Raw genomic sequence first — 72,089 nt, forward strand, 5'->3', positions numbered from 1 at the left:
TTCTAACAATGACCATTTGCCCTCTAGTTCCAGGATATCAGGGAAGTTCCCCTTAACTATATCCTGAAATGGAATACAGACTCTTTTTTTGATCAAGGTTATCAAGCAGTCAATCCTATGATTCTTAAAAGATGTTTTACCAATGGGGTATTTTACATTTTCTTCTATTGTTACATATTAAAAAAAATGTTTAACATATTCTTGAAGTCTCATGAAGTCATTTGCGTCCACTTGTCCTAATCTATTTTTCACACATTTTCTCCGTTCAGTTTTTGTTCTCTTTTTCCATTTGGTCAGTTCTATTTTTGAAGGAATTGACATTTTTTTTCCATTCACCTAATAGTATTTTTCAGATATTCAATATTGAGAACACTGGAGGTTTTGCTCCCAGAGTTAGGAATTTCAGTGTGTTACTCAATGAACCAACTAGTAATGAACACCAGAAACTTTCTCTGAATTGTCCATGTAGGAATGTTAGCAACTTACTCCCTAGGTCTGAAATTTCATCTGGACTGTCTCCATGCAACCCTGTTTCTGGGCTGGGCTGTCAGGGTTGAAAGCCTGAGAGATTTTCTCTGTAAACACAGACCTAGGGAAATCCACAGTCCACACCTGGGTCTTCAAAAAAGATATGAACATCTGGGGCTGTTTCTGTGTTTGTACTGGGGAGCACCAGGCATTCCAATGGAAGGCCAGGTCCTCCTCTGAGAAAGCCAGGGGCTAGCATTCTGAGCAGTCCAGATCAATCCCTCTGACTGATTGGGTATACTGGGCAGCCCCACTGGAGCTATCCTTAGTCTGCCCTACATGCACATTACAATAACTTCTGCCACCACTGCTGATGTACTCAGGCTAGTCCCCTGACTTCACCCTGCTGCTCCTGGCATGGGTCTCTACTCTCTAAGCAGGCACATTAATGCTTTCTCATGACCGACTTTGCTGGAAGATATTCCCCTCTCTTCCTTTGTGGGTTCTGTTGGTCCAAAATTTGTTAAGAGATTTGATTCATGTTGGTTCTGAGGGAAAGCCAGGAGAGCTTAAAACAGTGCCTGTTTTTTCTCTGCTATCTCGACCAAAAGTCCAGATTCTAATTAAAATAGAAAACAAAATTAGTTTTTCCATAAATCAAGAGATACACACACACACACACAAACTCACCCCCCAAACCTTTTTGAATGTATGTTTCTGTTCCCAAAAATAGACTATAACAGCAACTATACATAGGTTTTTATCTTCTCTTTTATTATTTGCTGCTATACATTATTCAATAATTTATCATAATATGATTCCTTTTGATGAATATTTTTGGGAAAAGACAATGAGATATTCTATGAGTAATATTCCAATAATGAATGTGTACCGAAAATGTATGATCTCAGTTTTCAAAAACATATATAGGAATTTTTACTCTGTCCTTTTTTAAAAGTTATCAAATATTTGTTGATGTGGTGTTTTTAAAAGTTTGACTCAAAGAAAACCTTGAAACATCATGAACTATTTTTGTTTTATTGTCTTTAGGTCTTGAAATATCCAAAATTGTTGCATAAAAGGAAAAGTCCCTTAAGGAGAATCTACAATACTGTAGGATGCCAATTAGTCCTTCTCCTCAAAGGACCTACCTTTATTTTTCAAAAAAGCAATAGTGCTTTCCTGTAGTGCTGTAATATTCTACTACAACTCGGTATGGGTCCCAAAAGAGGTACCCTTTAAAAATATGCACCTGTGTCTTTCTAATTTGCATTTTCAGCTTTGTTTTCTTATTTGTGATTTCAATGTTCAATCCTACTAAAAATGAGTTTCACAATGCCAAAATGTATTTGTAAAAGGCTAAACTGCCTTAGGAAATTTCTGGATTATCATCTTCCTTTGTTACTGGTGAATTTGCATTAGTTCATGATTCATAAGAGAGTATATACCTTGAGATGAATGGCAACTTGTGTATATCTAAGGAAATTTCTCTGTGGCATCATCCACAAAAAAACAGGTTGCCCACTTTAGAAGGAAAAATATTTTAAGTGAAAAACAAGAAAAGTTTTTAGAATGGATGATATGACATTTCCTATATGAGCTACAAATATATGATATATATTTTCAAATGTCATCATGATTTTCTGTGACAACTCAATTTTTTTTATTTCTAATCTTTTATTAAAAATATTTTGGTTTCAAGTTGCACTGCCCTCACCCTCTTTTTTAGTATTGTGTATAATTTTGAGCTTTGGGAATTTTCCAGAAGCTAGTTATATACTTTTTAATGGGAAGGTTACATTGCATGCAATTTTCAATCTGGCAACTTTTTCTTTTTTTCTTTTCTTTTCTTTTTGGCAAGGCAATGGGGTTAAGTGACTTGGCCAGGGTCACACAGCTAGTGCAGATCAAATGTTTGAGGTTGGATTTGAACTCAGGTCCTCCTGACTCCAAGATTCTATCTACTGCAGCACATAACTGTCCCAATCCATTATCTCTTAAACAATAAAGTATTGAGCTATGTAGCATTAGAAAATCCTTGCAGAGATCTGTTCAGTTAGAAAAATAATTCTTTTTCTCCATGACCCATGATCACTCTTTTATTGTAGCATGGCATTGAACCTAGTCAGCTAAAGTTCTAGCCCCTTCTTTACTATCTTGTGACCTCAGATATTCATTTAACCTATAAACCTTTATTTTCTTTTTGTGAAATGAAAATTTTGATTTTGTTAGCCTCCTAGGCAAAAATATTTGCAATTTTGAACTACAAAAGCAAAGATGAATTAAAAAAACCCTGTTATAACAAAATTTCTTAGCCTATTGTTTCTAAATTATGTAAAATATTGTTGTCATTGTCATTATCAATATCATGAGTAACGTCATTGTCATAACAATTAGTATTTTATAGACCTAGAGAATTCATTATATGTGAAAAAATATGATACACTAAAGATTAATGGTTAATTCACCTTTCCAGAGACATAATAATTGCTATTTAGATTAAGATTTTAGTTCCAATCAAGTCTTAAAACTGAAGAAATCTGATTTGTGGATCAAAAAGATCCTAAAATCTAAGCCACTAATAATCTCACAAAGTGATTTAGGTCCTTTTAGATAGTAAAACTTAGACTAAGATTTACTTACAAGACTTGCCTCCCTAAGTAAATAACAATTTACCCCCAGAATGTCATAGAATCTCTCAGAAGTAATTTCAGAGATTATCTGAAAAATAATTCCTTCTACATTAATTTACAAACTCATCATATAATTGATACTGTTGTTGCTGAGTCATTTTTCAGACATGCTTAAGTCTTTGTGATACCCTATGGGCTTTTCCTGGCAAAAATTCTAAAGTTGATTGTCATTTCCTTTTCAAGTTAATTTTGTAGATGAGAAAACAGTTAAGTGATTTGCATAGTTCGTAAGTGTCTGAGCCTAGATTTGAACTCAGGATGAGAAATTTGCCTTATGTTGGGCCAGACACTCATCCATTTTGCCATCTAACTGCCCTTCTAGCGATATCATATAGAGATTAATTTAATGACAAGGGGTTATAATAACTTGGAAAGGACTGAGTCCTTTGAATTACTTCAGACCCTAGTTAATCCTCTGAACTAATTTTGCTATGACCCCGCATTTAAAAAAATTTTCAGATATAAGCATGGAAGTGAATGTTCACTCGCAATTTATTTGTACCATAATAATAATTTTACTATTTATTATTTTTCATTAAGAATATTAATGTTTTATGCTCATGGCTATAACTAGTATATACAATATTATAAAAGGAAACAAATATAATTTAGGAGTGAATCTTTAATTCAAGTTTTCATTCTTTTCATATGTTCAGAATGAAATACATATAAGTCTTCTTATTTGCCTTTCATGGCCACTGGAAACATTAATATCTTACAAGAAGGAATAAGGGAATTTTTGTTTGAATTTGTCTTATTGTTGTTGCTATTATTAATCCCTCCTACCTCACTGATGGGTTTGAAGCTTATTGCTTACCTTCAACATGGTTTAACCTATCTGTCAAGATGGTTTTCTAGAGTATGGCCAACGCTCATGCTCATAGATTTTTCAAGTAACAAGTGAGAGTTGGCTGACAGGTAAAAACAAAAAGTAGATGATCAGCACTAAAAAGGGCTCAGCAATTCTCTTCAAACTAATTATTTGTTCGCTAAGCATGTATATTACATTTTCTTTAAATGCTGGTTGGGGACATGAAAATATTTTGACAGAAATAGGAAGTTTAATGTTCTGGCTGCCCAATTTAGGTTCTGACATACCCCATTACATTTATGCTGATTGTCTCTGAGCCTAGACAACTGACCGCCCCTGAGACAAATAGGTTATTAGCACTTTCTCAGAAGAAGAAATTTGTGATTGGATTATGATTGAATGTGACACTATATGATTTACATTTAAACTTTAATAAAATCTAGAGCAATACAAAAGATGATTAAAATTGTTACAATCATCCACACTAGCAAAATAAAGAGGATGAAAAATACTTATGTAACAGTTAGTCAGTAAATTACCATTTATCAAGTACAAACTGTGGCAGCTATTGTGCAAAGCATTGAAGACTTACAAAAATCAAATTTGGTTAAATTTTACACTCACAGAGCTCCTACCCTGGTGGAGAAGACTATGCAAACAACTAGACAGTAAAATTAATGCAAACATTTACAGAAGATAGAAATAATCAATTGAAGAAAGCTGTTAAAAGTAAGGGAAAATGGGGAAAACTTCCTGTACAATGTGATAAAAGTACTTTTATAGGCAGTCTTTTACATTAAACAGTTATTATTCATTTAAAAATTATGATGATCTCTTTGAGAATAGGTTGTAGCAGAATTCATTCCACCCAATTCACATACACAGAAATATATACCTATATGCCCTTGCATGTGTCTATATATCCCTACAAATGTGTTGTGATAAAAATCTTCAGTAAAAAGAAACTGAGGCAAAAGTTTCAGAGCATGACCAAATAATAGCAAGGCTAATTATTGCCAATAAAAATGACTCTACAGCAGAGGTCGAGGCTGGGTTTACATTTCACTATCTCATGCTGAATTGCAAGAGGGAGTATCCAGAATTTTTAGAATGGGGAAAATGCAGAGCTGAACAGTATCCTCTGAAAAGTTCTGTTTTAGATAACACTTTACATCAGAAAGACTAGGGCAAGGTAAAACATTTCCTGACCAGATTGACTCATCTTTCATTCATCAACCTTATCTTCCAAATGAAGACAGGACCAGACTGTAATCATTAAAATTAGGGAATCTAGATACTTGCAAACTCTAATACTGAAAGCTATTCAGTTAAATCCATATCTGAAACATAAGTACTGATTCCAATGGTTAATTGCAATTCTTATCAATAGTTGTATTTCATATATCTATATCTAACTAGCTGTCTATCTAGATATTTATGGCTTCAAAAGAGCTTCAATATTATCTCCTTTAATCCTCAAAATCATTTTGGGAGTTAGATATTATCATTATTTTAATTTCTTAGATGAAGAAAATGAATACCATTAGACTATAAGCTCCCACTTGTCTTGACTGTTTTTTCTTGCATTTGGACTTAAATAACTCTGGAAGAGTCTCACTCATTCTCACTTAAATCCAATTTACATGAAAGTCAAGATATCACCTGCAATATCACTGGTTCTTTTAAGAATTAAAAATGGACAAAAACAATCATAGCAGTGCTTATCACAATGCCAAGCACATACTTTTTTTTAAAATTTATTTTCATTAAATATATTATTTGAGTTTTACAATTTTCTCCCAATCTTACTTCCCTCCCCCCACCACGGAAAGCAATCTGTCAGTCTTTACTTTGTTTCCATGTTGTACCTTGATCCAAATTGGGTGTGATGAGAGAGAAATCATATCCTTAAATAAAGGAGACAAGAAGTCTAAGAGGTAACAAGATCAGACAATAAGATAGCTATTGTTTTCTAAATTAAAGGGAATAGTCCTTGAACTTTGTTCAAACTCCAAGGCTCTTTATCTGGATACAGATGGCACTCTCCTTTGCAGACAGCCCAAAATTGTTCCCAATTGTTACGCTGATGGAATGAGCAAGTCCTTCAAGGTTGAACATCACTCCCATGTTGCTGTTAGGGTGTACAGTGTTTTTCTGGTTCTGCTCATCTCACTCTGCATCAGTTCATACAAATCCCTCCAGGCTTCCCTGAAATCCCATCCTTCCTGGTTTCTAATAGAATAGTATTCCATGAAATATATATACCACAGTTTGCTAAGCCATTGCCCAATTGAAGGACATTTACTTGATTTCCAATTCTTTGCCACCACAAACAGGGCTGCTATAAATATTTTTGTGCAAGCAATCTTTTTACCCTTTTTCCTCATCTCTTTAGGGTATAGACCCAGTAGTGGTATTGCTGGGTCAAAGGGTATGCACATTTTTGTTGCCCTTTGGGCATAGTTCCAAATAGCTCTCCAGAAGGGTTGGATGAGTTCACAGCTTCACCAATAGTGTAATAGGGTCCCAGATTTCCCACAACCCTTCCAACGATGATCATTATCCTTCCTGGTCATATTGGTCAATCTGAGACGGGTGAGGTGATACCTCAGAGAAGTTTTAATTTGCATTTCTCTAATAATTAATGGTTTAGAGCATTTTTTCATATAGCTGTGGATTGCTTTGATCTCCTCATCTGTAAATTGCCTTTGCATATCCTTTGACCATTTGTCAATTGGTGGATGGCTTTTTGTTTTAAAAATATGACTCAGTTCTCTATATATTCTAGAAATGAGTCCTTTGTCAGAATCATTTGTTGTAACGATTGTTTCCCAATTTACTACATTCGTTTTGATCTTGGTTACAGTGGTTTTATCTGTGCAAAAGCCTTTTAATTTAATGTAATGGAAATCATCTAACTGATTTTTGGTGATGTTCTCCAACTCTTCCTTAGTCATAAACTGCTCCCCTTTCCATAGATCTGACAGGTAAACTAGTCCTTGATCTTCTAATTTGACCAAGCACATACTTAAGGCTTATTGTGTTTAAGTGACTAAATGAGTTAAAGTGATTTGCTCAGGATCACATTTGAAGACTTGAGAGTCTTACTCTAGGGCCCATTCTCTATACATGGTGTGACTTAGCTGCCTCAGATAGCCTCTATCAATAGAAGGAGACCTTCACGAACAGGGTAGTGTATTTGGTAAGTAATCATAGTAAAATATGAATTGAGATATTAGGGAGAATTTTGTGGTGCTTGAAGAGGGGAGTAGATATTAACCTGCACTGGAGGAGGGAGCAACCAAACTGATGAAAGCACAGACCCATCAAAATGTCAAAGTACTAATTTTACTCATGCTCTAAGACACTTTCATGTAAGGGAGTCATGGAAAGGTCTCATCATTTTGCATTTCATCATTTCTATTAGCATATCCTCCCCTTTCCATCTCTCAATAGTGTCTTTGTCTGAATACTTATTTAATTTCCTTTGTGATTTGCTGATCATTTATTTTTTCCATTTGCTTATACATTCTGATTATATGTTTTCTAATTTTAGCCTCTGCCCTTTATTTTAGCATCCTTTTAAAGTGTGATGAATCTATCTTATAGTTTTCTAGATCATATTCAAAGGCTCCTATTAGGTCAGCAGTCACATAAGATGCATTTAGTACCAGAAGCTTTCAATGCTGTCTATTCAGAAATGCTTACATATTATAGCATTTCAATTGACAGAAAATTCTCGATTGAAATGACAAATTGTGCTCATCAAAAAATATCATTATTAACAAAATGTCAGAGCTACTAAAATTGGAGTCAGATGCATTTATATGTACTTTGTAAATATAACTTCTTAATTTCAATCAGAGAAAGATTTCTAGAAGAAGAAAAACAATAGCCTATTCATTTGAAAACCATTGACTCCCAATGGACATTTACTTGTTTCCTAGAAAAGAGAAGCATTTATGTTATAAGGTATCTGATAAGTACTAGATGAAATTGGTGTTCAGGCAAAGTGAGCCAAGTTCCGTTATAGCATCACTTCTTTACTTCACAGTTTTTTCCCCTTTATATTTGAAGGCAACTTTCTTTGGTATTTCATGTTTATTTCTGTTTGCTCTTTATTGATGTTTTTTTAAGGGAAACAACCTTATTCCCCTGAATCCTATATCCTATTCTATACATACATACATACATAAATATATATATAATATATATATATATATAATATATATATATATTTAGGTTTTTTCAAGGCAAATGGGGTTAAGTGGCTTGCCCAAGGCCACATAGATAGGTAATTATTAAGTGTCTGAGGCCGGATTTGAACCCAGGTACTCCTGACTCCAAGGCCAATGCTTTATCCACTACACCACCTAGCCACCGCTATTCTACATTCTTGAGAAAAATAAACACAGTATTTTTTTTTCTTTGCCTGTCCTTTGTTTTTTGCAAAGCAATGGTGTTAAGTGACATGCCTAAGGTCACACAGCTTGGTAAATATTATGTGTCTGAGATTTAATTTGAACACAGGTCCCCCTGACTCCAGAGCCAGTGCTCTTTCCACTGCACCACATAGATGCCCCTAATTGAAACATCCTCTATTATCGTTTTTTTTTTCTTTTTTGGTTTTTACAAGGCTGTGGGATTAAGTGATTTGCCCAAGGCCGCACAGCTAGGTAATTATTAAATGTCTGAGGTCAAATTTGAATTAATATCCTCCTGATTCCAAGGCCTGTGCTTTATCCACTATGCCACCTATCTATCCTGATGAAAACAGTACTTAAAAACAATATGAATTTAAGTAATCTTTGTAAAAAATTACAAGAACATTCAAAATGTTGGATGTCTTCTTGCATCACCTATTTTCCTTGGTTTTGTCAAGAGTGTCAAATTGGAAATGTTTCTGAAAAAATGTATAAATTTCCTCTCTATTGATGAATGTGAAGTATTTATTTGAATTCAACTTGATCACAACCCATTTGAGTTGAGAGGAAATTCTGAGACTTCTCGAATGCCCAAAATGGAAGTTGGTTCAATAAGTCTTTTCAGATTGTTAGATTTGCAAATTCATCTTTATGATCTTTATATTGATATTACATTGGCTTTCATTACCATCAATAGAGATCTGTAAGAGAATCTCTGTCAGAGAATAATGGAACCTTTCATAACCTATTCAATTATATATAATTGAGTCATATGGCTTGTGGCTTATAATTGATCTAATTAATACTGGCACTTAAAAGATGCTTGTTGTCTTCAAACTAAACATACCATTTAATTCACAAATGTAAAAGTTTATATCATAATTTTATTAATAAGCAAAAAATTGGTTTTTTACATCAAATATATTTTTTTAAAATAAAAATCTGCTACTTTTTTTTATTAATAGATATTTGTCATGGACCTGATTTATTCTGATACTGTCTAAGGGGTCTTAAAAAGCCCCAAATGTGTTATTACACAAAAGGTGCATCTTTAACTGAGGAATCTCTTGATTTTTAAGATAGAAGAAAAAAATATAAAGAGAAAACAGAGGACAAAAATAATGGATAAGTAAGTGAAGGAAAGACAGAAGGTAAAGGAAAACACTGATAGAAATTTTAACAAAAAAAGAGCCATTTATTGTGTCATTCATTTGGGGACTATCCATTAAGGGAGCACTCTGTACAAAATGCTGTGCTAAGAATTGGGAAAAAAACACAGTATGATAACATGAGAATGAGAAATAGAAAAATAAAGGAACAAAGTGAAAATAAAAGAATGACATTGAAAATATTTAGAGATAAATGAAGTGGCAATGTTACAAAGGAGACAACTGCGTATGTAAAATATATATTATAGACATATAACACACACACACATATATATATATACATATATATGTATGTATATATATTACACCCCCCCCCACATACACACACTTACACACAGACAGGAGAATGCTGACTTAGCTAAGGCTTACAGTATATAGTTATTCTTTCACATTATTAAGAATCCTAGTAGCCAAGTAACAGAAAAAAGAGTAAAAACAGGAAATTTAACCTGATTTTCACTTCCTTCATAATAGGTGGGACTGAGAGGAAAAAAGGCATGTTCAAATAAAAGTATAGGCATGATCTTGTATGAAATATGTTCCATTTTGAAAGTAAAAGTGTTGCTTTTATGAAATGAATGGGCAAAGATTGCTTTTGATTCACTAGTAATTCATTCAGAATATGTAGGTGAACAGGGAGTAGTTTATTCACTATAGGATGAGTTTCTCATGTTTTTATAATAGCATAATTTATTTTAATAGGATTACACAAAGAATTAGTATATTTATATAAGCATAATCTATATTAATAAGATTATTCACAGTAGTCTGACTTGTACTACAATTTGCTCAATTATTTCCCTATATACTAATAATACATTCAAATTGGAGAAAATAAAATTTTTAAATGTTTTTGTTGCAAGAGATCACAATTCATTATTTATTTAATCACTTTTCTTAACATTCTTTCTAAGATAATTGTGCAAGAGAGAGCTATTAGAAAATACCAATACACTAAATAAAGGAAATTTAGGCGGAAATAAAAAGTAGCTAGTAAGAAAAGAATATAGACACCTATCAATCCCTGTCTCCCGCCCATGTTCTAGCCAATTCTAGCTGATGATGAACTTCTAAAAAATGAATAAAAATAGAACACATTACTTAACTTAATTGTATAGGAGAGGGTGAATTTTATTTATTTTATTATTTAGTAAATGCTCTTGTTGATATGAATCTGTAAAAATGGAGAATTTATTAAATACCTACTATTTGACAGGAACCATAGTCAAGGCAGAAGGTGAGGGAAAAAGCAGCAGGAATCATATAAATCTTGTCCTTTAGAACTTATATTTAGGGAAACAAAATATACACATATAATTTTATACCAAAGATTGTATAAAGTAAATGAGGATAATGTTGTGAGAGAGGTACTAGTTAGGAAAATCAAATAGAGAATCCTCTATAAATTAGAATGAGTTAAGTTTTGAAGAAAACTAAGCATTCTAGAAAACTGAGGAGAGAGTCGATTTTTGCATTGGAGAAAGAGCCTTACAAAAGGTATAAATATAGGAAGTTTAAAACTGTAAGAGGAAAAGAATGAAAGGCAAAGTTGCCTGAACCTTACTGTTGGTAGTACATAATTAAAGATTGCTGTCAGGGGCTTTAAATATCAAACAGAAGGGTTATTATTTGATCTGAGAGACAATGAGGAGCCACTGAAGTTCCTTGTGTAGGGTAGCGATTTGATGACATCTGTGATTTCAGATATGTCACTTTACCAGTTATTGGAAAACGGATTGAAGAAGAGAAAGACTTGAGGAAGGAAAGTCAAGCAGGAGTTTGTTGCAACAAGGACAAGAATTCAAAAAAGAGCAAGACCAACAAGGACAGCAAGAACAAGAATAACATATTTTTCTTAACTTTACCCTTAATGAGTGTGGTTGTTTGATAATTTTAGAGTTTGGGCTAGCTGTTGCATCAAGATTTGTTTATTGATCTGGCAGAAGGAAAATCAGACTTCGGACTGATAAAAGATAAATCAAATGTTATATGTTAAACAGAAACAATAAAATAATTACATAAGGAAATTATGAAATATAAATTCTAAGCATAGAATACAAATACTATAGAAAATATGAAAGAGATTATTTTTAATTTGTATTTTTGTTTTCAAAAAATGGGTTTTAGGCAAATATGATTTTTTCAAAGGAAAGGAGGTTTTCCTTTAATGATTGAAAGCTGAGAATGCAATGCCACGAATCACTGATCTATTAATACATAAAAATAAGCAGCATAAGAATAGTGTTATATATTCACCCGATTCTAGTACTTTTTTGTGACTAATTCTTTCAAGATGCAAGTTATTTTGTTTTGCAATTAAAGAAATTATTACTTTGCAATTGCAGTAAAGAATCTCAAATTCATAAAATATGTCAATAAAACAAATGATCATTTATATTAAATATTTTTCAGGAACATGAGAACAGAGAAAGCAAGATATTTTTGTATTGTCATTTGATAGTAATGAATTTCTTAGAACATTTAGGAGTTCTTAATCAGTAGAACACTAATTCATGCATTTTTGTCTCATATATGCATATAAAAGGATGTGAATTGTATGTACAAGTATTATATATATATATATATTTAAATTTATAGTGAAATGAAAATGGTTTAAATTTACTGAAAATTTAAATTTTGTTGCATTTAGAATTTATATGCAATTCATCTCCAGTAGATTGACAACACTACTTTGTCAAGCATTTTGGGATTTTGCATGAAATCAACTATTAAAAGGCAAAAAAGTTCTTGTTATATATATATATATATATATATATATATATATATATATATTATATAATATATATATATATAATATATATGTGTGTGTATGTATATATATGAATTCATCACATGTTAACTTAAAATAGGCAGTTCATAATTATTTTTACTTTCAGCATTAACTAAAATTGGGGTTCTGGCTAGAATTTTTGAAGAATAAAGAAGAGTACTTTTCTTACAATGCTCTCTGATAAAGGAGAAAAAATCTAACTCGATATATTTGTTTGAATTTTTAAATTTATGAAAATTATCTATCACAAAATATTTTAGTGCAGACAGAAATTTCTAAAATTGAAAGTCATTAGACAAAGAAATCTATAAAAAGGACAGAGTAACTGAACTGTAAATGGAAATGTCAAACTCAAGATTTATATCTTGCATTATTGACTTGAACCTTAATAAATTTAGATCACATTACACAAGGGTAACTTAAAAGTATAAGACAGCTATGTCTACAACACTTTATTTGTATTGGTGCTTTGATTATTTTATATTGAAGAACCTTTAGAAAAAACTTACTTTGGCATGGTCGGGGGTTGTACAAATTGGTCATATAGATCTTTTTCTATAGAATTAGCTCTGTTGTGATCCTTCACAGAATGCAAAAGAGGAACCTATTTATAGAAACAAGAATTCCCAATTAATACTGCCTTCACATTTATTATTCCATAATTCAGACTTAGTGACCGAAAATAACTTTCATCCTACCCCCTCTAATACCTACTCTAAAATCACATTTTATACCCAAAGAAGAAATTGCTAGGAGAGATTCTGATAGAAAATAAAAACAAAACTAATATAAACAAAGAAGACTTGTATGTTTAAAAACTCATGCATAGTTTTTATTGTTAGCACAACTTGGGAAACAGGGAACTGACAACGTGAAACAGGAAAGCTATAACTGCTGTTACATGGGGAGGTTATGAAACCTCAAAATATTTGATTCCTTGGATGCAGAAAGTAACCTTTAAAGTAACAATTTTGTTATCGTTGCTGAAAAAAATGATTCCAAGATAAAGATCTGGTGATGCTCCAATGTTTGAAAATAGCAAGTAAAAGCACTTAGCTATCCCTCAGGTGCTTTTATTTATATATATAGTATTCTGCCAAGACCCCTTTCCTTTAGATGAGGCTATAAAAATAATGTCTTCTTTGTTCTTCCCAGTTAAATTGTATGTGTCTGAGCCTCTTTTGCCAAAACCTCTAGAGGATCCTATACACAGCTACCAAAGGGAAACTGATTGTGTCACCAGATAGGTGAAAGCTTCATCTGTGACAGTTCCTTATGAGTTGTTCCTTTCTTTAGATGTGTCTATGTTAGAGATCAGGTCCACCTGGACAATTATCAACATTATGAAATGAAAAGACAATGCAGAAATTCCTTGAACAGAATTTCAAGTATCTTATAGAATACCAACAAATCCCTTAGACTATTTTTTATGCCTATCTAGCTTATAATGTCATTTTGATTATCTTACCCTAGAGGAATACATCCAGAGCATTTTATATTCTTTTTTTTTAAGGGAAGTAGATGCAAACAAGACAGCAAGAAAATATAAAGAAATAGTCAAATTATAATTTCTGTAAAAGAGATCATTACCAGCAGGTGGGGGAACTATCTGTTTTAAGAAGAAGCTAAGAAAGGGTAAAGATCGACTCATTATTTACCTGTGAAAATATTGACGTTTTGGGGGGGAGGGATTGTGGGAATTGCCTGTGGTAAGGCTAACTGACAATTCATAATTTTAACAGTTCATTAAGAAATAGATAGTAGACTAAGTGGCCATGGAAATGAAAAACTTAATTGATTTTTTGAGTAAAATTGATTTTTTTATCAGTTTATTCTATGACTAAGGACCTAAAGGAGTGTATTAGCATGGTTTTGTATAGACAGATAATTGTGGTTCTTTTTGTTTAAAGTTACTTTGTGTACATCTGAAAGGTAAACTAAATAATTTCTGTCAAATTTAAAAAATCAGTCTTTAAATTAATTTGTTATGATTCTAATGCAAACTTCTATTTGAATAGAAAAATTCAAAGAAAAATGAGTAAAAAAATGATGTTTTATCCTTTTTTTCAAGATTTACCATAACCACATCCACAATAGTGAAATATAATTATGAAATTCACAGCAATTACTCAGAATCTTTAACTTTTGTCTACATATAATTCTGTATTTGTTAGCTGTTACATTTCTGTACTATTTGTGAACTAAAAATTGGTTATAGACCTCAAGAGCAATAACCAAAGGACAATCTAAAACCTAAATTTAATTCTTATTTAATGACTACTCCTTTTATTGGAGTAGGGAATGTTGGGGTGGTACATTGTGAACAGTCATTTTTCTTTGTTAAATCAAATATCACATACAATAAAGTTAAATGTTAAGCAAATTAAATGAATTTGCTGAGACATTTATCTTAATTTTATCATTACTTCTTTAGACTTTTGAAAGGCACTTATATCATCTAAAGTTTTGGAAAATGATATGATAAAATATGACTAATATATAATGTTCAAAATTACACTACAAGTTAGACCTAATAGAAGATGAGGAAAATAATATGGACAAGTGGAAAATCTTAACGCTCATATTCAAATCATTCTATGATTAGCTGTCCTCAAAAATAATTTTGCAACATTGATCTCTAATAATTTAAACTTAAATTGGAGAAAGCTGTGTCTTCAGATTCTATCTCTACTTCATAAAATTAGCATGCTGAAATACTTTAAGTTTCAGGAGTTTGAAAATTCTCTTTTTCACTTGAAGATATGACAAAGTGAAAAAACTATTTATGGTTGGAAAAAGAAACTAGGATTTGAAATCACATGATGCTGCCTCAAAACAAGGTACCCCTACTTGCTCTGAAAGAACTTGATCAAGTTACTTAACTCTTTTAGGTAAGAAAAGTATGAACAACAATAATAAAGATTTCTCTAAAAAATCATAAAAGATAGATTAACCAAAATAACTCATATCCACTTAGCAAAAGTGAAAGCATAGAGATAGATATAGCCAACATTGCAAGTGCTAAAGAATAAAAACCCAACAAAATGACAAAAAAATACTGGAGCTATGATTCAGTGAAATAATTCTGAAAATGTTTTTGAATTTAGCTAAGAAATCATTAAAATGTCTCTTCCCTTTAACCAGTGGTCGAATTCTGCTCATTTGCATCTGTTTGACAGAACTGCTACCTAATTTTATGTTGAGTTCAGTAAAACGGTTATTAATTTATTTGAATCCCACCACTACCTTTAACCTAGAAATTCTATTGTAGATAATATATATGTATACTATGGATTTGTTTATATATGTGTATAAACATACATACACACAAGCAAACACACACATATATATGCGTGTGTACAAACACACGCATATATACAATTGATATATCAGTGAGATCAAGATAGAAAGAAAAGGCAAGGGGAAGAAATATAAAAAAAGTAAATTTAAACCTACTATCAATATCATTTAATTTTAATATGGGAAAAGAATTTCCTGAGATTTTGTTTATTTTTCCTTATTTAGTGACCTTTAAGCAGATTCTAGATGCCTAATTGCTTGGTACAATGGTTTGGGAACTAAAACAATCTAAAATTATTAAATGTATTATTTATACATAAAATAAACTTATATTTTTATATTTTGAATATTTTAACATGTAATATTATCATCCTTTTGTCTGTCAATATTGTCATCCTTTTGCTTCCACCCTTGAAGTTCACTCCTCCAATTGGTGATTCCAATGAAGATTAGTCTACTTTGAGGAAATGTCCAAGCCAGATATGCTCATTCCTTTATATATCTCTCATTTCCACTTCTGATTCTTCATATTTCTTCACCTGAGATTTTTCCATCTGAGATTTTTCTACCACAGATTTCCCCCTGAGGGAGTATCATTCTCGCTCTTAACCCCTGCTTTTCATTTTTCTTTTATGTGTTGCCTACCTTTATTAGAATATAAGTCCAACAAATAAAATAACATTAAAAAGAATGTAAAGTCTTCGAAAATAATATTGTTTATTTGTATTTCTATTTTCAATTTTTAGTGCAAGACTTTATACATGGTTAAGTAATTAATAAATTCTTGTCCACTCAATATAATTAAAAATATTTAAAAACTAGATAGGCTCATCCATTACAAGTTATCTTTTCTTGGACAGAAACTTTACATAGAAACTTTACATAGGGAAATGGGCAATTTCTAAGATTGCAACTGAATACCAAGAAGGGATTGTAAGTTTCAAAGAAGCTTAGAGGATCTAGAGAACATTTTAAGTTAAATGAAACATCTGGGAGTACCCTGGAATGAGCACAGTTATAAGACATTTCTCACTAAAGAGTTGGCCCAGTTCTACAATGGAACCCTAGAGATAACACTAAGCCCTTCTAATGGATATTTCTTCTCCCTGACAGAAATCAGAATAAGCTTAGACTTGAATTTCAAAGTAAAGTAGTAGAAATCCATAGGGGACATAGATAGTCTGAGATCACACATATTTGGTATATAGTTGATGAATGTATTGCCTCTTAGCTATACCAGATGATAAATTTCAAGTTTGGCACCAAATAAATCTAACAAAAGTTGGGAGCTTCATAGAAATGTTTTTCATTTATTTCAGTACTTGAACTTAAGATTGAATTTGATAAAACTTCACTGGCAATTTCAAACTAGGATAAGATAGCCACAAACCATTTGTAACAGTTTTCTTTTAGATTCAGAGTTTAAAAAAAAGGTTGAGATTAGGAAATCAGGCAATGGTCTCAGAATTTGTAGTTTCCAAGCAAAATACAAATTTTTTAGGACTGTGTAACCAAGTGATCAGAAGTAGACCCCAAGGCACCCTTATAGAACGAGCAATGGGAAACCAGAAAGGTAAATCTGTGTATGCCCCATGTGATAACCACTACAAACCTATGTAGTTTTTCATATACATTTCACCTGAAGAATAGAATGTGAGGATGATGATGTTTGGAGTGTTAGGGGGTAGAGACAAGAGTGATCTCTCAGATTGAGAGATAAATATCTCTCAATGTGAAAGTGAGCCAGTAAAGATGTTATAAAGATGCACATATTTTCATATGTGGATATTCAATTCCACTCAATAAAAACTTATTAAATGACAATTAGACAACTGGACTTTATTAAGTACCAACTTTGTACCTTTACTCTTTCAGGTTCTAGGGAATACTAAGAAAGACAAAAAAATTACCTCCTCTTAAGGAACTCACAGTCAAATGGAAGAGACACCATATAACAACTATTAAACAAATAAAAAAAAGATAGAGACAAATAAATTGATGATAGACTCAAGGGGAGATCAAAAAGATTAAGAACTCATAATAATTGCCTGCAGAAGGTCAAACTTTAGATAAGATTTGAAGGAAGTCAAGAAATATATTTCTACTGAGTGTAGTATTTTTCTCACTACCCAGAATTATAAGTTTGACAAAATTTCAAGTTCTTACACACCTTTGCACCACATATTTAATCAGTTACTAATAACCAATCTTATTGTTGCTGCTTCAACCATCACAACATCCAATACCTCCTTCCCTATGTCATTTTTCATATATATATATATATATATATATATATTAGTTAAGGGCAACCTCAGTTCCCTCATAAACTATTGCAGTCACCTAAAAATTGATCTCCTTGACTGAAATCACTGCCCATTTGAATCCATCTTTTACACAGTTCCCAAATCAATTTTCCTTAAGTGTAGGTTTTGGTCTTATATCTCCTTACTTAGCAAATTCAAATGCCTCACCATCGACTCTAGAATAAAATAAAAATTTTGCCATTTGTCTATAAAACCACTTCTATACCTGACTCATAAATATATTTCCAAGATCCCTTTCCTGATTTCTATGTCCCTCCTAAATGGCCTTTTCTTTTTACTCACATAGATTTTTTAAATTTAAAATTAATTTTTTCCAACTACATGAAAAGATAGCTTTCAAGTCATTTTTATAAGATTTTGAATTCCACATTTTTTCTTTTTCCTTCCTCTCCTCCTTCTTTCTCAAGACAGTGAGTAATTTGATGTACCTCATACATATACAATCATGTTAAATATATTTCCATATTAGTCATGTTGTGAAAGAATCACCAATACCATGAGAAATTTTTTTAAAAAAGTATGCTTTGCTATACATTAAGGTTCCAGATTTCTTTAGCTGGTTGTGGATACAATTTCTATCATGTCTTTGATCACCAAATTCCTAAAAATACTAAGGCTAGCATAGTTGATCATCAAATAATGTTGCTGTTAATGTGGACAGAGATTTTTCTGGTTCTATTGACTTTATTCAGAATCAATTCATGTGGTTTTTTAAACTAATTACTTAGTTTATTTATTCATTTAATTATTATTTTCATCATTGCATATACAAACAGTTTTTAACATTTGTTTTTGAGTTTCAAAATTTTGTCCTTTTAATCAACAAAGCAAGCAATTTGATATAGGTCATAGATGTATATTCAATCAAAACATTTCCATAGTTTTCTTGTTGTGAAAGAAAGCATAGACTCCATACCCCCTCCCAAAAGTAAACCTTAGAAAAAATAAGATTTAAAAGGCATTCTTTAATCTGTATGTATCCCAAAGAAATCATAAAAAAGGGAATAAGTCCCACATTACAAAAATATTTATAGCACCACTTTTAGTAGTGGCAGAGATTAGAATTTGAGGGGATGCCTATTAATTGGCTAAATAAGTGATAGTACACAAATATGTTGGAGATCTCTTGTTCTAAGAAATCATAATGGGTTTAATTTCAGAAAAGCCTGGAAAGACTTTCATGAATTGATGCTAAGTAAATTGAGTAGAACCAGAATAATATTTAATACATTTAAAGCAGCACTGGGTGATGATCAGCTATGATGAGTATGCTCTTTTTTTTTTTTTTTTTTTTTTGCAAGGCAAATGGGGTTGAGTGGCTTGCCCAAGGCCACACAGCTAGGTAATTTTTAAGTGTTTCAGACCGGATTTGAACACAGGTACTCCTGAATCCAGGGCCGGTGCTTTATCCACTGCGCCACTTAGCCGCCCCAGAGTTTGTTCTTCTTAGCAGTGAAATAATCAAAAACAAATCTAAAGGACTTATGATGGAAAATACCATTTACACCCAGAGTTGTAACTATGGAGCCTGAATATAGACCAAACTGACATTTTTCAATTTTTTAAAATTTGTTTTATGATTTATTCTTTTTCCTCTCTTTGTTTTTTTTTCCTTTTTACTTTGATTCTTCTTTCACAACACAATTAATATAGAAATATGATTTACATAGTTATAAATGAATATCCTATACTGGACTTCAGGAGAAGGGGGAAAGGAAGGGAGGGAAAGAGAAGAATGTGAAAATCAAACCTTACCATTATTGATTATTGAAAACTATTTTTGCATGTAGTTAGAAAAATAAGTAAAAAATTTTAAAAATTATTTAAAAGTAAATTATTAAAAAAAAGTCCATGGTCACTTTTACATGACCATAAGGCATCAGATTTTTTTTTTTGTAAGGCAATGAGAATAATTGGCTTGCTCAAGGTCACACAATTTAAGTGTCTGAGACTGAGTTTGAACTCCAGTGCTCTTGACTCCAGGGCCAGTGCTCTTCACTTCATCACCCTACATCAGAGGTTTTTCTCATTTCTTGACCTCATTGTCCCCATAGTATACAGATTAATTAAGAGTAAATACTATGTCAATTTTATCTTCATTTCTCTGGTATCTTGTAAAGTGTCTTACACATTGCACGTGTTAAGTAAATGTTTGTTTTTCCTTTTCCTTTCTTTTAATTATTTGCAGGAAAATATAATTCAGCAAATATAGAATCTGATGGATGGATTTTGCAGTAAAATATCTAAAAAAGTTCTGGGTTTCAAAATCAAATTCAATTTACATATGAACTGTAATGTATAATTTTTGCTAAAAGATACCAGCAACAACTACAGTAGCAAAAAAGAAGCTATTTTATTGTTTAATTGGAAACATAGTATGTTGAAATATGTTGTTAGCTTATGGGATAGCATTGCTAACAATCACTTTTATATATTTTAATGACGTCAGTAAATAGTCAGAAATTCCCCTTTCCTTACGCTATCATTCTCTCTCCATCAATTATTAAATCTGAAATTTCGTGTTCAGTGCCTTCTTACAAAATAACTATACAAAATTTAGGAATATCTGGTACTACTCAAGGAAAAAAAAACTTTCTTCTGAAAATTTGCTATAAAAATTCACAAGAGATAATTATTTTCAAAAGTGAAAATGATCTCTATAATATAATAAAACAAAAATTCATTTTTAATTAAAAATAGACATGTTGGGCTTTCTGGAATTGTGAATTCTTTTCCAGAATACAAGGTGAGACATGCCTTCTCTTCACTTGTCAATTATGCCCTAATGGTGAGTTATTTTTGTTCTCTCTTGTTCCATGTCAGGGTCATTTTGTGTATGACAATAGGCCAAAGATTTAATTGGTTAAATGTACTGTATGTGGATAAGGACATTTTGTGCTTTTCCTTTGCAAATTACCCTTGAATAATTATGACTCATGAAAAGGACCTTAAGGTACATGTTACACAGAAGTTCATCTCCAATTTCCTATTTCTTTCTTGAAACAGAGATTGAAACTGGGAAAACAACACAAATTAGCCTGCCAGATCTGACAGGTGCTCATTTTGGAACTGAGGCTTTGATTTGGCTATATAAAGAGTAAAGTAAGATTTGTCTAAACATGATAATATAAATGGCTCTGAAGGATTAGTGATGTGGTAAAGTGAAACTGACTGCTAGCAGTTATTAAAATGTTTGGAAAATCAACTACACATTGAAAACGTAAAAATGAAAAGATATCAAACTATAGTAACAGAAACAACAGTGCAGCCATTATATTATTTGGTGTTTGTGATACGTTTTACTTTTACCTTGTGATACATTGTTACTGAAATATTCAGTTTAACTTTTTTAACATTTATCATAAGTTTTTGAGCATTCATCATTAAAGCATCCCACCTGCCCAAAGCTAGGTTAATCAATATGCTTAGCTAATCAAAGACCAATGAACTTAGCTTTATATATTCATGATACTACTTTTTTTACTACACCAATAAGAAATATTTTCATTTTTTTTTCTTCCTGTAAATCTGTAAATATTCTCTTAAAAGATAAAGAGCTTTAAACATATTTAACTTGATCTTATATACCTTTTCTGAACTGGCACAGAAAAAGCAAAAACTTTTTTTGTTTGTTTTGTTTTTAGGCATTTGTCATCATTCTACTAAATATCATACATAGATGAAAAAAGTGAATAATGTCATCCAAGACAGCATATATCTTAATTTCTATGAAATAAAAACTGTCTCCAGCTATATTTCAATTTGTCTATTGAACTACTCTTTAAGCCTATCTAGAGTTTGTACTAGTTGTCATTACATTTTGAAGAATTATTTTCCACTTTGTCTTGCCATATTTTCTCTGGTATTTCTTCTGATCAAATAGGAGATGTCTCTCTGTGTTAATCATATACCCAGAAGAACATAAGATATTTCCAATTTCCTGGTATATCAAATAAAGAAAATAAGAAATCTAATGTAATTTATAACAATGAAATAAAATAAAGACAAATTAAGGGCAGCAAATTTAAATTTGATGCACAGCTCTAAAAAGCAAAATTTCACTTTTAATTATTCTACTTTATTTAGTAAATAAAATTTTAAATACAATTTAATAAAAATTTTGATTCTCACTGATAGGAATAGTAATCCAATCATTTAGTAAATAATCTAAATTCTTATATAATATTATATTATCTTTTTATTCAAAATTACCTGTAAATATGACTATCTGTGACATCTTTGTTCCCTAAAAATTGATAATTATTTCAAAATATTTGCTCTCTCCTTTTCTATATCAGAAAGATATGGAAACATTTAACAATGCATATCATATGAGGTTAGAAATAAATGTAGAAATGTTCAATGAAACTTCTGCAAAAATAAATTTCATTTTATCAGCATGGATATTTTTGTATTATGAACTATATTTAAGTAATGCCAAGATACATTAAAATTTTAACATATGTATTCTAAGGCGATCAGTGAAAAGACTATATTCCTTTCATGTCTAGTGTTGAAACAATAAATAATAACATTAGTCAAGAGAATATTGTATTTTTTGAGGCTGAAAGTTGTCCTTCATATTGATCTACGTACAAAATGATGTTTTTTTTTAGAAAGTTACTCATGTGCTTCCTTCTTAAGGGTATATTCTCCCTCCCTTTTTTGTAATCTGCCCTAGAATGCAAATTTCTTTAAGGCAAAATGTGATTTTGTGTCTGTGTGTGTGTGTGTGTGTGTGTGTGTCTTTTTTGATTTTTCTATTGCCATTCTCTTCCATAAGATGTTTAATAAATGTTTTTCACATTGACTTGGATTCAATTTTAGCTTAATTCACCTAAATCTTGAGAAACACTGGTAAAGAACTGAAAAATAAAATATTAAAATATAGATACTCAGTATATCTTATACTTGACTTTAGTTGGACCAAATTAATTATGAATTGACATGGCCACTGTTTTATTTACTTCTTTACTGGGAACAAATGGAGCAAAATAGGGGGGAAAAGAGTACTTATACAAGGCTAATCAAAATACAGAGAGGTTTTTAGATTCCTTTTTTCTGAATTTGATTCCAAAGAAAATTATATGTGTGGTAGAATTTTTTAAAAACTGGGCTTTGTAATTGGAATCAGGGGAACTGGGTTGAAATTATGGCACTAATAATTAGTATCAATGTGATCTTAGGGAAATTGTTAAACCTTTATGAAATTCAGTTTCTTCAACTGTAAAATGGGGTAGTATAGAAATTGTCCGGGATTTGGAATCACAGGACCTAGTTTCAAAGTTCAGTTTTGCCACTTACTACTACTACTACTACTACTACTACTACTACTACTACTACTACTACTACTACTACTACTACTATGATTTTGAGCAAGTTAAGATCCGTGCATCTTAGTTCCTTCCTCAGTGAAATGAATGAGTTGAACTAGATGTCAACACCCCTTTCTCTTATGTTTATGATAAGCTGATTTTTAGATAATTTATTTTTTTATTTTTAGTTTTTGCAAGGCAATGGGGTTAAGTGGCTTGCCCAAGGCCACACAGCTAGGTAATTATTACGTGTCTGAAGTGGTATTTGAACTCAGGTACTCCTGACTCCAGGACCATTGCTCTATCCACTGCACCACCTAGCCACCCCTATAATTTCTAATATCTCCTTGACTCTCTTTTCTTTTTCACATTTACCATACTCTCAAGAAGGAGTTTTGCTTATTATCTCATAGTCCTGTTGTAAGAAAGGATTGTATTCTAAGTATTATTATATAGGTGTGGTTGGAAGACAAAGAAAGCCTTCTTTAAAAAATCATACAACTACTTTTAGAATTTTCCAAGTCACACATGCATGCATAACATTCATATAAAGTTGATGGTGGCAGTTTGGACAGAAATTTTAAGAGATTGGACTGCTCTCTGGTAGAAAGTCATTTAATCATATTGCCAGCTCTCATCATGAGACCATGCTAGCAGAGTTGCTATGTCTTTATAGCAGTTAGATTCAGATTTGCTACTCATTCACTTCCTCTACTGAAATCATAAGGGAGACATATATGATTAATTACTAAAGCTCATATTAGGATTTCTTTTCAGATTTGACTAGTTACATTTTAATTTCATTTTCTATGATTTTCATTTTTTTATTCTGAACTTAACACACATTAAGAAACTGAATGTAGTTCCAAATGTATGCTATTTTTCTGCATCTACTTTTAGATTATCTTACATACTCTGCCTTCCAGAAGTGGAAAAATACCTAACACTATACTTTCAATTATTTTTAAATGGTCTGACAGTTAACTTTGTTCTTGCTTGTTACATTTGGAAACCTGATGCATGAAAAAAATAACCTCAAAGCCTTATTAAACATATTTCTCTCATTATTATTCTTTAGAGAATTTTAAAACAATATGACTTGCTATGGGGGCGGCTAGGTGGTGCAGTGGATAGAGCAATGGTCCTGGAGTCAGGAGTACCTGAGTTCAAATCCACCCTCAGACACGTAATAATTACCTAGCTGTGTGGCCTTGGGCAAGCAACTTAACCCCATTTACCTTCCAAAAACATAAAAAAAATACGACTTACTAGTTTGAATTAATTACTTTGATAATGCTTATGTCATTTGACTATTGTGGAATTTCTCTTGTTCCTATATTTGAATCAGTTTCCTATATATCAAATATTCAGAAAGACTAATTATATTCATGCATATGTAGATATATTTCTAATTTTACCATACTATTTTATAGAAGTTATTATGTAAATTAGATTTTGTGCAATTTCTCTAATTTGGTCACCATTATATTTGCAAAAAACATTATTTGGTTTCTTTTTTGTCTATGATTATTTGGTCAATTGATTTAATTTAAAAACTCTGTTGATGAATTTTGTTATCGAATTTTAAAGATTTATTTTTTTTTTATTCCATGAAATCTCTTTTGTAACAAAATAAAGCATTTAAAGAAAGCAAAGAATATATTGACCCAATCTAAAAGTATAAAGTTTCAATATATATATATATATATATAGCACATCCTAAACATATCTAATAAAAAGAATGATGAGAAATTTATTTTCTTTCTCTTCTATAATTAGGTGTTGAGATGGATAGAGCACTAGATCTGGAATCAGAATTGGATTATTTACTAATTATATTACTTTAAGAAAGATTTATCCCCTCTCCTTTTCTCCTTCCCCTCCATCTCTCCTTTCCTTTCTTGCCTTCATCCCTTTCTTCTTCTTTCTCTTTCCTTCCTTCTATCCTTCCTTTCCTTCCCCTTATCTCCTTTCTTTTTGTTGTTTCCTCTTTCTTGTCTTTCCTCTCTTTTTTACTCTGTCCTTCCCTTGTTTCTTTACAATCCGGGGAATAAAAAAGAAAATACTGTTCTTGTAATAAATCATAGTGAAGTAAATTTCCTTAATCTTTATTTACAAAGTTACATTTCTTTTTGCACTTTTGTTCATCACCTCTCTGGAAAAGGTAGACAATGTGTTTCTTCAATGATATTTGTGGTATATATGTTCACCATATTGACCATAGTTATTATGGATTTCAAAATGATTTGTCTTCACAATATAGTTTTTTATTTTTATTAAATATTTTTCTCTTGTTTTTGCTCATTTCAATCTTCATTAGCTCCCTAAAGTTCCCAAGTAATTGATATTGATGTTATAGTCTAGCAGAAGAGATTATACTTGCGTTTCTACTCACTTTTCTGTATTTGGTCAAGAAAAATTTTCCTGTCTCTTTGAAATAAGTTTTATTCTTGTTCCTTGCTTAAGGATAATATTCCATTCTATTCATATACACATCCTCTTCATCATTTTTGATTTAATGGGCATCCATTTAATTACTATTTTTTATCATACATTTAAAGAATTATTTTAAATGTTTTTTGCATATTAAATCTTTTCTTCTTTAATCTTTTTTCTATACAGTTCTAGCAGTCACATATGTGAATTAAATGATATACATGCTTTAAAGTTTTGTGTATAATTCATCCATAAATTTATCATATGTAAAACATTTTTATCATATTTCTATAATTACCATATATTCAAATAATAATAGTGAAAAATTAATTTATACTTAATTAATTGGAAAGATCTCTAATACTTTTTTCATTATATATAATACTCACTCTGTTTTAAATATATGCTCTTATAAGAATTTAAGAACCATTTGTTTCATTACCACCTGATGTTCTTAAGACATAAATAGATGGATGTTGCATTTTATTAAAAACAAATAAAAAATTTTCTGCTATAAATACATATTTTAAAATTTTGATTATTATTTATGACAAAATTTATATAAGTTCTACAAGTAAAATTTAAAGGAAAATATCATTAAAAAGATACTTTTTACAGAGAAAATGTTCATGGACTAGATAAATGAATTAGGGTTAAATGAGATAAGGATAAATTCCATATATTGGTATGCAGTAAAAAAACCCCAAAAGACTAAGAGTATACACACATATTGTGGCATATATATGAATGTGTATCTATATCTACCTATATTTCACGGAATACACAAGGATGTTTATTATACATTTAGGAGGAAAAATAGATGTAGTGCTGTACTTAGATTTAGGAGGACTCATCTTTCTGAGTTAGACTCTAGTCTCAGACACTTACTATCTAAAGTGACCTTGGGCAAATCCCTTAATCCTGTTATCTTCAGTTTCCACAAATGTAAAATAAGTTGGAGAAATAAATGATAAAGCATTCCAATACCTTTGCCAAGAAAATCTCAAATAAAATCAAGAAGAGTTGCGTACTTGAGTGAAATAACTGTACAATAACAGTATTAAGATTTTCTCTTGTCCCTTTTTTAAATCTAGAAATCAGTAAAATAATATATCAATAATGGATTTGAAGAATTTACTGATTTCAAAAGTGTAAATTCTCGTGCTGATAATTAGACAATGACTCTTTAGTCAAGTCTATTTGAGGTGTTTTCAGCACTTTCTATTTCTATCCACTCTTATAGAAGAATGTGATAGCAACACAATAATTTCTGTAGAAATATTTAGCTGATTGGTTGAATAATTATTAAATTCACAGAAAAAGTAGAAAACTTAAGGAAGTTAAGGAAATTTAAGGGAAAGATAAGTATCATTCACTGTCAGGGGGAAGTGGGAAAAGGCTAATGGTGAAGGGTGGCAAGTGAACAGAATAAAGAGGTAGATTCCAGTTACCAGAAATATAGAATGATCAAATTATCATAATGGATAATGACCCATGCTGATGCTTAGAGACAAGAGCAAGGGAAGATAAGGTCATTGATAATCCTTGAGTTTGACTTGAAAAGTGGAATGCACAAAATAAGCCAGAAAACTTTTTCAAATTTTTTTGTAAGAATGAGAATCAGAGGGGTCAAGTAGGTGACACAGGGGATAAGAGCACTGGCCCTGGAGTTAAGAGGTCCTGAGTTCAAATTCAGACTCAAATACTTAATACTTACTTAATTGTATGATATTGGGCATGTCACTTAATTCCATTGTCTAACAAAAAAAGAGTAAGAACCCGAATTCCAAGACAGATCTTTCCTAATTTCAATTTCTGCTTACATTTTATTATATTGTGATGTTAAATATTGTATGTACTATCTTGAATTCTTGAGGAGAAAGAGGAATTAGTGAAGGTTCAGAAAATAGGAACAGAACTAAGAGAGAATAAAGTTAAAGAGGCCAAAAGGGTATCAAGAATGATGAGATGTTGCATAGTATGCAATACTCTCAAAAAAAACCAATTAGTATCAGGTAGGGGAAAAGATAATTCATTACTGATTTTGAAGAGAATTGTTTCAATTGAATTGTGAGGATTCAAGAATATATATGTTCAAGTAGTGGTTAGAGTCAGGAAGAATTTATTATACTTTAAATAAGTTTCATTTTAATCATATAAATATTTTATTTGTTTTCCAGTTATAAACAATAGTAGTTTCTACCTATCATTTTTGGTAAGGTTTTGAAATTTACATTTCCCCCCCATCCCTTCCCTTGCCCCTAGCCCCCACAGAAGGCAACCTGTTAATCTTTACATTGTTTCCATGCTATACATTGATCAAAATTGAATATGTTGAGAGAGAAAACACATCCTTGAGGAAGAAATGAAATGTTAGAGATAGAAAATTATGTAACACATGACATTTTTTTTAAATTGAAGGTAATAATCTTGGGTCTGTGTTTAAACTCTACAATTCTTTCTCTGGATACAGATGGTATTCTCCATCACAGATACCCTAAAATTGGCCCTGATTATCACACTGATGGAATGAGCACATCCATTAATGTTTATCATTGCTTCCCTTGTTGCTGTTAAGGTGTTTAATGTTTTTCTGATTCTGCTCATCTCAGTCAGAATTCATGCAAATCTTTCTAGGCTCCTGTGAAATCCCATTCCTCCTGTTGTCTAATAGGAAAACAGTGTTCCATAACATACACAAACCACAATTTGTTCAACCATTCCACAATTGATGGACATCCCCTTACAATCTCCATTTCTTTGCCACCACAAACAGATTTACTGTGAATATTTTTGTTCAAGTGATGTTTTTATACTTTTTCATGATTTCTTCAAGCATAATTCCTAATTGCTCACCAGAAAAATTGGATGAGTTCACAGTCCACCAACAATGCATTAGGGTCCCAGATTTCGCACATCCCTTCCAACATTGATCATTGTATTTTCTGGTCGTACTGGACAATATGAGAGGTGGAGTGATGTCTCAGTGATGCTTTAATTTGCATTTCTCTAATCAGAAATGATTTAGAGCAATTTTCATTTGACTATACATAGCTCTGATTTTCTCATCTGCAAATTGGCTTTGTATTTCTTTTGACCATTGTCAGTTGGAGAATGGTTTGCTTTTTTATAAATTTGATTCAGTTCTCTATATATTTTAGAAATGAGTCCTTTGTTAGGAAACAATGGTTGTAAAAAATTGTTTCCCAATTTTGCTACATTTCTTTTGATATTGGTTATAGTAGTTTTGATTGTGCAAAAGCTTTTTAATTTAATGTAATCAAAATTATCCAGTTTGTTTTTAATGATATTCCCCATCTCTTCTTTGGTCCTAAACTTATCCCCTTTCCATAGATCTGACAGGTAAACTTTTCATTGTTTTCCTGATTTGCTTATAATACTGTATTTTATGTCTAAATCCTGCACCCATTTTTGATCTTATCTTGGTATTGGGTGTGAGTTATTGATCTAATGGAAATTTCTTTCAATTTCTCCAGCAGATTTTATCAAAGAGTGAGTTCTTATCCCAGAAACTGGACTCTTTAGTTTGTCAAACAGATTACTTAAAACATTTCCTGCTGTCTCTTTTGCACCTAGTCTATTCCACTGATCCACCACTCTGTTTCATAATAACAGATAGTTTTGATGACTAATGCTTTATAATATACTTTTAGATTGGGAAAGGCTAAGTCACCTTCTATTGCACTTTTTTCATTAAATCCCTTAATATTCTTGACTTTTTGTTTCTTCACATGAATTTGGTTGTAATTTTTTTAGCTCATTAAAGTAATTTTTGAAACTTATTTAAAGTTGCCATTTTTATTATATTAGCTCATCTTATCCATAAAAAATTGATATTTACCCAGTCATATGAATCTGTTTTTATTTGCAAGAAAAGTGTTTTATAGTTGTTTTTCATAGAGTTTCATAGAACAGGTAGACTTTCAAGTATTTTATAATGTTTAATGTTATTTTAAATGGAATTTCTCTTTCTAACTCTTGCTGCCTAGCTTGATAGTAATATATAAAAATGTTAAGGATTTATGTCTTTATTTTACATCCTGCAACTTTGATAAAAATTCTAATTATTTTAGTAGTTTTTAGATGATTTTTAGGGTTCTCTAGATATACCATCATGTCTTCTGCAAATATTGAGCATTTTGTTTTTTCCTTCCCAATTTTAATTCCTTCAACTTCCTTTTCTTCTCTTATTGCTGAAGCTAACATTTCTAATACAGTATTGAATAGCAGTGGTGATAATGGGCATCCTTGTTTCACCCCTGATATTATTGGGAATGCCTTTGGCCTATCCCTATTGCATATAATGCTTGTGGATGGTTTCAGAGAGATGTTGCATATCATTCTAAGCAAAAATCCATTTATTGTTACACTCTCTAGTGTTTTTAGTAGGAATAGGTGCTGTATTTTGTCAAAGGATTTTTCACCAACTATTGAGATAATTTATGTTAAGTTTGTTATATAGTCAATTATACTGACAGTTTTCCTAATATTGAACCAATCCAACTTTCATGTAATAAATCTGGCTTGGTCCTAGAATATTATCCTATTGATAACTTGCTGTAACAGTTTTGCTAAGATTTATGTTTTTGCATCCATTATCATTAATGAAATTAGTTTATAATTTTCTTTCTCTGTTTTTGACTCTTCCTGGTTTAGGTATCAGCACCATATTTAATGTTATAGAAGTAGTTAGGCAGATTTCTATCTTTATCTACTTTTCTAAAGAGTTTATATGGAATTGGAACCAATTGTTCCTTAAAAGTTTGGCAAGATTCACTTATGAATCCACCTCACCCTGGAGATTTTTTCTTAGGGAGTTTATTGATGACTTTTTGAATTTCTTTTTCTGAGATAAGGTTATTTAGATACTTATTTTGCTCTTCATTTAACCTGGGGAACTCATATTTTTGTAAACAGGCATCCATTTCACTAAGATTATCAGACGTTTTGAAATATTACTTTAATTTCCTCCTCATTAGAGGTAAGTTCATATTTTTTAATTTATGATACTAGGAATTAAATTAATCAAAAGTTCATCTTTTTATTGTTTTTTTCACAAAACACCTCTTGGTTTCCTTTATTAGTTCAATGGTTTTTAATTTGTTCTTTCCCTATTTTTTACTTTCATGCTTAATTCATTGATTTCCTCTTTCTCGATTTTATTAATGTAAGCATTTAGAAATATAATATATCCTCTAATAATTGCTCTGACAGTTTCTCAGAAGTTTTGGCATGTTGTTTCGTTATTGTCATTGTCTAGAATGAAATAATTCTATCTCTAATTTGTTATTTGATACAATCATATTTCAAAATGAGGTTATTTATTTTCTAATTAGCTTTAGGTCTATCTCTTCATGGCCCATTATTGCCATGATTTTTCTTGAATAAATGGTTTAAGAAGGAAGGTTTCAGCTTTTTTGATTTTCTGCATTTGATTATTAGGTTTTTATGCCCTAGTCCATGATCAATTTCAGGTGCCATTTATTGCAGAAAAAAAGGTATATTGCTTTATATCTTCATTCAGTTTTCTCCAGAGGTCAATCATGTCTGGGTTTTCTAAAATTCTATTTGCCACCTTAAATTCCTTCTTGTTTATATTATGATTAGATTTATCTAATTCTGAGAGAGGGAGGCTGAGTTCTCCTTCCAGTAGAGTTTTGCTTCCTATGTTTTGCTATAACTCATAAAGCTTCTCCTCCAAGAATTTAGATGCTATACCACTTGGTGCGTACTTTTAAGTACTGAAATTGCTTCATTGTCTATAGTACCTTTTAGGAGGATATAATTTCCTTCCTTATCTCTTTAAATGAGGTCTATTTTTGCATCTGCTTTGTCTGAGTTAAGGATTACTACCCCTGCCTTTTTCACTTTAGCTGAAGCATAATTTCTTCTATTCCACCTTTTACCTTTCCTCTTTATGTATTTCTCTGATTCAAATGAGTTTCTCGTAATCAGCATATCGTAGGATTATGGTTTTTAATCCACTCTGCCATTCACTAAAGTTTTATGGGAGAGTTCATCCCATTTACATTCAACATTATAATTACTAACTTTTCATTTTCCTACATGCTACCCATGTTTGTATTTCCCCCCCTTTTTTTTACCTTTTCCTTATTTCCAAGTATTTTGATTAAGAATACCACCTCCTTCAGTGTGTTTGGCCCATTATATCCAACCCCCCATCCCCTTTCTTTCCTCTTTCCTTTTTCCCCTTCCTTATTCTCTTTCTTCTGTCAGTTGCTCTTTCTCCCCCCCCCTTCTCCTCATAGTACTTGAAAGGTACGATGTTTCTAAACTTAACTGACTGTGTATGTGGGTGTGTGGGTGTGTTACATCTCCTTTGAGGGTAAATTGGGATGAGAATAAGATTCAGGAAGTCCTCACCCGTTCTTTCTTTCCTTCTATTGCACTAGGTCCTTTGTACCTCTTCATGTGATATTATTTGCCCTATTCAATCTCCTACATCCTTCTGTCACTTTACTATTTACTTTTTTTGAAGGAGATATTATTATTTTAAAATTATTCTATCATAGTCATGAACAAGTCATTTGTGTCCATTACTTCTGGCTATTTATATTCTCTAATAGAATTGCAATTCTCAATAGTTATGAGAATCTTTCTCCCAGGTGGGGATATAGCCAGGTCTAATCTTATTGGATAACAGTTATTTCTCTTTTCCCTTTTTCATGCATCTCTTGGGCTTCCTATTTGATGTCCTAATTTTATATTTACCTCTGGTGTTTTTATCAGATAAAGTTGAGAGCTCCTATTTCTTTAAATGTTCTTCCCCCTGGAAAAGAAGCCTGAGTTTTGCTGGGTAATGAATACTTGACTGCATTCCAAACTCCCTTACTTTTTTTGGAATATCAAAATCTAGCCCTTTGATCCCTTAATGTTGATGCAGCTAGGTCCTCTCTCATCCTTACTGTGGCTCCTTGGTATTTATATTGTTTCTTTCTGGCTGCTTGCAGGATATTCTCTTTTATCTGATAATTCTGGAGTTTGCCCACAATATTCCTTGGTATTTTCAGTTTTTGTTCTCTTTTAGGAGGGGAATCAATGTATTCTTTCAATAAATATTTTGCCTTCTGATTCCATGATAACAGCAATTCTCCTCACTATATCCTGAAATATTGATTCCAATCTTCTTTTTTAATCCTCAGTATTTTTAGGAAGCCCAGTCATTCTTAAAATGTCTCTCCTGGATCTCTTCTCAAAGTCAGTTGTTTTGCTGATGAGATATTTTACATTTTCTTCTATTTTTCCTTTTTTAGCTTTGTCTAACAGATTCTTATTGTCTCAATGAATCTTCAATTTCCACAGATTCCTATTTTTAATAGAAATTTCTTCATTTATCTTTTTTGCACATCCTTTTCATTTGGTTAAATCTATTTTTGAAGGAGTTTTCCATTTGTTCAATTGTGGTTTTAAGAGAATTAATTTTTCTTTTTTCTTTGTAAAATTTTTCTTTTATTATTTACACATGGCTAAAATATTTTTATTTAAGAGGAAACATAATACCACCCCGCGCACACATACAGATATAAAACCTCATGAGAAATAAAAAGGAAAAAAATGTGTTTCAGTCTGTGTTCTGATACCATCAGATCTGTCTCAGGTGGATCACTTTCTTTATCATAAGTCCATCATAGAAGTTACTTCCATATTTTTCTACAGTTGCTGTTGCTGATTCTAATTCCCTCCATCCTTTACTCCCCACTACCATCTACTATATTTTCTCTCTCCTTTTACTCTTTCCCTCTTCAAAATTGTGCTGTGGAGCAGCTGAGTGGTATAGTGGACAGAGCACTGGCTCTGGGACTAAGAGGTCAAACTCCCACATCCTTGCAAAGTGCTAATTTTCTCTTGTGTTTCTTTTCCCCTTTTTTTCTGATTGATTTTTAAACTCCTTCTTGATCCCTTCTAAGAAGTCTTCTGGGCTATAGAAGAATAGGACTGAAATTGAAAGCTTGAGAGTAGTGACTTTTTTAGGCAAATTTTCTTGTTTTTGTTTTAAAAATATAAGAGATGGGAGGATTTGTAAGTAACAAGGATGAAGTCAGAATTAATGAAGAGATTATAATTTAGTAGAGGGGAGAATGAAAACACATTAAAAATCATCCTCAGAAACCACAGTTCATCTAAAACTTGGAAAAAACATCTAATATGAAAAGACTGTAACAGGCTTAGGGGGTTACTCATTGCTTTGATGTTTGATTTCTTCCTGCTATTAAGAGCCTTTCTACTTGGTCCCTCTTGGGAATATGCTTTCCTATTTATATTTTTGTTAACTGTTTGATACCAGATGGAGACTATATTTATGCAAGAATAAGTTAAGTAAAGAGAAATGATCTCAAAGAGCACCAATGAGTCATTGAAAAGGTGACTTTCTCTTTTTTTAAAAAAATTGAATTTTCTTAATTCAAAACTCACTTGTCACTCAGAAAGATCCAGGAATTCAATAATCCATAGAACTGATACAGATTTAAGAATTTAGAGGGGATACTTTACTTACAATTCTCAGAGAGTGTGGAGAAACAGGCTATAGATGTTCCAATAAGAAATTTGAAATTGATTGTACTAGAACAGGAAAAATGACTAGGGACACAGGGAATTATGCCCCTTATATTTTTATTTTTTTAGGTTGTTTTTTTGCAAGGCAAACGGGGTTAAGTGGCTTGCCCAACGCCACACAGCTAGGTAATTATTAAGTGTCTGAGACCAGATTTGAACCCAGGTACTCCTGACTACAGGGCTGGTGCTTTATCCACTATGCCACCTAGTCACCCCACCCCTTATATTTTTCATGGAAATTATAGTATATGGTATTCTTCTCTTTCTGTTTGCATCTTCTCTTTATGGAGAGCAATGCTGCTCTTTACCTTTGCTTACTTTATATTAGGTTGCCACTGTGGCTTTATGCCCAAGCAAATCCAAATTAGTCCAGCAGAAGTCATCTAGCTCCATTCCTTTTACAGGAATGCTGAATTGTCTATCTTTGTGGTTGCTGTACTGAATTATGTCCTTAATTTATGGAAGTAATTTTTGATGAGTTTGCATGTTGGAACTAAGCTAGAAAATTCTCTAAAAATTGTATATAGTGCTCACTTTGGCAGCACATATACTAAAATTGGAAAGATACAGACAAGATAAGCATGGCCCCTGTGCAAGGATGATATGCAAATTCGTGAAGTATTCCATTTTTTATTTGTAATCAGTCATGTAGAAATATCTACAATAGGGTTTCAATCTACTCTTAACAGTAATTTTGATAAAATATTTCAGTTAGTGAAATTTGTTGCTGAATAAACCTTTTTGTTTTCTACCAAAAACAATTGTATATGAATGTACAACCTAATTAAATATCTTTTAAGTAATCTCTCTTGAGTAAAATTGCCTGTATTGATTTGCTGAGGTTCGGCTAACCCCATGTCTTATCTTCTATTTGTTTGCAAACATCTGAAATAGCTGAATAATATGCTATGCTCTGTTGTTAATTTCTTTTTTTAATAGTTTCATTATGTCACTTATGAGGATACTTTGTCTAGTAAAGAATATGATAGCACTTTTATACTTTCTTATGTTATCCTCTTATTTCCTTTTTCTTTCCATAAATCTTCAATAGAAAACATATCTATTACACTAACTCCTTTCTGTTTAAATATATTTTAATTATTTAATATTTTGTAAATAAAATTGTGGAAAGTAGTAGTATTAAAATTCATCTGTAATTACTTACTCATTATATAAACCTCATTTTTATCTAGTCATATACATCCTTAATAGCACATAATATACACACACATAATAAATATATTTTATTCTACAATCAAATAAATCACCTTTGTGGTCAGGAGGTGGATACTATTTTTCATCAGTTCTTTTGAATCATGAATAGTCATTGCATTGGATATATTGCTTTGACTTTTAAAGTTATTTTTCTTTACAATGTTTCATTGTTGCTATGCAAAAATAATCTTCAAAATTTTATATTGGTTCTATAACATTATTTTTTGGTTCTGCTTATTTTATTCAGCATCAGTTTCTATAATTTTTTTCCATATCTCCATGAAATTATGTTTTTCCTCATTTCCTATAGAACAATAGTCTTCATTCACATATGTATATCAAAAATCAGTTTTTTTTAATTACTAGAGTTCTGTAGTTTTATAGGTTTTGTTTTTATCACTATACAAAGAACTGATACACATAGGTGTAGATTTTCTCTCCATGTATGTATATAGATAGAATCTATCTATCTATCTATCTATCTATCTATCTATCTATCTATCTATCTATCTATCTATCATCTATCTATCTATCTATCTATCTATCTATCTATCTATCTATCTACCAACCTTTAGATGCTTTCCCTCTTTCTTTGATCTAATTTCTACATAGGGCAAGCAGTGGTATAGGCATGTCAAAACTCAAGTACTGTTTAGAAAATTTTTGCATATAATTCTCAACTGCTTGCCAGAATAATTGGACTATCATTAGTTGGGCAGTAATGTGCAGCCATATTTTGCACTCTTTGCATACTTATAATCTTGTTTAAGGAATAAATGTATCTATAATGAAATCTTTAATAACAATGTAGGACCAAATATAAATGAAAATTACAGTACAGTTTAGAGTCTAAATTCACATCAATATGTCATCAAGATAGCTGACAGAATTTAAGGAAATTAAGAGGTTATTTGAAAATACAACTTGTTGTTCAAAGGTATCTCCCACCCAAACCCTATTTAACTGAGTAAGGTAAGTGCAAGAAATCTACTTAAATCCCAGTTGTATAACCAACTGTGACTATAAATTTCTTCAGTTCTATGATTTGAATCCCAATAAAATAATTTATTTTCTCTTAAAAATGGAAATTGCTTACCTACATAATTTATTAAAACACAATTATTAAAGTTTTTTATAACATCCTTGTAAACTATCCTGTTGTTCAATGTATCCAGCATGTATAATTAATATTTTTTCATATATGTATTTATTTATATATGTTGTATATCTTTATATGATTCTGTTATCTTTGGAACTCAATATTTTGAGTTGATTTTGTGATCCCATTGGGGTTTTTTGGGCAAAGATACTGAAATGATTTGCCATTTGCCATTTTCATCTCATTTTTGCTGATGAAGAACTGAGACAAAGTGGATTAATTGACTTGCCCACTGTCATAGAACTATTAAGTGTCAGAGACCAGAGTTGAATTCAGGATTGTGAATTACCCTGGCTTTAGGCTCAACACTCTATCCACTACGCCACCCAACTTCCTCACAGGTGCATGTTCTTTATATGTATACATGTCATATTATGAATATATTACACACCTATATTTGTACATGTGTATGTACATGTATATTTGCAATATACATATGCATATGTGCATACATATGTATATCATACATAAATATGTTTATCATATATATGGATATATATTCCTCTTCTCTCTTTCAGCTTCCTCCTGTGCTTTTACTTCACCATTTAAGTGGCAAGCTTTTTGAAGGTGTGTACTCTCTTTCTTTTTTGTATTTGTTACCTTAGCACTTAGCTAAAATCCCTAGTATTACAGCAATTTAATAAATGCCTCAATAAAGATTGCCTTAGTAAATAGTTTTCACAAAAGAAATATGTAAAAAATGTAGCTATATTCTATGTGATTTCAATTCAGTAATCACCAAAGTTACTATTGATGTTAAGTGACTTTTGTGGCTCTATTTGTGGTTCTCTTGAGAAAGACACTGAAGGGCTTTGTCATTTCAATTCCAGCTTATTTTACAGATGAGGAATTTAGAGAAGCAGCATTAAGTGATTTGCTCAAGGTCACATAATTAATAGGTGTCTGAGGTCAGATATGGACTTAGATAATTCCTGATTCCAAGCCTGACATTCTATCTACTGTGCAATCTAACTGCTTGTTTTTATCCGATCTGTGACTTCATTAAAGATCTTTTTTATGACTTTCTATCCAAAAATGTTATCATGGTTTTTTTTGCAACCTTAAGCAAAGTTTTTATAAAATTCTATTGAAATTTCTTGCTTATGTTTAGATCTGTCAGTTTTGATTGAGTTAAAAGAGGAATGTTGAATATATGTTTAAATGAAAATGCCTTTATAAAGCCCCTACTCTTTGTCAGTAACTGAAGCCACTTCTTGGTATACTAATATTAACAAATAATTCAACTTCTGTCTTAAAACAACTTACATTCTAAAAGGGTAAGACAATAATTCTGGAGGAGGGTAATGACCAGTAAAAACTTATATGAAAAGAGAAATTGAGGGGAAATGGTTATTGCAATCATAGGTATATATTGATTGAAATGTCTTTACTAGGAATTGCAGCTTTTATTTGTTTATGCTTCTCAGAACTGGAGTTGGAAGAACTGCAACTTATGCAAAGTGGTGTAGTATTTAGATGTTCTGAAATATTTAGCTGAAAACTTGCCAAACAGATCCTAGAATTAGATATGTGGAGCCTTAATTTTTACAGAGAGCTGGAGACTGGATCTTGTCATTTCTACAATCAGGCAATGATATGGTGGAATATAAAATAAGATGAGATAAGGTTAAACTTGAGTCCTCAGAACTTGTTTTACTGTATAATTTTCATGGTTTGCAATTTAACTTTTCCTTTAAATACTTGTGTTCAGTAACATTTTATTGATGCATAGTTAGTATTGATAGTGTTTAATTTTCCTTAAGTAATATATTTGCTTTATCATTTGAAATTAAGATTGATTTAGGCAATTTAATGGTTAGATTTGCTAGGCCTGGAGTTCAGAAGAGATCTGAGGTCAAATTTGGACTCAGACAGCTTTAAGCTGTTTTAACTTGGCCAATTCATTTAACTTTAGTTGCTTCAGTTATATCAACTATAAAATGAGAATAATGATTTCATTTTTTCCTAGGGTTGTAGTATGGATCAAATGAGATATTATTTATAAAGCATTGAGCACAGTGATTGGCACATAGTGCCTTAGTGTTTAAGAAATAACTATTTATCTCCAATCTTCCTTAATCTGGTTTTGTTTCCTTAGGACAGCATAAAAAATTGTATTTCTGAGTGTATTATATCTGAGGGTTTTTTCCAGGTGTTGATCAACATCGTTTGGTTTTTGATTTCTATAGTTCTGGATAAGTTTGTTTTTTATTTAATGAAGGTGGAAAGAGCATTTCTTTCTATCATAGTTTTCAGGGGACATTTTTTACTAGTTTCTCTTTATAATACTTTTTAGATTAGATATTAGCAGATTTTGTTAATATAAGCCATGATTCCTAGTAGATATTTTAATGTTTTGCTCTTGTTTTTTAAATATTTCTTGTATGGTTGAAATATTTACAATTGTAAATTGATCACAGAGTAATTTCAATTTAAAATCAATTTAATTAAATGACATTTTGAATCTGAGTCTCCTTGTCTTACTATTGGTAATCAATATAATAGCCTTTGAGCTGCTTTGTTTCTGACTAGGGGTAGCTCATCCTCTTTTCAGGGTAATTAGGTGACTCACTGCATCAGTATCAGACTTAGTTTGGACAGCTGATTTACTTTAGTTCCATGACAGATCAGAATTCTAAAGCTCAAATGATCCATCAGCCTAAGCATCCCCTGAAAGGGCTACAGCAAGTTGTACAATTCCTGATTCAGTTCTGAATATAATGAATATCATGTGGAAAAAAGAACAATTCTACATGTATGGTATCACAGAAAAAGAGAATTACATGTGAAACTGACAATCTTTATTATGTACAGATTATTTTTTATAGTATGTACTAACTTACACATGTTTTCAAAGCTGTCTCACATTTCTTTTATCTTCTGTAAATTTTAATATATTTCAATGACTATGATTTCATTTTTTTCATTTTTTGGTCAATTTTCACTAAATTTCCATCCAACTCAAGATACCCCAAGTTAAAAATAAGAAAACACAATACTTGAGAAAAATATTGATAGTTAAGGAAAACAATGCCACCTTTTCCAAGTGCAAAATGTCTCATTTTGTATCTTGAGTCCATAATTCCTGTAAGTAGAGCAGAAACAGTGTTACTTAATTAATTCTCTAAAGTTATGATTAGTTATTTTATTGACTGTATTGATTCAAGTTGTCTTTTTTCTTTCTTTTCAAAATTTCCTTTAATGAATAACCAACAATACTTACTGATAAAGAATGTAAATGAAGAAATTTGGACTAGATGATAGCATAAATAGATTCAAAATTTGTTGAATAACTTTCATTTAATGGTAATCTCGAAGGAGGTGTTGACTATAGAGGATCTGGAATATATACTGGGTTTGTGATAACTAATATGTACATATATACACACATATATACACACACATATGTATATGTGTGATGTGTGTGTGTGTGATCAATGATTTGGGTTAATGTGCAGATGACATTACCATCAAATTTGCACATGATAGAAAGTTGGGAGTGAAAATTACAATGAATATTTCCCTACAGTACAGAGACAGAGTCAATTGAATAAAGATCACAGCAGGCCAGAAAGTAGAGCTGGATAAAATAAGATGAAATTTAATTTGAATAAGTGTAAAATCTAGTAGAAAAATCAACATCAATGTACACAATGTGAAACATATGACTAGAGAACAATTTATGAGCTAATCATATGACTCAACAATGTCATGAAAGCCAAGAAAATCAATGTGATTTAAAGCTTTAGTAGGAAGTTGGTGGCTCATTGAATATTGTTATGGACCTTAAGAAAGGAAGATCTGAGAACAAATCCTGCATTAATAAATGATTTGGGGGCGGCTAGGTGGCATAGTGGATTAAAGCATGGCCTTGGAGTCAGGAGTACCTGGGTTCAAATCCAGTCTCGGACACTTAATAATTACCTAGCTATGTGGCCTTGGGCAAGCCACTTAACCCTGTTTACCTTGCAAAAAAAAAACGTAAATGATTTGATATGGGAACCCAAGCAAGTAATTTAATTACTTTCTTGTTATTTTTATTTATTTTTAGGGTTTTTATTTTTTTTTTTTTGCAAGGCACTGGAGTTGTGAATTGCCCAAGGCCACATAGCTAGGTAATTATTAAGTGTCCAAGGCTGGATTTGAACTCAGGTACTCCTGACTCCAGGGCAAGTGCTCTATCCATTGTACCACCTAGTTACCCCAATTTAATTGCTTCCTGACTCAGTTTCCTCATCTGTATATTGAAAACAATAATGGTACTTATCTTCGAGGGCTATTGTGAGAATAAGAAAATATTTGTAAATCTCTTTTCATAAATTAAAATGCTACATAAATACTAGTGATGATGATTATGATGACGATACTGATGATACAGTGATGGTGGTGGCGGTAGTTGTGATGATAATCATGATAACGCTGATATGATGGTACACAGGGATGTAGACTTTTCTGGGGATGCTTAGGCTGATGGATCATATGATCCATGGGTACACATCCCATAATGAATGGGATTATCTTATTGTATTATTTCTTAGGCCAAATATGGAATACTTGTCCAATTTTAGGTATCACATTTGAGGAAGAATGTCACTTAGTTCAAAAAGACAGTATTGTACACTCAAAGGAGCAATCAATTTGGAATGAAGAAAATGGGTTGTAATCTCCCCTCTAATACTTAGCTTCTGAGTGACCTTGGGCATGACAATCTCTCTGTGCTCTTGTTCTATGTCGATAAAAGAAAGGAGCTGTATTAAATGACCTATAACTTCTCTGCCAGTTTCAGATCTTTGAACTATGATACTATGATTTATTTTATTTAGATAGTAAAGGTTTGGGAGTGTCAATATTCCCCAGATCAGCAAACAAAATATAAATGAGAAGTGTTTTAATAAATGACACCTTTATGCTGTGTGAACAAATTTTGTGGGGCTTACAAAGGTGTAGCTAATTGCCTTAATAACTATATGAAGGCTTTATAATTATACTCCAGCATTCGTTTTGATGCACTTTAAATAGATAGAATTTACTGTCCAGTATTACAGTATTCCATGTTCAGGATTTTGTGTTGAATAGTTTGAATGAGACAAGGATCAGCTATGGACTGAAGAAAGTAGACAATATTTCACACTCAGACCAGGTTGTTCTAGGAGTTGTGGGTACACTTTTTAAACTATTTTCCATTATACTTGAAGTTTGTGCTCATTCTTCCTATGAACCTTGTGTATATCTTTAGGAAAATAAAATCTAGGTTCATTTGATTGGGAAAAGTGGGGGAAAAGTTTTATAGCTTTATATATAATATAGTATCTTATTAATTGCTTATGATAAAAGCTGATTGAATCTGTTGACATTACTTACTGTTTATTTTTTTAATATTTATTTTTAACCTTTTAATGTTGAGTTCCAAATTATTTCCTTTGCTCACCCATTGGGAATGCAAGAAAAATAACAATTTTACATTTGAAATAATGCAAAACTTGTGCATGTTTACCATATCACCAAACAAGCCCAGAAATGAGAAAATTATACCTCAATTTGCATTCAGAGTCCATTAATTCTCTCTTTCTGAACATGCATAACATTAATCATTATGAGTCCTTTGCAATTGTCTTGGGTCATTGTGCTGATTAAAATAGTTAAGCAATTCATTAGTTGATCATTATAACAAAATTGTTGCTACTGTGCACAGTGCTTTCTCTATGGTTCGCACTTCATTTTGTATCTCTTCAGATGAGTCTTGCCATATTATTCTTGGAACTACCCCCCCCATCATTTCTTATAGCACAATAGTACTTTAAGGTTCCCCTCAATTTTCAATTATTTACCAGCAGAACTATGTAACTGATGCAAATATTTTCTTTGATTCTTTAGGATCCAACCCTTAATAGTGGTATTGCTGGGTCATAGTTTTGTTGCCCTTTGAGTATAGTTAGAATTTACTCTCCAGAATGACTGAACCAGTTCATAAATTCACCAGCAGTCTGTTAGTGTAACTCTTATTCTCATCCCTTCTAACATTTGTCATTTCTGATAGGTATAAAGTGGTGCCTCAGAGTCATTTTAATTTATATTTTTTCTAATAAATAGTAATTCAGAGTATTTTTATATGAATGTATTCGACTTTCATTTGTTCTTCTGAAAACTGTTCATTCATATTCTTTAATATTTATGAATTGGAAATGGTCTCTTTTTTAAAAAAATTCACTCAATACCCTTACATTTATGAATTAAAGTCTTTATCAGAGAAACTTACTGAAAATGTTTTTTAACATTATCTATGATTATTATTTAGTTGTGTCCAATGCTTTGTGACTTCATGGGTTATATATAGTAAGCCATGTTTTCTACCCTCCACTGTTTTTTGTAGTGTGTTCAAGTTCATGTTCATTGATTCCATGATAATAGATATATCTATCTATCTAATCTCCTGCTATCCTTTTCTCCATTGATTCTCCTTTGGAAAATTCCCTTCAATCTTTCCCAGCATAAGAGTCTTTTCCAATGAGTCCTTTCTTCTCCTTATGTGGTCAAAGTATTATTGACCGATTTGATCTTCTTGCTACCCATGGGACTTCTTCTCCAGCTCCATGATTCAAAAGCATTGATTCTGTGTAGCTCAGCTTTCTTTAGAGTGAAATACTCACAGGCATATACTTACTTCTAGAAGAATCAAAGCTTGACTATATGGATCTTTGTAAGTAAAGTGATGTCTCTGCTTTTAGTATGCTGAACAGATTTTTCCAAAGGAAAATCCTTTTTAAGGAACATGCATAATTTAAATTTATGCCTGCACTCACCATCTGTAGTAAATCTTTTTTTGTCAAGGTAATGGGGTTAAGTGACTTGCCCAAGATCACACAGCTAAGAAAGTATTAACCATGTGAATTCATATCTTAACTCAGGGCCTTCTGACTCCAAGGCCAGTAATCTATCCACTGTGTCACCTAACTGCCCCCATCTATAGTAATATTTCTTCCCAATAATATAAAATCTAATTCTACTTCCATTTCTGCTCCTTCTCTTGGCCAAGAATTTATGGTACCAGTTACCAAGAATGTTTGACATTAAAGTTTAAGTCACATTTTACATTCTTCTCATTCACCCTCATCAAGGGGCTTCCTAATTCTTCTTTACTTTCTGATACTAAAGTGGCAGCATCAGCATATTTGAGATTGTTGATATTTTTCTCAACAAGGTTAATTCCACCTTTTGATTCTTCCTGCATAGTATTTTGTATGATGAACTCTGCTTATAAGTTAAATGAAAAGGTTAAATTTGTATCATTTTTGGATTCTATTCCAATTAAACCAATCAGTTAATCCATGTTTGCTTCTAACTGTTGCTTTTTAGCCCATATTAAGGTTTCCCAGTGGACAAGTAAAGGAATCGGCACTCAATTCTTTTTTGAGGACTTGCCACATTTTGTTTTGATTCATATAATTAAAATCTTTAGTGTGGTCACTGAAGCAGAAGTAGACTTTTTGGAACTCCTGTGCTTTCTCCATAATTAAGCAAATATTGATAATTTCATCTCTAGCCCTTCAGTCTTTTCAAAAAACATCCTATTCTAATAATTCTCAGTTCACATATTATTTACTTAGAACTGAGTTCATAATATTCAGTAATTTGATCACTCTTTGGCATTATCCCTTTTTTAGGATTGGGATGTAAACTGATCTTTTCCATGCCAGTGACCACTCTTTTACAATGGTGTGAATTTCTGTCCATAGTTCTTTAGACACTCTGTCTACCAGATCAAATCTTTTAGTTCTAATCATCACTTTTGCTTCTTATTCATAAGTGTTGTCATTTATGTCATCCATATATGTTCTATGAGTTGCTTCAACTTTCCCCAATTTAAACTTAATTTTTCAATAAGACCATGACCTAAGTCAAAACAATTTCCAGATACTGTTTTAAATTATTTCACAGAACTTCTCTATCTTCAACTGCAAATAAGTTAATTGAATTTTGTTAATGATTATATTATCTTGTTTTGTACATCTTTAGAGTCATCTGTCAAAGTGTTGAAAAGGGGATTTTGTTAGGATGTGCTACCTTTTTAAAAATTTAATATTATTTTTCCAATTTCATTCAATGGTAGTTTTTCAACATTTATCTACTGAAAATTTATGACTTCTACATTTTTCTTTTTTTTTGTAATTTTGTTTATTTAAGGCAATGGTGTTAAGTGATTTGCCGAAGGTCACACAGCTAAGCAATTATTAACTGCCTGAGATCAGATTTTAATTTAGGGCCTCCTTAATCCAGGGCCTGTGCTCTATTCACTGGGCAACCTAACTGCCCCTGAGTCCCACATTTTTCTGCCAACTTCCTTTCTCATGGTGGCAAACCAGTCTAGTAAAAGTTGCACACATATAATTTGCCTGTAACTTATTTACATAATAGTCATATTGTAAAAAAGGAATTAGAACTCAAGGGAACAAAAAAACCATGAGAAAGAAAGGAAAAACACAAAAGAAGTTTTTAAAAATACTATCCTTTGCTCTGCATTCAGATTTTGTAGTTTTTTTTGGTTTTGCTATTGTTTTTCTATGAATGTGGTTGGTATTGTCCATAGTAGATCTCATAAAGTTGCCCTTGATCTCTGAACTGTTTAGAGGAACTATTCATCTTAGTTGATCATATCATAATGTTGTTTTTAATGTGTATGGTATTCTCTTGGTTCTACTAATTTCCCTAAGCAGCAGTTCATGCAAATCTTTCCATGCTTCTCTAAAGTCCAACCACTCAATGTTTTCTTATAGAACAATAATACTCCATAACAAAATCGTGTCCAGTCATTCTCTAATTGATCTTCATTCCCTTAATTTCTAATTATGTGCTGCTATAAATATTGTTGATCATTGAGACTTTTCTTATTTTTAATGATTTCTTTGGGATAGATGCATAATGTTGGTATTGATCGATCAAAGTGTATGGTCAATTTTATTCCTTTTTGGGTATATCTCCAGTTTGCTCTCCAAAATGACTGAATGAGTTCACAACTCCATCAAATAATGCCTTAATGTCTCAATTTTCCCACATCCTATATAACATCTATCATGTTCCTTTTTTGTCATCTTAGTCAATCTGATAAGTGTGAGGTCATATCTCATAGTCGTTTTGTTGTTCTTCTTTGCAAGGCAGTGGGTTAAGTGATTTGCCCAAGGTCACACATCTAGGTAATTATTAAATTTCTGAGGTCAGATTCTTATAGTTGTTTTAATTTGCATTTCTCTAATCAATAATGTTTTGGAGCATTTTTTTTTATAGAGTATAAACAGATTTCATTTCTTCATCTGAAAACTGCCAGTTCTTATCTATTGACTATCTCTCAATTGTGGAATGACTGGTATTGATTTAGTTCTCTATATATTTTAGAAATATTTATGAGAAATGTGAACTGTGAAAATTGTTTCCTAGCTTTCTGCTTTTCTTCCAAACTGGACTACATTGGTTTTATTAGTGGAAAATCTAATTTAAAATAATAAAAATCATCCATTTGCAATTTATAATGTTCTCTATTTCTTGTTTGGTTATAAATGTCTCCCCTCTTCATAGATCTGATAGAGTATTTCTTGTTCTCTTAGTTGGTCTAAAGTATTACACTTTATGTCTAAATCCTCTAACCCATTTTGACCATATTTTGTTATAGGGTATGGGATACGAGTCTATGCATAGTTTTGTTATACTATTTTCCAATTTTCCCCAGCAGTTTTTGTCAAATAGTGAGTTCTTATCCTAGAAGTTTGTCTTTGGATTTGTTAAAATGAAGATCACTTTAGTCATTTACTGTTATATCTTTTGTATCTACTCCGGGCCATTACTTATTTCTTAACTAGTAATAGGTAATTCTGATAATTACTACTTTATAATATGGTTTCAGACCTGATACTGCTGGGCCACCCTCTTTTTCATTTTTTTCATCAATTTCCTTGATATTCTCGAACTTTTGTTACTTCCAATGAATTTTGTTACTACTTTTTCTAGTTCTAATTTGATTGGTATGAAATTGATATTAATGTAAAGTAGTTTGTAATTCTGTTCATATGTTTTCAGGGTTTGTCATAGGTAGATTCTCAAATATTTATGTTGTCTACAATTGCTTTAAACGGAATTTCTATTTCTATCTCTTGCCCATTGTTTATATATAGAGAGATGCTGATATTTTATGTGGAATTATTTTATATCATACTATTTTGCTGAAATAACTGTTTCAGAAAGATTTTTAGTTGATTTTCTAGATTTCTATAAGTATATACCATCATATTACCTACAAAGAGTGAAAGTTTTGATTTTTCATTGCAAATTCCATTTACTTAGATTTCTTTATCTTCTCTATCATTTCTAATACTATAGTGAATAGTAGTGGTAATAATGGGCACCCTTATTGGAAATGCTCTTAGGTTAAGTTAGTCTCAATACATTGAATACTCATTGATGGTTTTAGATAGATACTGATTATTATTTTGAGCAAAACTCCAGTTATTCCTATACTCTCTAGTGTTTTAATAAGAATGAATGTCGTATTTTGTCATAGACTTTTTTGCATCTAATGAGATAATCATGTGTTCTCTGTTAGTTTCTTTATTTATATGGTGCTATGTTGAAAGTTTTCCTAATATTGAACCATCCATCCCTGCTTATCTGCTATAAATCCTACCTGATGTGTATTATCTAAGATGACAAGGTGTATTATCATAGTTAAAGCTTTTTATAATTTCTTTGATATAATATTATTTAAAATTTTTGCATCAATGTTCATTAAGGAGATGGGTCAATAATTTTTTTTTGTTGTTTTGGCTCTTACTGATTTATGTATCAGTAACATATTTGTATCATCAAAGGAATTTGATAGAACTCCTATTTTTAAAATTATTTTATATAGAATTTGAATTAATTATTTCTTAAATATATTTTAGAATAATACTAACAATTCAGCTGGGTCTGGAGATTTTTTTCTTAGGGAATTTTTGGGTGGTTTCTTCATTTCTTTTCTTTATATTTTTCCTGATTTCTTGGTATTTAGTTAATTAATCATTTGATTAATTAATTTATTTATTCATGTGTTTTCCAAATGATACTTTATTTTTCCAATTACATAATATGAAAATTTTTCAACATTCATCCACATGCATATGCATATTTATAAGTTATATGATTTCCCTCCACCCTGCCTTACCACAACCTGTCCTGTCAGCTCCAAAGAGTCTGGTGATCATTATACATATACATTTGTGTTTAACATGTCTACAGAGTAGTCATTTCTTGTATAAGGAATAAGGATTAAGGGAAAGAAAGGAAATCATAACATAGAAAGGGAAAACATAAGAGAAAGTTTTCAAAAAGTGAAAGTAGTTTTCATTTATATTCTGTAGCAGTTTTTTGTTTTGCTCTGTTTTGTTTTTCTTCCTCTGGTGTGGATAGCATTATTCATAGTAGGTCTCCCAGGGTTGTGCCAACTCTCTGAACTACTGAGAGAAACTCTATCCCTCAAGGTTGATCAAGTGACAGTGATTTTTTTTTTGGAAATGAAACTTTTCAATTATTCATTTATTTATTTATTTTCATCAATATGTACATGTTTATTTCTCAGTTATAAAATTTCTTTCCACCCCCCCCTTCTTAGTCCTCTCCCTTCAGTGGTGAACAGTCAGGTTAGCATTGTACATGCAAATTTTTGTTAATATGTTTACAGATTTTTTTTATAAAGTGTTCCTCATCTTCTGAAAGTTTTGTTTTATTTTGTTTCATTTTGTTTTTCTTCCTCTGGATTTGCTTAACATTGTACACAGCCAGTCTAATATGGTTCCTTTGAGCTACTGAGAGGAGCTGCTTCCATCAAAGTTGTTCATCTCATAATGTTGTTAATGTGTACTTTGTTCTCTTGGTTCTACTCTCTTCCATCAGCATCAGATCCTATAATTCATTCCATGCTTCTCTAGAGTCTGATCTTTTATGGTTTCTTAAGGAACAATAATATTCCATAGTATCCTACCACAACTTGTTTAGCCATTCCCCAATTGATAAACATCCTCTGTTTCCAGTTCTTTGCTATTACAAAAAAAGAACTGCTTTGAATATTTTGGAACATGTAGGACTTTTCCCACTTTTTTATGTTTTTTTTTTCTGGATATGGGTTTTATTGGTATTGTTGGTCAGAAAATATGACCAGTTTTATTGCTTTTCTGGGATAGTTCCATATTGGTCTCCAGATTGGTTAGGTTGTTCAAAACTTCAGCACCAGTGTATGCATTAATGTCCTAATCCTCCCATAACCTCTCCAATATTAATAATTTTCCCTTTATGTCTTCAATTTATTTTTCTAAAATGAGATCATTTAGGTATTTTTTCCTCTTCTTTTAATCTGAGTAACATACTTTTATAAATATTCATCCATTTCACTTAGATTATCAAATTTATTGGCATATAGTTGTCAAAATAACTCTGAAATATCACTTTAATTTACTCCTCAATGGTGGTAAATTGACCCTTTTTATTTTTGAAACTGATCATTTGATTTTCTTTCATTTTTGCAAAATGATTATCTATTTTACTGTTTTTTCCCATAAAACCAACTCAGTTGCATATATTAGACCATTTTTTTCTTGCATTCAATGTTATTAGATTTTTCAGGATTTCTAATTTGGTATTTAATTGGGAGCTTTTTATTTATTCTTTTAGTAGATTTTTTTTGGTTGCATGTCCACTTTTTTGATCTCCTCTTTCTCTATTTTATTCATATAAATATTTAATGATATAAAATTTCCCCTAAAATCTGCTTTGGTTGAATCCCATAAATTTTGGTATGATGTCTCATTGATGTCAGTTTTTTGGATGAAATGATTGATTGTTTATGTGATTTGCTGTTTGATCCACTCAGTCTTTAAATTAACTTGTTTAGTTTTCAAAGAATTTTTTATTTATTTTCCATGACTTTTTTCTTATATGCCATTTTTTTGCATCATGATTTGAAAGTCAAGTATTTGTTATTTCTGCCTTTTTGTGTTTGATTGTTAAGGTTTTTATGCCCTATTACATTGTCACTTTTGCTACAGATGCCAAGTATTGTAGAGAAAAAAGATATATTATTTTCTATTCCCTTTCAATTCCAGAGGTCTATCGTTTCTAAGTTTTCTAAATTTCTATTACTCTTCTTAACTTCCTTCTTGTTTATTTTATTAGAGTAATCTAATTCTGAGAGATGGAGGGTGAGGTTCCTCACCATTTTAATTTTGCTGCCTGTGTCTTCCTGTAATCATTTAGGTTCTCCTCTGTGAATTTGGATGCTATAGAAGTTGGTGCAAATATATTTAATAATGGTATTACTTCATTACTTATAATACCTTTTAAGAAGATGTAGTTATGTCTCTAATACTTAGCCTTCTCCTAATATAGAATTTCCCATATATTTATTGTTTTAACCTATGTTGCACTTACCACCTCCTCTGTCCAAATATACTCCTTTCATCTTTATTGACAGAAATACAATTCCCAAGCTTTAACTGATTGATTGATAAGCAAATTTCCTCATAGTTACTGTTCAAGTGCACTCCCCTCTTCTGTTCCATTATAAATATACTGCTCTATTCATAAATAACATCAAATGATAATCTATTTATGCCACATAAATAACATCAAATTATAATTTATTTGTGTCACACCTTCTTTTCGATGACCCTCTATAGACATACAATTCTAATGAGTGAGAGGAGAGGAGAGGAGAGGAGAGGAGAGGAGAGGAGAGGAGAGGAGAGGAGAGGAAAGGAGAGGAAAGGAGAGGAGAGGAGAGGAGAGGAGAGGAGAGGAGAGGAGAAGAGAGGAAAGGAAAGGCAAGGAAAAAGGAGTGAGCTAAGTGAGTTATCTTGATAAAATTTTATTAGTCTATGCACTGGTTATTTTCTATTCTAAGGAAAAATGTGTCTGTTATTACAATTATTTTTTACTTCCTTTAATATTACAATTCCTTATGATGAATGTGACATCTGTTTTTGTGTTGTTTCTACAATTTATCATGAATATTCATAGAACTAGTAGATTTAGTCTTTTTTAACATCAATGATTGAAGCATAAACTTTTATTACTGTTATGTTTAATGCTTTGCCTTGGATTCAGACATTATTGAAATAATACCCAGTACCGCTTTTCTCACAATTTTATTGACTGAGGGTTAAACATTTTCTTCTTGTCCATTGTACCATATGTAGTAATCATTAATTCCCATTCATTTAAGTTCACTGTCCACAGTGATGTTAATGTTCAATTGCTGATTCTATCTAGTTAAACTTAGTTTATATATTTTGCAGTCCAGATTCTTTTTCAGTATTGATCTTTCTGAACTTTGTCTTTCCTTTTGTCACAAACACATGCAGAATTCTTTTTCCTTTCAACATTAATCCATCTGCTCCATTAGTACTAGAGCTACATGGAGTTGTATTTTACTCTTCTGCATTAATGTTTTTGACATCTACTGACCTAAGTTTCTCATTTTCCAGTGTCATATCTTGCAACATTTTAATATTGTTCATGGAATTTTCATGGCAAAGATAAAGGAATGCTTTGCTATTTCCTTCTCCAGTGGATCATTTTTTTTCAGACTTTGATATCATGGCCTAATGGTCTTGGCTAACCCTGGATGGCATAGCTCTTTTTTTCTTTTTCTTTTCCTTTTTTTAAATATACCTGGAGCTCTTTTTGATCTTATTATTTTTATTTTTCCCATAGTTAGGTGTAAAAACAATTTTAGCATTCATTTTTAAAACCTTGAATTCCAAATTCCAAATTCTTATCTCCCCCCACTACACTGAGAATGCAAATCATTCAATTATAGGTTATACATGTGTAGTCATGTAAAACATTCCCATAATATTCATGCTTTTAAAAAAATAGACCACACTCACAAAAATAAAGCTAATGAAGTAAAAAAGTATGCTTCAATCTGTATTCAGACACCATCAGTTTATTTTCTGAGAATGGAAAGCACTTTTCATAAGTTCTTCAGAATATCTTTTGTTATCTGATCTTTTTACAATTCTATTGTTATTTTGTACATAATTTATTTCACTTTGCTTCACCTAATGTCTTTCCAGGTTTTTCTGAGACCATCCTGCTCATACTTTCCTAAAGCAAAATAGCATTCCATCATAACCACATGCTATATTATATCAGCTATCCCCCAACTGATTCGTAGCCCTTCATCAATCAATAGGCATTCGTTCATTTTCTAATTCTTTGCCATTTGAAAAGAGCTGCTATAAATAACTTTTTACACTTAGGTCCTTTTGATTTTTTTTCTCTTTTTAAAAAAAAACCTCTTTTGTGAAACAAACCTAGAAGGGTTATTACTAGGCCAAAGGGTTCAGATAATTTTATAGCCCTTTGGACATAATTACGAATTGATCTATAGAATGGTTGACTAAGATTACAACTGCAACAACAATAATGTCTTAATGTTCATTTTCCTCACATCTTCTCCTTCATTTGTCATTTTTCTTTTCTGTACTGTTAGTCAGTCTAATAAGTATGAAGTAGTACCTCAGAATTATTTAATTTGCATTTCTCCAATCAATCATGATTCAGAACATTTTTTTCAAATGGCTATGGATAACTTTGACTACTTATCTAAAAACTGTTCATTTCTTTTCATTATTTATCTATTGGGGAATGGCACTGATTTTGAAAAAAATTGTCCTATATTTTTATTCTTTTTTTTATTTTTTTGCAAGGCAGTGGGGTTAAGTGACTTGCCCAAGGTCAAACAACTAGGTATATAGTAAATGTCTGAGGTCAGAATTGAACTCAGATTTTCTTGATTCCAAGATCAGTGCCCTATCTACTGCATCATCTAGCTGCCCCTGTTTTCTATATTTTTAAGAGATGAAGCCCTTATCAGAGAAACTTGCTTCAGTTTTTTCAGTTACTATTGTTACTATATTTTCTTCATCCTTTTTACTCTTGTTTATTCTAATTTCTCTCTCCTTTCTTCCTGTTCTTCCTCAAAAGTGTTTTGCTTCTGACTGATATCTCCCACAATCTGCTGTCCCTTTTTGCCACTACCCCTTCTCCTATCCCATTCCCTTTTTATTTTCCTTTTGTTAAAATAAATTTCTATATCCAAATAAGCATGTATGTTATTTAAACTTTGAGCCAATTTTGATGAGAATAAATTTCACTCACTCTTCCTCTATTATACTTTCTTTTCCTCGATTGTAAAAGCTCTCATTCCACAGATACCAAAGACAATGTATGTAAGATGATTTTTTACGTGAGATAATTTACCCCATTCTTACTCTCCCATTCCTTTCTCCTAATACATTTATATCTCTTCCTTTAATTTTATTTTTAGATATCATCCTTCTTATTCAATTTACACCCATTCCAGATGTCTATATATATACATATATATATATATATATATATATGTATATATATACTCTTTCTAAATGAGAAAGTTCTTATGAGTTGCCAAGATCATGTTCCCCTGCAGGAATGGAAACAATGTTAATTTATTTACTTTTTAATTTCCTTCCCTTGTTACCTTTTTGTTCCTCCTGAGTCTTGTATTTGAAAATCAGATTTTCTATTCATCTCTGGTCTTTTCATCAAGATTGTTTAAACGTCCTCTATTTATTGAATATCCATTTTCCCTCTGCAGGATTATACTCAGTTATGCTGGTTAGTTGATTCTTAGTTGTAATCTTAGCTGTTTTACTCTCTGGAATAACCTATTCTGTTCTGTTTTCAGGGTTAGAGGTTGTGTTTTCCTGAGCTTTTGTGGTTTAATGAAGTTTGCTGAGATTTCTTCTAAGAACTTGTGTATTTTCAGTCCTTTTAAGTTGTTTGGAAAGAAGGAGAGGTATTCACTAGTGTCCTGCACTGTGCTCTATTCTGTGAGTGAACCACAGGCATTCCTTTCCACCCTGAAATTGTGAGGAGGTTCCAACTCTCCTACAACTACAAGCTCTAGTTTGTTAGTGTGCCTTCTCACCCTGAGAATGTCACCCAGAACTGTGACCAGGATCCAAGTTTGGGTAAAGCTACAATACTGCCTTAGTACAAGTCTGGTGACTCAAGCTATCTTTTTCTGACTGGTTTTTCAACCTCCTTACCATCAGTGGGTTGAGAGATCTAGAAGTAATCTCCATCACTGCAGATTTCTTGCTCACCAAGGCCTGCTCCAGGAATGGAGATGGGTCCAATTATACAGTAACATGACCTGCTCTGCACTGTATTCCACAATCACTCAGGTAGAACAGAAATTTCTGCTGACTTTCTAAGTCGTCTTTGGCATCTGTAGACTGAGAGGTCTAGAAATTGCTATTGCTGATTCAGTCACCTGGAGACATACTTTGGGTTTACTTGGGTCTTATCTGTGTTTTTATGACCTGAGTTGGACCATGCTCCTCTCTCATCCAAATACAACAGAACTTTCTTACTGACCATCAGTAGGGGAAATCTTTTAACTTTATCTTTTTCTGGGTTCCAACAATTTAGAATTTGTTTAGAGTCATTATTTAAATAAATTTGGAGAGTTTTGGGGTCTAACTCATATGAGTCCCTGCCTTTAGTCTGCTATTGTGGCTGCATCCCTCTTATGGTTTCAAAAGGTTACCTAAACGTCCTTGTCATGACAAGACAGTGATCCATAGGAGTTTGTCTGATACCTGTTAATAAAATTTAGTTTCCCTGATTATCTCTCTTAAAATTTTTGCTTTGTTTCATCTGAGATAAGGATTTTTACCTCTACAGTTTTTACTTCAGTTAATGCTCTAGCTCATTATTTTAATTCCGTGTCTTTCTCTTTCAAATGTGCCCTATTGCAAGTAACATCTTGTGGTATTCTTGTTTCCTCTTCCATTCTGATATATGGTTTTGTTTCATAGATAAGCTCATCCCACTCATAGTTATGACTTCTGTTTATTTTGTTCCATCTTATTTTTTCCATTTATCCTTCTCTATGTCTCTTCTGCCTCTCTTCAAGATTATTCTTTGCTTTTGACTTGTCTCCTTAATCTACACTCTATTTTATCATATTCTATGAATTTCTTATACCCTTACCCTCCTATTTTCCTATTAAGATAGAATTCTATATCTAATGGAATATGTATTTATGCATATATCTTCTTCATTCTTTGAGTAAATTCTAATGAGAGAAAGGCTCAAATACTATCTACTGATCCCTCCCCCCCCAATTTCCCCTTTATTATAAAAAAGTTTTCCTTTTGCATCTTGTTGATGTGAGAAAAATTTCCGCATTTTATTTATTCTCTCCCCCTTTTCTCAGTGCATTTTTCTTCCTCATCATTTTTTTAGAGATCAAACCCCAATTGACTTACACTTATGCCTTCTGTCTATGTAGACTCCTTTTAACTGTCTTTATAATAATACATTTCTTAAGATTTACATGAATCATGCACTAAGAGAAAAAAAAACTGTTCATACTCTGACTCAGCAATTCCAATTCTAACCTATATCCAGAAGAAGTCATAACAAAATGGGGAAAATCCCACAAGTTCTAAAATATTCATAGCAGCTATTTTTGTAGTGGCAAGGAATTGGAAATTGAGGGGGTACCCTTCAATTGGGGAATGGTTAAACAAGTTATGATACATGAATATTATGGAATACTAATGTTGTATAAGAAACAAATAAGCAGGACTCTAGAGAAGCATGGAGTGACTTAGAGGATCTGATGCTGATCAAAGGGACAGAACTAAGAGAATAATGTACACATTAACAACAACATTATAAGATGATCAACCCTGATGGATGCAGATGCTCTCAGCAGTTCAGAGAACTAGGACAATGGTATAAATCCAGCTCTGGACAATTAATGCTCTCCCCATCCAGAGAAAGAGAAACAAAACTAAACAAAACAAAATATAATCCTTCAGAATCTGATGAGCATTCCATTCATTTAAAAAAAAACTATCTCTTATGCATTTCTTTTCCTTAATCCTAAATCCTCATACTGAAATTAATTAATCTGTAAACATGTTTAACAGAAATGTGTATATGTACAATATCAATCTGTTTGTTTGCTGCTGAGGGGAGGGTGATGGGACAGAGGGTGGAAGGAAATTTTGTAACTAAAAATATGCATATGCATGTGGTTGAATGTTGAAAAATATTCATAACATGTATTTGGAAAAATAAAATATCAATTAAAATATTTACATGACTCATCTTCCCAAAAAGGAACGTAAATTTTAGTATTATTGATTCTCTTATGTTTACTCTTTCATGTGTTCCCTGTCATTCTTGAGTCTTACGTTTGAAGGGCAGATTTTCTATTCATCACTGAACTTTACATCAGGAATTTTGAAATGTCTTTGCTCCATTAAATATCATTTTTTCTTTTTTTCTATTTCATTTTAATTTATATATGTATAAATTCAAAATAAAGAAAGGATTGTACACAATTCACAGCACACAATAATCAAATGTGTCAATAAAGAAGCAAAAATTTATGAAGCTCCTGTCAGAATCTTGGTAACATTTACTTCCTATTTTCTGATTTAAAATTTAACAAAAAATTTTCCAAATATATGTAAATATATTTTGTGACATTCATCTTTGAAAAGTTTTCTTTCCTCCCATGTTTCCCTTCCCTTACTCTAGAGTATCAAGTAATCTGATTTAGGTTATGCGTGTACAATTGGATCGCACATGTTCTTTAATGCTATTTTCATACTCTGTGAAAGAAGAATCAGAACAAAAAGGGGAAGAAAAACACAAGAAAGAAAAGGCAAAAAATGAAAATAGTATCCTTGATATTATTTGCATTAGATTCCATAGATCTGTTTCTGGATGTGTAGAGTATTGTGCATCACAGGTCTTTTAGAATTATCTTTAATTGCTGTACTGCTGAGAAGAGTTGTCTATCATAATTGATCATTGTACCATGCTGCTGTTATGTTTTACAATGTTCTCCTTGTTCTGCTCACTTCATTCAGTCCAGGTTTTTTTGAAAATTTTCTGCTCATTATTTCTTATCAAGCAATATTATTTCATTATATTCATATACTACCTATTTTCTCCTAGACCTCAAAGTTCTAGAATTTGTCTAAAATGTTCATTGAAAATTTCATTTTGGAACTTTCAGGATGTGATCAGTGGATTTTTTAAACTCTTGTTTTATACATTGGATCAAAGATATTGGGCTAATTTTTTGATAATTTTTTTGGGGGAATTATTATATATAGGTTCTTTATTTGATCATGGTGGTACAATAATTCTTAAATATCTATTTTTCAGATTACTTTTTTCTGAACTTTTTTCATATTGCCTTCATTTTTCATATTTCTTCATATTTTGATTTTTATTTGATTTTTCCAGGTATATGTTATAAAAGTTTTACAGCATTCATATACATGCAAGTTTATAGATTTATAGATTACACATTTTTTGACCACCTTCCCTTGCCACTCCCCTCTCCTCAACAGTAAACAGTCTATTAAAGTTGTACCTATTGCTTTGGATTTACCATGTTTAAAAATTAGTCATTTTATGAATGGGGAATTGGGACTTTGGTAAAAAAAAATCAGCTATGGCATGGGAAAGTAAAATATGAGAGAAGTTTTAAAAAAGGTGAAACTTGTATCCCTTTTGATTCTGTGGGGTTTTTGTTGTTGTTGGTGGTGGTAGTGCTTTTGTTTTCCTCTGGATATTGATGGTGATGTCCTTAACAGGTTTTCCAGAACTGCTTAGAGGAGCTGCATGCATCATCCATCATAGTTTCTCAATTTACAATGTTGTAGTTAATGTGTACAATATTCTCTTGGTTCTGCCAGCATCAGTTCATGTAGTTCTTTCCATTCATAGAAAGTCCAACCATTCATGTTTTCTTTTAGAACAATGGTACTCCATAACATTCATATACCATAATTTGTTCATTCATTCCCCAACTGATGGGCATCCCCCAATTTCCAATTTTTCGCCATTACAAAAATACCTATTAGAAATATTTTTGAACATCAGAATTTTCCCATTTTTTATGATTTCTTTTGGAAATAGCTCTAGAATTGATATTGCTGGGTCAAAGGGTATTATTAATTATTGCTCTTGGGGCATAGATCCATATTACGCTCCAGAATGGTAGAATTAACTTGCAACTTCACCAGCAATGCATTAATGTCCCAAACTTACCAAACCTTTCCAACACTGATGATTTTCCTTTTTAGTCATCTTAATCAATCTAATAGGTATGAGGTGGTATCTCATATTTATTTTAATTTGCATTTCTCAAATAATCTATGATTTGGAACATTTTTTCAGATGATTATATATAATTTACTGTCATTTGAAAACTGCTTATTCATATCCATTGACCATTTTTAATTAAGAAATGACTTAGAACCTTATAAATTTACCTCAATTCTTTATTTCTTTTAGAAATGAGACCTTTATTAGAATGCTTAATTGTGAAAATTATTCCCCAATTTTCTGTTTTCCTTCTAGTTTTGCCTGCATTAGTTTCATTAGATCAAACATATTTCAATTTAATAAAGTCAAAATATGTCTTGCAATTTATAATGTACTTTTTTTTCTTATTTGATCTAACATTTCTCTCCTTTCCATAGATGTGACAGAGTGTTTCTTGATCAATTAATTTGTTTATATTATTGCCCTAAATGTATAAATCCTGTACCCATTTTCACCTTATTTTGGTATAAGGAGTGAGGTGTAGATCTCTGCCTAATTTTTACCATCCTCTTTTCCAGTTTTCCCAGTAGTTTTTGCTGAATAACAAATTCTTCTACCAGAAGTTAAAATATTTTGGTTTGTCAAACAATAGATTATCATAAGTCATTTACTGTGGCATCTTTTCTACCTATGATAATCCATTAATTCATTATTCTATTTCTTAACCATTTTAAGACAGTTTTTATGACTGCCACTAAACAATAGAATTTTAGATCTTGTATAATTAGGCCACCTTTTCTTTGCATTTTTTTTATCAATTTCCTTGCTATTCTTGAACTTTTTTTGCTTCAGATAGAATTTTATTACTATTTTTCCTAGCTCTTTAAAATAGTTTTTTGATAGTTTGATTGTTATGGCAGTGAATAAGTAATTTCATTTGGGAAGAATTGCCATTTTTATTTTATTAGCTCAGTCTAACTTGAGAAATTGACACTTTTTTCCAGTTGTTGAAACTGACTTTATTTGCGTGAAAAGTATTTTGTAATTGTGATCATATAGTTTCTGGGTTTGTATTGGGAGACATATTCCCATGTATTTTATGTAGTCTGCATTCACTTTAAATGGAATTTTTTTCCATTCCTTGCCCTTGGGCTTTGTTGTTCAGATATATAGAAATTCTTATGATTTATGCAGGCTCCTTTTGTATCATGCTACTTTGTTGAACTTGTAATTTTCTCATCATTGGTAATGATTTCATTTTTGATTTTGGTAATTTGATATTCTTCTTTCTTTTTTTTGTAATCAGATTAACCAAAGACTTATTGATTTTATTGAGTTTTTCATAAAAAGCAACTGAGTTTTATTTATTAGATCAATGGTTTGCTTGCTTCCAATTTTATTAATCTCAAATTTAATTTTCAGAATTTCTAATTTGATATTTATTTGGGATCTTTAATTTTTAGCTTTAGTTTTATGTCCAATTCATTGATCTCCTCATTCTTTATTTTATTCTAATATGCATTTAGATGTAAAAAATTTCCCCTAAAAGCTACTTTGACTGCATCCCATAGAGTTTGGTATGATGTCTCATTGTTGTTATTTTCTTGCATGAAGTGGTTGATTATTTCTATAATTTGTTTTTTGTTGATCAACTCATTCTTCAAAATTTGATTATTTAGTTTACAATTAATTTTTGTTTTATCTTTTCACTGCCATTTATTACATTCAATTTTTTCCATCATGACCTGAAAAACATGCATTCATTATTTCTGCCTTTCTTCATTTTATTGTAAGGTTCTTATGTCCTAATACAGGGTCACTTTTGGTATAGCTGCCTCGTACTGTAGAGAACAAGGTACATTCTTTTCTATCTCCATTTAGTTTTCTCCATAGGTCTATCATATATAAATTTTCCAAGATTTTATTCACCTTCTTAAAACTTCATTCTTGTTTTGTGGTTGGATTTATCTAATTCTGAGAAAAGGAAGTTGAGGGCCCCCACTATTAAATTGCTCTTTTTTTCTGATGAGCTATTTTGCAAATTCTTCTGTTCATTTTTCTTTGTTTTTTTAAACACATTTCTTAATATCTCATGGAATCATTTCCCAATTTTAATACTTAAGGAATTATTTTCTTCTGTGATCTTTTGTAACTTTTCCTCCCATTTGACCAAATTTTTGTGGGGGTTATCAAATTTCTTTTTTTACAGCTCCTCATTCATCTTGATTCAGTCACTAGTGCTGCTTCTGTCTGAAGGAGCATCTTTCTGTAAGTCTTACCTTTCCTCTGGTAGCCTGACAGAGTACAGTGGAGCATCCAACACAGAGAACCACTGTTTGTACATGACTGAAGACAGTGGTGATTTCATAGCATCAGGGGCACTTTATCTCCATGCACTAGAATTCAGACTCTGCAGTAGGTGTTTCTTCTTTAATTTTGCTTCTTTTCCTTGGGAGAGGATTACAGAGATCTTTTGTGAGAGGTATGTTGTTGCAGAAAGAGATTTATCTCTGGAAAAAAGCTCAATTCTGTTTTTAAGGAGTTTTTGTACCTATTTATTCATTGGGTCCATACAGTATTTTTAAAGCATAATTTTTTATCTTTATTTTTGTTCCTTTTTTTAACCAAGTAGTTAATTCTCTTTTCATATCACTCATTTCTCCAATTTTTCCTATATTATTCTTATTTCTTTCTTTAGCTCTTCTAGGAATTTTTGTTATGTTGAATCCAATTAGCATTTTCCTTTGAGGAAATAGCCTATAGTTATTTCTTCATTATTGTCTTCTAAATTTGCTTTGTTCTTCCCTATCATCATCATAGGTCTTATGATCAAGTTCTTCTGTTGTTGCTACTTATTTCCCCAGCATACTTCTTGATTTTAAAATTTATGTTAAATTTTTGTTCTCTTCACCTGAGAATGGGTAGGTATGATACCAAATTTCAGGGTATTTTGTGACACTATTTTGAAAGCTAGCTCTGGGGTCTTGGAGAATTTATGGTCACCATTCTAATGCTCTGAGCTCTTTTTCCAGGAAGGGACCTTGGTCTTCCCAACTTTGAATGCTGCTGTGTTCTTTTTGCAGTCTTAAGTACTACTGTTTCTCTCTGCCTTGGAATACAACCAGCATCCCTGCTCCTGAGTGAAAGCAAAGATGTATTCTCACCACTCTCAAACTGAGACCCAGAATTGTTTTTAGACAATTGAGTTTATAATCAGTGCCAGATCTACCCAGTATTAGATAAAGGTCTCTTTCTGACCTATTTACTAATCCCTTTACTATCTCTCTTGACAGTAAACTCCTGAAGCTGCTGCTGATGTTGCTATTGCTAGCAATTGCTTACAAAGACCATAACTAATGTGATGGCACTGTAGTCTCAACTGGGGACCATTTTGGCATTATAGATCTCTTCAACTAAGCTCCAAAAGTTGTCTTAGAATGAAAAATGAATCACCCTGGCCTTTTGATTTGAGGGTTAATTTTTAAACTTCTTGGGAGAGGAATGTTGGCAGAGTTCAACTGGCTTGGTTCCTGTACTCTATCAGCTTGAATCCACTGATATTATTGTTATTTGGGAGTATACCCATTGGAGCTCTTGCAGTGTATTATGTGTGTAGCTACTGGTGCCACCTCTAGTGTAGAAATAAATAGAAGAGTAGAGCCAAAAAGTAGACAGAGAGGATGTTGCATCCATTTCTTTTCTTTTTCTTTGTTTTAGAAGTACAGGAATTTGAGCTAACTGTAGTCCCATTTTACAGAAAAAAGAGTACTTAAAATTTTCATTGATCTGTCCATGATCACATAATAATAGGTAATATCACTAATTTCATAGGATCATAGGATCACAGTTTTAGAATTATAGAGGACTTTTCAAGTAATCTAGCAAGGGTTTTTTGTTTGTTTTTTAAAGAGTGCAAAACTAAGGCCCAGGGAGGTTATATAGCTTGATGGAGTCAAATGGATTTACTAGCAGATGAAAGATTAAAAAATGTCCCCATAGGCAATAAATCTAGGAAATTCTCCTCTAGTCTATAGGACTATACCATGTTCCATCTAACAAGTTCTTTTATGACTGAGTGACTTGTAAAACATTTACATGTATAAAATATTCATAGCAGCCCTGTTTGTGGTGGCAAAGAATTGGAAATCAAGTAAATGTCCTTCAATTGGGGAATGGCTTAGCAAACTGTGGTATATGTATGTCATGGAACACTCTTGTTCTATTAGAAACCAGGAGAGATGGGAATTCAGGGAAGCCTAGAGGGATTTGCATGAACTGATGCTGAGTGAGATGAGCAGAACCAGAAAAACAATGTATACCCTAACAGCAAGATAGGGGTGATGATCAACTTTGATGGACTTAATCATTCCATCAGTGTAACAATTAGGGACAATTTGAAGCTCTCTACAATGGAGAATACCATCTGTATCCAGAGAAACAACTGTGGAGTTTGAACAAAGACCAAGGACCATTACCCTAAATTTAGGGAAAGAAACTGATATCTTATTGTCTGATCTTGCTATCTCTTATATTTTATGTTTCTTCCTTAAGGATATGATTTCTTCCTCTCATCACACTCAATTTAGATCAATGTATACCATGGAAACAATGTAAAGACTGACAAATTGCCTTCTTTGGGGGGTGGGGGGAGGGAAGTAAGATTAAAGGGAAAATTGTAAATCTCAAAATAAATAAAATCTATAAAAAGTTTACATGTGTGCTTATTATTTTTCATTTTTTTCCCTGGAAAAAAATGCAGGTTTGACTTTTTTCTTTCCCTCCACACACGTATTAAATCTCTTCTTTACAAAAAGAACATTTTTTTCCAGTTTCTTCTTTGAGAACTTTAGGTCATTCCGCATTATTTCTCAGTTTGTACTGTGAAGGTATTTCACAATTCAGTTTCCAAGACAACTTAATCATCAAGCAAGCAAAAGACACAGATGGCATTGAGGCTTGCAACATTTAAATTATGAAACACTTAATTTGCTTTTTAATTTTTATGTTTTTCTCTTGTTATTTGAATCAAGAATGTAAAAATATAAAGAAGCTTGGGTCATGCTGCCCATTTCCTTGACAGACTATTTCCTTCATTAAGTTTAAATGACTCAAGCACTTTGCATAAGAAACAATTCCATTAGGTTCACATTTAGTTTCAGTTTCCTTTTCTAAATTTCATTTCTTCTGGTTATGACTGTGAACATGATTATTTTTCTTTTGCTTTATCTTTGTTTATTTTTTTATATCTTAAAATATCTTTTAATGGTTATCAAGACCTTTTTAATAAGCCCAATGAATTGACTGGTTGGTGTTTTTTTCCCAGTTTGTATTGGGGGAATAGTTCTGATGAATAATGATAGACAGCTACAATTTTGAATAAAAATGACATGGCAATATGTCATGACACTTATGGGTGAAGCCAAGGATAGTTAGTATCTCATTAAATTAAGCAAATGGTGAATAACATTTCCGACATTCAAGCCCCTCATTTACAAGTGCCTTTAGCTAACACTGGGTAGAACTGGCACTAACTGGCAACTCTTGTGACCTTTAGCAATCTATGGGGTAGAGGGTGAAGGGATGTACATCTGATCCATCATATGGGAATCAAGAGCCTGGTTGCAGTTCCAAAGCAGAGAGGAATAGTAACACCTGTGACTGCAAAAGATGGGGGAACCTGGTGACATTTCCATAGTAAAACAAATGTGTAAGCTAAGAGATGACCAAAGAGTGAGCCTAAGCAATTCTTATATTGAAATAATCCTGGCTTGTCTAGATTGTTTTGTACATTTTAGGTTTAATGAATCGACTGAAAATATCTTAAGAGGATCAGGCTAGTCTCATTTTGTGTGTTATGATTAGGGATTTTTCAGCATTTTTTTGGCATCAAGGAAACAAATTTCTAAGAGATTTCACATTTTAAATAGTATTTTATTTTTTTCTAATATGTAAGGACAATTTTAATATTCATTTCAAAATAGAGCTCTGAGTTCCAAATTTTCTTCTATCCTTCCTTCTCTAAGATGGTAAGCAATTTGATATAGGTAATATATGTGAAATCATACAAAATATATTTCCAAATTTGTCATGTTGTGAAACAATAGTTTGTAAAACAAAATCATAAAAATAAAATGAAAATAGTTTCATTCAGACTCCATCAATTCTTTCTCTTAATATGGATAACATTTTCCATCATAAATCTTTTGAAATTGCCTTGGATCAATGTGCTTCTTAGAAGAGATTAGTCAGTCATAGCTAATCATAACACAATGTTGCTGTCACTGTGTTCAATGGTCTCCTGTTTCTATTCACTTCACCTTCACTGCATCAGTTCATGTATTTCCATGTTTTTTTCTCTGAAATTTGCCTGTTCATCATTATAGTATTGTAGTATATTCATATATCACAATTTGATCATCTATTCCCCAGTTGATGGCCATTCCTTTAATCCCTAACTCTTTACCACCACAAAAAGGCCTGATAAAATATTTTCATAAAAAATAAGTAATTTTTCCTCTTTAAAGTATATTTGGCTTTTTGAAGAAAAACATATTAAATTATTACAATGTATGTTCAATTCTCTTATTTTGTCAGTAATTAAAATGGTTATATTAACAAATGAATGAAGTAATCCCTGTTTGTTGGGAGCTTGTAGTCTAATGCAATAGCTAAAAAGTGTAAACTGAATGTTAGCATAATTACAATAATACAAAAGAATACATAGTTTTTGAAGTCAAGACAGTTTTGAAAAGGGGGATACTATTAGTTGAGAAAAGTAAGAATTACATTATATAGATGGTTGTTGATGAGTAGTGTCTTGAAGGAAGCAATTTTTTGGGTGGAGGTAAGAAAAAAAACACACTTCAGGCATGGGAATTAATAGCTCATGAAAAGTCATGATTATAAGAGATGAAGAAATGACAAAAAGAAAGGCCAGTTCATCTGGATTTCAGAATCAAGAAGGGGAATATTGTCTAATAATATTAGATATATTGGAAGCAATTTTTATTCATGGAAGAGATTTAAGACAATATCTAGTCAAAGTCTTTTCTTTTTTGAAGGTGGAAAATGATTACCAAAAAGGTTAAGAAAATTGGTTAAGTGAAATAGAAAAACAAAAGCTGGCATTTAAACTCTGATCTTTTCTCCAAATCCTTCACTCCTTTCATTACATCACTTCAATAATCAACAGTTCTTTCATTGCAACAAAACTTGGAGAAAGATTGTGAAAGACTATTATTATTATTATCATTTTACAAATAGGAAAACTAAGGTTCAAAGATATTAAACCTAGGATCATGCAATTAATATGGCCAGGACTGGGATATACACATGAATTCCTTGAACTTAAAACCCCTTTGTTGACTTTGATGACTAAGAATGTTTTTGACCTCATTCATTAAATATTAGTAGACATTCAATTATCTGATAAGTTAGGGTTTTGTTGATGACTCTCAGAGATCTCAAAAGTTGGAATGGACATGCAAAGACTAGTAAAGGTCTTTGAATTCCTGACAACTGGCAAAATCTGTTAAGAAGGTACCTTCAGGAGGGCATTATGGGAAGATAGCAGAAAATCCCTAGTTTTCCAGATTTTATGCATTAGTAAGTCCAAAAACCCCACCTCATAGTAAAAGTAGAATAACAAAACAAGCAAAAATTGCAACGGAGGCAGAACAGAATTCCTTCTGAGACAACTTCAGAAGATCTGAAGAAAAATCCCCAGGCTGAGGTCCTACCAACTGAGTAAAGTGCAAATATCTCAGATTAGCTCCCTGAAACAGCAAAGAGGAGAGCCCTAGGGGCAGTTGGGTTGAGAGGTAGCCTCCTCTTCACCTCCCAGACAGTGTGGGGAATTGGGCATCTGAGTGAGGAAAGAGAGGGAACCTCTACTGACATCAGGTCCAACTCTGTGGGTAAGAAGCAATCTTGGGCAAGATGGAACTAGCACATGCCCTGTGAGTCTAGAGAAAGAGGCAGGAACACATATGAGTGTGGACAATTACAATAGAATTGAGTTCTTGGTCTTGGTTCCAAGACAAGGGAGAGCTGAAACTGATAGCCATTGGATGGTTCTTAGCGAGTAAGACCATTTCCAGCAGAATGTGCTAGAAGCCCAGACTGTGGTTTGGAGGGGGTAAAGGAGTGCAGAGGTTATGCCCAGGACAAAGTTTCTGAGATGCAAGACACCATCCCCCACACCATGGGACTACAGATGGATATAAGAGATGGATATAGAGATGGATACTATTTTTTTTAATGACCATGGGAAGGAGATGGAACCCAACCATAGAAAATTACCACGGGAATAGAGAAGACTAGGGTTCAACTTCAGAGGAAAAATCCGAAGAAAAATAAATCCTCTCCTACTGCAATATATAACACTAAATGCTATTCACTCAAAAAGAATTCATAGAGGAATTAAAAAAATACTTTAAAATAAAATGTGAAATATTGGGGGAAAACTAAAAAAAATAAGAAAAGTCAAAGAAAATCAAGAAAATTATGCAAAGAAAGTAGAACAATTGGACAAAGAGATTCAGAAGTTTAAGGAAAAGAATGACTCTCTGAAAATTAAAATAATATAACAAAATGTAAAGAATGAAAAAAAAAATTGAAAGTAGTCACATGCAAAGCAACAGATTTTGGAGACTGATTAAGAAAAGAAAATGTAAGAATAATGAATCTAGGGGCAGCTAAGGTGGCACAGCGGATAAAGCACTGGCCCTGGAGTCAGAAGTACCTGGGTTCAAATCTGGTCTCAGATACTCAATAATTACCTAGCTGTGTGGCCTTGGGCAAGCCACTTAACCTCTATTGCCTTGCAACAACAACAACAAAAAAAATAATGAATCTACTTAAAGCTATGATTTAAAAAAAGAATCTTAATACAATCATACAAGAAATAATTAAAGAAAACTGTCCTGAAATGTTAGAACAAGAGGGAGAAGTAGAAATGAAAAAAAAAAAACAATCATTATATGAAAGAAATCCTAGGAGGAAAACTGACAGGAATATCATAAATAAATTCAAAACTCCCCAGGTAAAGGAGAAAATTTTAAGAACAACAAGAAAAACAAGAGTGCATGTTTGGGAACACAATATATAGAAGACCAAGAGAATTGAGCTTGAGGTAAAAAATATCATACCCAGAAAAGTTAAGTACAATCTTGAATGGGGGAAAATTGAATGTTCAATGAATTGACAGATTTTCAGGATTTCCTTGAACCCCCCCCCCCCGAAATTAATAAGCAAATTTGACCAACAAGATACAAGAGAAATATAAGGTAAACATCAAAGACTAATTATAAGAGACTCAATGAGGACAACTTTTTTTACTGTCTATATGTACTAATATAAAACATAAGGCCAAGATTGCTATAATAATTGGGCAGTTAGAAGGAAAGTTGGGGCTAGAGTGGAGTAGAATGGGATTCTTTAAATTAATGGTCCAGGAAAAGATTAAAATAAAGAGTTAGCACCCCATAAAACTGAGATATAAGAAGATTTGATACTTAGAGGAATTAAATGGAGAAGGAAAGCTGTTAGTTCAGGAAACTTACTGTCATTGGGAATGGGGTAAAGAGCATATTTCATATATTACAGATACACACACACACACATGCACACATATACATATATGCTTCCTAAATTCAGATAGAAATAAAAGTAGATAGAGAAGGTAATGAGTTAGGGCATAAGGGAATAGGATAAGATGGTATAGAGAATAATGCATATATTAATGGGTGTTTTAGAAGCATGTGTAGATCAATGCGGAGGAGGGTATAGATAAACTATTAAGGGAAGAATTCTTTGAGGGGTGATTGATTAAGAAATAAGGGGGCAAGGTAGTGAGTAGGAGTAAAGTACAAGAATGAAATAGGATTGTTGATTTCAGGAAATGTTATAAAAATGAGAAATACACACAAAGCAAATATATATCTATGTATATATGTGTATGGATATAGGTATGTGTTTGTATGCATAGATAGATAGATAGATAGATAGATAGATAGATAGAGGTCTATATATATATTAATATATGAATATATATTAACTATATATGGACATATATGTGCATGTTTTTAAGTATAGGTATATATATCTAGGTATATATATGTGTGTGTGTGTGTGTGTGTGTGTGTGTGTGTGTGTGTGTGTTGCCATCCTTGGGCGATGTGGGAGGAAAAATATGAAAAAAATTCAAAATAGAGAACAGAAGAAAACCTACAAGAAAGCAAAGAAAAATGAATAACTTTGATTACAATGTATAATATTTATTATCTAGGCTTTCTTGAAATATAAATTTATTAACTTGAATTATGAATCCTCTCTCATGTTTTACTGCCCAAATGAAATTTTTATCTTGTAAAATTAAAAAAATAGATACTTATAATTCAGGTGTGAGAATGACATTGAATTATCCAACCCAGATGTTTTTTGACTCATGGTAAAATGCTTTTTCTTGTTCACTAGTAAATGTCTTTTACCTGCGATCTAAAAGAAAAAGTCAAGTAGTTACATGCAAGCAAAGAGCTATTTCTTTATTCAATAAAGAGATCCAGGATATTTTCTAATATCTAAATAGTTCCACAATCAAATAAATTTAATATAGCCAAGTAAGGAAAGTGCATGTTTTGGAAATCAGTTTGAGTGGGAGATACAGTCCAACTTGCTGGGTAAATAAATAAATAAAATATATAGTAATATATCTATTCCTATATTTATATTTATATCTATATCTATTCATACACACCCATATTTATATACATATGTTTAGTTATAAAGAATGAATTTTATTTTGAAATGTAATTAGATAATTTCTAGTATAAATACATTTCATTTAGTGAAATATGTGCATAAACATTTCAAAATAACATTTGTACTTTCACACTTGAGGCCCTTGATGCAAATATAAAATGCTCTGGAATGTAGCATTTTAAAATAGTGTCTTTTTACTGAGACTCCCAAATACTTTCCAAGCATCTCATTAATCCCCACAACTCTTTTGTGGGCATAGTTCCACTAGAGAAATGCAATCTATTTCTTAATGTGATTTGGGATTTGCATGCTTGTTCTTCTTGTTGACTGGATTTCATGCATTTCCAAATCATTAGAAAGTATATTTTAAAAAATTGAATTCAATCAGTTATAAAATTCTATCAGAAACAGAACTAGATTTTCAGCCATTCTCTGTAGTATATTTTCAGCTATTCCCAGAAGCATATTAGATGATTTGCTCAAATTAGTTTAAGCACTGTATAATGATGATAATAAGGCCTCACATTTAAATAGGGTTTTAAGATTTTCTACAAGTTTTGTACTTTGGATCATCACATTTCCATGTTCTCCATTCTACATTTGAGAAATTCTGCACTTTCAGTGAAGTGAAGTAATTTTTCCAGGGTCACACAATGTTTAAGTTACTGAAGCTGGATTTGGGTCCAGATCTTCCTATCCAATTCCTAGATTTTATGTACAAAATTGTTTGTTTGTGTGTTTGTGTGTGTGTGTGTGTGTGTGTGTGTGTGTGTGTGTGTGTGTGTGTAGAGAGAGAGAGAGAGAGAGAGAGAGAGAGAGAGAGAGAGAGAGAGAGAGCGAGCTTAGGAAAAAACTACCATACCAGTTATCTTAAGAAAAACTTATAAAAGCCTGTCATTGCCTTTCATTCATTCTTCTTTGTTCTCATAATTTGCCTTCTTTTCATTCATTTTCACCCATTCTCCTTTTCCTTTCTCTACCAATGCTGCCCTCTTTAATCGTATGCTTTAATCTTACTCTTATCAAACTTGATTTGCTCCCTCTTCTCTTTCTTTCCTTTCTCCAACTCACTTTTGGAGGATTGCTCTTAAAATAGCTGCAATGTGCACTTCAATCACATAATTAGCAATACTGTAATAAATCATATAAGGGTAATTCAGATGTCAGTGTAGTAGATATTAAGTAAGTCAACAGGTCAAGTTAGTAATTACTTTAAAGTGATCAGATGCCAAGCAAATGGGAATAAAAAATAAAGAAAAGAACAAACCAAACAAAAATAACAATAGTCCCTGCTCTCAGGTGCCTAATTTTCAAGACCACATGCAAATAATTATATACAATCAATATATATACTGGATAAATTGGAGACAACCTTAGTCAGAAGGTATTATAAAGGAGAAGTGGGAAAAATTACAGAGGCTAAGATTTTATCTGAGACTTGAAGGAAGCTAGATCAGGAGATGGAGAGAATTCTAGACAATGAAGGAGAGAGAGTGCAAAGGTATTAATTTGGGAGATGAAATATCTTGTGGAAAGAAATACCAGGAGACACTATCATTGGCACATACAATATATGAATGTAATGTAAGATGATAATTGTAGCTATTTCTGGGCTTGTTTCTGCAGCTAAAAATAAAGGAAATAAGAAATTCTTTTTATATTCTTTACCAAGTGGTTCCCCCCCCCCAATAACAATTCTTTGAACATAAATATGCTATTTTTATTACCACTATTTAAGTGGGGAACTATACTTGAGAGATAAATAATTTTCCTAAAGTAAATGTCAGAACTACTTTTTAAAGGCAAATCTAGGTCACCTTTCACTACATGATCCAATCTAAAGAAATAGAGCAATTGCTAAATGTTTATTCTTGGAACATTAATTAAGATGCCTAACCATACCATTTCACTTTATCTCTTTTTGGGCTTCCTTTCTGTCTCTGCTTCCTCAAAACTCCAGACCATGACCTTGAATACAATTAATTTTCACTTAAATTTGTCTCTCTTCCATTCTCTTACTAAAGAGACTACTGCAAGTTTTTCTAGAGAAGATTATATCCATTCCAGCAATGTTAGTATCTCATTGTTCTTATCTGTGACAAGTTGGTGAAATGTTGAAATATATAAGATTGAAGGTCTCTGCAATTACTATGACAATGAATTATGTTTACATGTTCCATTACCTGAAGAGATGACTTGAATATACAATATTTGAAGAAGACTCAGTGTTTAAAGGAAAACAAAGGTAATCATCAAAAAAATAAGTTGATATGCTTATATGGATCATATAGAAAGCAAACAAAAGAGATTGGGCCCTGTTGCTCTAGGAGATTCCTATGGTATACAAATTAGAATGAAACATTATTTCTAACAAGACATCCTGAAATCCAGGTGCTTACTCAAAATGGGAAGAATCACTTTTAAAATTGCTCACATTCAACTTTGAAATCTCAATAAATAGACTTCATGTCTTCTAGCATTTGCATTTCTGAGACTTAATAGTGACTCATGATCAGATTTTCCAAAGTACAGTAATTGAGCACTGCTGATTGTAGATATGAATTGAAAAAGAGAGGAAAATGAACATTTTTATGAAGATAGATAGCCCTGAATTTGTCAATTGGAGAATTTTACAAGTTGTATGGAAGCTAAGAATTTGGTCTGAGAAATTGTGGAGTCTTTTAATCTGACAGTTTGAATAATGAGTGGCATCTTCAGTCAATACACAGTTATTAATGATCCAGACTTATTGATATAGGTATAAACAAATGAAACAAAACAATTCTTGTCTTCATGGAGCCTATTTCTTAATGGGGAAGATAACATGAACATGATTCAATAAGACAAGATATATAGGTTATTCCAAAACCCTGAGTGAGTTTTAAGTAAACAAAGCTTGAAGTACCAGAGTAGATGTAAGGTAGTCTGATAAAAGAAAACTCTAGTAACCTAGGAGAACATCTGTCAAAAAATAAGTTTTAAACTTAGACTTGAAGGAAGTCAGGATAATTAAGAGTCAAAGGTGAGGGAGTAGAATGTTCCAAGTAAAGGAGACAGCCAATCCAAAAACAGAGATGGGAGATGGTGGGCCATGTTTAAAGACCTGTATACAGATGAGTGACTAGATTATAGAGTGAACAGGTGAGTGTTAATTTAAGTACTCTGAAAAGATAAGCAGGGTTCATATTACAAAGAATTCTAGAAAATTCTAGAACAGCTAATATTTTGTAGGCAATTGAAAGAAGGGGAAATATTGTATAATAAGAACTATGCTTTAGAAAATCTCTTTGGACACTGAGTGGGTTGGAGGGGGAGATATTTAAGACAAGAAGATTAACTTAGTCTAAATATGAGAAAAAGACTGATGTTGCATAATCAAAGCTCAGAAAAATATTGGGGGGAGTAGAGATATAAATGTTTAAGAGGCTAATCTGAGATGATAATTGAACTTCTGGGAAGTTATGAGACAGAAAAGAGT

At 31.8% G+C, this 72,089-nt stretch overlaps 1 non-coding gene and 1 pseudogene across 1 annotated transcript; one reads left to right on the forward strand and one right to left on the reverse strand.

The window, feature by feature from the left end:
* The first annotated feature begins 34,852 nt into the window (after positions 1–34,852).
* LOC141492444 (U6 spliceosomal RNA) lies at positions 34,853–34,959 on the forward strand. The gene has a single exon (XR_012469911.1). It is a non-coding gene; the product is annotated as a U6 spliceosomal RNA (small nuclear RNA).
* A 25,125-nt stretch (positions 34,960–60,084) lies between these two features.
* Positions 60,085–60,243, reverse strand: LOC141491780 (small ribosomal subunit protein eS27-like; annotated as a pseudogene).
* Between the last annotated feature and the right edge of the window lie 11,846 nt (positions 60,244–72,089).

The sequence above is a fragment of the Macrotis lagotis genome, chromosome 6, assembly GCF_037893015.1.
Source record: "Macrotis lagotis isolate mMagLag1 chromosome 6, bilby.v1.9.chrom.fasta, whole genome shotgun sequence".
Taxonomy (NCBI): Eukaryota; Metazoa; Chordata; class Mammalia; order Peramelemorphia; family Peramelidae; genus Macrotis; species Macrotis lagotis.